The following is a 70620-nucleotide window of genomic DNA, read 5'->3' as shown; positions in this document are numbered from 1 at the left end:
TAGACCGTTAGACCGTTAGACCGTTAGACCGTTAGACCGTTAGACCTTTACACCTTTAGATCCATAGATCCATAGATCCATAGATCCTTAGATCCTTAGACCCTTAGAGCCTTAGACCCTTAGACCCTTAGACCCTTAGACCCTTAGACCTTTAGACCTTTAGACCCTTAGACCCTTAGACCTTTAGACCCTTAGACATGTGTATATGTAAACAGAGAAGAAGTATTTTGAAATCTGAATTTCTTTTGAATAAACTACTTCTGTAAAATTCATTTGACACTGTGCATCAAACCATTTTCCAAAATTTACTAAAAGTGTTCGTCGCGGATGACAGATATTAGGTAGATAAAACCAAAGTTTGGTCTCGTGGCCTTACCGTTCGCTGCCGTTGGTACGTAAGGTCGGCGGTTCAAATCCCAAGCCACTATTTTTTTTTAACATATAAGCTTTTTAATTTTAATATCGAAGCACGTGTAATTAAACTCTATCGCTGAGGTTATTAGGTACTTTTTGATATTGCCTTGGAGTTTGACCGTTAAAGTACTTTTCTATTTCAAACAAAAATGAAGGATATAAAGCGATGCTATTGGCATGTAATTTGTTTATTCCTCATGTTTATTAAACTTCTACCGGTAAAAATATCACGTTACCTTTTACTGATACTGATTATATTTACGAAACAAGGAAAAAAAAGTGAATGTCAATATCCAAACAACATCAAATTTTTGGTCGATTGCAATAAACATTCCAGTGTGCGTGGGCGCGCACACATATGTAGATAACACTTGCACGTATAGTTTCCGCGCATACCATTGATAAAACCCGCAATGACAATCCACGCTCCGCCCACTCACTTCACCCCGCGATGGTCTGACCTAATACTTGTTAACTTTATTTAAATTTCTTTCTACCCGACAGCGAAAATTATAAAATAAAAAAAAATTGTCGAGTAAAATTTTACATTACCAAATTTTTACTGGTTATGATAAAATAACCCTGTATAAGTGATTGATAAAATGAAAAAAAAAGTAGCCTGAGATTCGAACCGGTAAACTTACATTTTTTTTATATCATAAGGCGGCAAACGAGCGAGTTGCCACCTGAAATCGCTGAAGTAGCGAAGTGACCGTTGCCCATAGACATACGCAATTGCATATGCGTTACCTACCTTTAATCGACAGAGGAGAGGATGCACAGAAAGAAAATATTTTCTCTTTCCATGCATCCACTTCCACTTCCCATGCTTTCCTTATAAGAAAAGGGTGTTAAGGGAAAGAGGACTAAATTAGGCCTCCGAGACGCACACTCATCAGACGAAACGCGGAATTGCTCCCACTTCACGCCTGTTTTCTGTGTGGTGGTGGTCTTTCACCGGACGAACCTGGCCGATTCGTGCGAAGATGTTAAAGCGGGTTCTACCACTCTTAAAATACACATATTGCGGCAAACATACTAGGATACTGAGCCAAACTAGTATATACTGTGACAAGGCAAAATTTGATATTAGTTATTACGTATCTGTCATGTTCGGCGTGACAAACTTTTATATTTAAGCGTTATGACAGGAGAAGAAAAATATTGGGTTGCCCAGTAAGTTCATGCCGCTTTATAAGGAAAATTGAAACCCTGTTCTCGTAAATTTTTGGAAACATTTTTAAATTATATTGGTACGACTCTAAACCTAAAATGTCTTTTATATTTGGCCAAAAATTTAATAATTAGTATTTATCTCAACCAATGAAATGAAATTATACACAATATAGAAATTTTTGTGACGTTTGATAATGGTGGAAATCCGAAAATGAATCCACTTCAGCTACAGTCTATTGTAAGCTTCATATCGAAAATCGGAACGAACTTTCCGGACAACCTATAATGTTTATACAAAGTGTCAAATGAATGTAACAGAAGTAGTTTATTCCAAATTGTATCACAAGTATATAGAGATAGAGTTCAATTTTGTCAAATGTTACGATCTTTTTGCGCACCTTGACTGCTGCTACGATATTTATAGGCACCTTGCAAGTACTCATATATTTGACGCTGTGTATGTACCGATGTATTTGAGCAGGGTGAATGTGTCTATTAATTTGAGGACTTTTGTTGTACCGATATAATTGATTACTTTTGGTGTACCTATATATTTGCATATCTTGTCTGTTACGATCTATATGACGCTGACTGTACCTATCCGCCATTAGCTACGATGACCTTCAAATACGCACACATAATATCAATCATCATTGGCTTTCAAATACATTTTCAAACAATATTACAATATAGAAATCAGTAGTATTTTAAAATACCTAGTTTGTTTTAAATCGCACTGCGGCAATACATTATAAATAAGCGAAAAAAAAACAATAAATATATGTACCCTAACGTTACTTTATTAAATTCAAATTTCATTATATTTTACTGAATAATATTGAAAAGATAATAACTTGTTAGTGTACTTAATAAATTGGAATAACAAAGCCTAATAATGAAAGCAGAAATAAGCGTAGAAATTTCAATTAACTATTCAAACATTCGTTTGAACGATATGTTTCAATATATTTAAACAACTGTAAGATGTTTTTGGAAAATAATGTAGAAATTACTCGTTCAGTTAAAGTTGTGGCGTTATACGAAGATGAGAATTTTTATTTTTCTAATTTTCTTTGTTTACAGCGCATACTGCGAACGTAAGTGGCAATCATTTTTTTTGTTATATTCTTAGTCAATTATTGTAACTATATAATATTAGTATAGTTTTGAAATCCAGATATCCGTAAATATTATTTGACCGAATTAACCGTGAACTTTTTTGCATCCTATGGTAAATAAAAAAAAAGCATAATCACAGTACTACACAGTACTATTTATAAATTTTATCAAATAGCAAGTTATTGGCGTAATTGTATTTGATATGTTTCCATAGGCGTCGAATTAACATGTGAACAAATTCGTGCTTTCGTGGACGGACATAACAATCGTAGGCTTAAAGTTGCCAAAGGATTAGTTCCTGGACAACCCGCCGCTTCTAATATGGAATTTATGGTATGTGAAAAAAAACATTTTCTATCATAATATAAAATACTTATTATTAATTTACCCTTATGATGTAGGTGTGGGACGATGAACTTGCGGAAAAGGCATCTAAATGGGCAGAAAGGAACGAATTTAAACACAATCCTGATAGGACTATCGGTACGTATTCCGTATCAAAATTTTTAACAAATTTAATCGTTTATAAGAAAATAAAACTTTAACAATTTGTATTTTAAGATTCAAACAGATGGAGTTTAATCGGTGAGAATATTTACGTATACAACTATTATTCGAATATGGGAGATGAACCAAAGATTGATATAGAGAATGCTTTGAACAACTGGTTTCAAGAACATAAATTCTATAACTTCGTGCCTTTCTTTTTAACTTCAATCAACCCTTTCGGTCATTATACACAGGTAAGATAAAGAAAGTATTAGAAAACATACAAACGTATAGCAATTGAATAAATTTAATTTTGTAAATACCTACGTGTGTTAGCTTTTTTTTCATCTTATCCATGTTAAATTTTCCGTTTATTTTTATTGATTTATTTCACTATTATTCATTACCAATGTTTTATTTATAAATTTTAGATGGTTTGGTCAAATACGAATCGTATTGGATGCGGTATTTCACAAATTAAAGAACACAATCATATCAGAATGCTATTTGTTTGTGATTATGGCCCAACGTAAGTGTATATGACTTTTTTATGTATTATTTACTATGCTTTAATTTTTTTATTAAGTAGTGTTTTTAATATTCTCCTTGGACTCACTTATAAAGAGGAGTAAAATAAAGACTGTAATATGCTGTCCTGTATTAAATACATATATGAAAACATGTTGACATATTATTTTTCAGTGGTAATTACTTCGAACAAAAGCCTTATAAAACTAACGGACCTATAGAACAACTTCTATGCAGAGATGGCAAATGCGACAAGCCTTACGGCCCAAATTGCTAAGAAGATATCATGAAATAATATTTAATTCATTTATACGAGTAATTCATATATATCTTGGTATAAAAATGCAATTCTTATAAATTTGTTAATATTTTTGTGAATTGTAATATTTTTAATAAATTTAACGTATTTTTCAATAGATGATGTTTTCAGTTTTTTAAGCTTCTTGTAAAAATAGGTAAGGTTACGTAATGCAATCTAGAATAGAATAGAGGACATTGTTCTATCTTTAAAAAATAAGAACAAAAATACAAGTATAAAATCCTTTTTACGTGACTTAACATCGTAAAAGTAATTTAATAAAAAAATTAATGAGTGCAGGCAACTCCCGAGCCGTAGTTTCGCAAAGCTAAATGAATTACTTAAAGCGATACTGGGAAGTGCGAGAAGAGGGAATAAAAATTCTTTACCGACTGAAAATGCAAGGTAAATTTTACTAAAACAGAATCTGCTGATAAGATTTATTCTGCCATTTGAATTGAGTTATACAGACATAAATATGAAATAAAAAAAACATATAAAGAAAGAAATCTTACTACTTACTAATACTATAAACGCAAAAGTTTAGACTGATGGATGTATGTTTGTTAGAACGAGCTACACGGATCACGCTGAAATTTGGCAAATATGTAAAACGTAGCTTATAAGAACACATAAGTTATTAAGATATTTTTAATTTCGCACGGAAAGAGTCAAATCGACAGTTTAAACTTAGTCATATAAAAAATACGCGTCCTAAGTCCAAAACAGCTAAATAATTTAGTAGCTACTATTATAAGGTTATTTTATATCGACTTCTAAATTTGGAGGTATTATATAATATTTTCTTTACATTTAACTAAACACAATTTTTATCTAGGTAAAAGTTTATTCTAGATATGGTACGGGGAAATCCAAGCTAAGAGCTGTCATTTAGGTAATAGGCTTTTAGCTGAACTGTCATACCTTGTGTGCTATATTTAGAAATCATACTGTTATATCCGAGACGTATAATTCTTTCTAAATTTAATACAATTTTCATAACATATTTATTATTTAAAGCTGGAATTATGGAAGATAGTAATTCTTCAAAACAACGTATTAAAAACATCTGCGCTGTCAGTTCTTAATGAAGCAGCTTGAAAACAAAATAACTTCTTATCGTTCTTATACTTTAGACCCCAGTTAAGATTAATCTCCCTATTTTTAATAAATATTTCCTTCATTGGTAAACAATGATTAAAAAAGGTTATTTGTATTTACTGTCCAATGTTTTTAACCGATGCCCCATCTATACGAAAATTTCTAGTTTCAGTTCTTTTTTATTAGTAACTATTCTTTCGTCATACAAATATATTTGCTAAATCTACAGATCGTAATGTTACCACAGTGATGACATAATGGCGTGCAATGTGCCATCTCTAGTACGGTACCCAGATGTCCTACGTGACAATATCAAGAAACCGTCCGGAATTACACCGGCTGAATACCAAATTACAATTTATAAGCTAGGAACAGATTTCCTTCACAATGCACATTTATGTAACTGAAAACTGTTGCATTTAAGAATTAAATATATTCCAGCTTGGTACCTTCACGCGTTCCTAAGAAAAAAGGACTTTATAGATAGACTGACCGACGGACTACAAAGTGATCCAATAAAGATTTCGTTTTTTTCCTTTCGAGGTACGGAATGTTAAAAATGACAAAAACAATATAATTTAGAGACATTGATTTAAAATTAAACATATTCATATAAAGGTTTAACGTAGTTGGATTGTTCGTAAAGTTAAACAATACTAATTGAATTTCAGTGTTTTGTGATTTTCTCGTGTTTCGTATTTCAATGTAAATGGCAAATTCAAATTGATGGATGGCATAATAGTGTTGTTAGGTGCATCAGTCTTCTACTGCTCATAATCTGATTGTATATCAGACATAGTAACGAAGTTCCTCATAAATACACATATTAAATATGACCTGCATTATCTGCCGCACTCACAGTCGAATGGCAGTTCCTCATTGTAGATTTTGCTTTTATCGGACGTAATTTATAGTCTGAAATAGGATTGTGTAAATGTAAAATTCTTTCCCTTGTAAAACTATGTGCAAGAATCAAGATAAAACTTTACACAAAGTTAAACTTCAAATAGCACAAGGAAAAGTTAGAAACAATCCGCTCGGCTTAGCTTTGATGTACACGTGTCTAGAAATAAGCCGGATTCGAGAGCAATTAGTGTTCAGACTGGTTATTTTTATTGTTTCATATTTGATGTTAATTTTTAGTAAGGATATTTTTTCTCTATATATAATGAGTATATATAGAATAAATGTGTGTAAAAAATTGTTTTATTGTTATTTAAAGTTTAAGTTGAAACTAAGAGTTTTTGTAGTGTAAAGAGTCGACGCTAAATTTCCAAGGGTAAACTTATTTGTCCTGTAGCTCGTACGCGCTATGTCCTTTGTAACAAAACTTTACGGTTCACGGCTTTATTTATTTTTGAACACCCTTTGTACCCTTTTCTATTTAGAATTGTAAACATCCCTTTTGCTGTTTAAATCGGCTTGCAATAAATATGTAGTTGGTAATAGAAAATCTTTTATATAAATGAAAAATATAAACTAAGACAGCCCGTCTTAAAGGAGCCTTCAAAAATGGTAGTCCTAACATGTGCATTTAATTTTTTTCAGTTTCATTTGTCAATGACAGATCGTGTCACGTCATGAATTGGTAGGTCCATCGGCCCAATGGGAAACACTCGAGCTACGCACGTTATTCGCTATTTATTAGTCAGGTTTATATGCTAAGTTTGATTCGCATGGGTTCTTTTGTATTCGAGAATATTTTTACATATATTTTTCACAGTTTAAATTCAAGTTTAAAACACGAGCATTTGAATCCCGAGCAAATGCAGAAACATTCTTGTGCAAACTTCGCCCGCCTCGCAAGCCCACACTGTTTGAATGTGGCTGCACATCCTATGTAAAGTTTGCAAATCGTTTTCAGACCATACAATTTTTTTAGGATCAAAATGTATGAATTGAACTCTTTGTTCGAATGTTAAATGATAAACTTTTGTGAAACGAAATAATACTTTTTGTTTGGAAATGGAATAGAATGAGATTTTTTTTTAGTTGAAATACTTATTCTATTCAAAATCAGAACGAATAATTATTATTAATAATTCATTCCATAATACGAGAAAACGAGACGGTAAGCTTACAATGTTTCTTCATAGAATTTCACACCTTTTAATTTGCGGATAGTAAGTCATATAACATGCGTAACTTGAATCAAGTTATCTGCAAAATTATACTTTAATTTTAAAGAATTGAAACAAGTTACTCTAATAGGGAACAATTACTTAAAGAGCATTCGTTGCTTAGTTTATAATCGGATCAGTTTGAGAATCCCGCTAGGAAATTGGTTCAGTCGACGGAAGCTAAGCCCGATGCACTCCACGTAACACGGCGCAATGCAGTGCAGCTACGAACGTTTACTTTTCGACTGAGATAAAACCTAATTTATAACAATTCAAAGATAACTAATTGGACAATAACTCTGTTACATAAAAGACATACCTTCATTTATGAGAAAACAATCGATTTCATTACACTACGTTCTTTAATTCACAGCGTTCGAAAATCAGACGGCTTGGGGATGCGTCATTTTTGAAATGGTGTCTATTCACAGGTCGACGCAGCGTATGTATACCTCTCATAAGATTAACTGCTAAAATGGTCAAGGCTTCGAAATGCACCGCTAGAGGTAGACTACGAATTATTATGACAATTGGAGACAGCTTATGGTTACTAATCATCTATACATTTTGATATGTGCAAATTTTAAGTTAAAAAATATACGATTTTTTTATTCACAACTCTGTTTTGCATCACCACATTCCATTCAACATGCAACATCTTTTGAATTGTCTTCAAAAACATTTCCTAAATCTTTCACATTCACGAAAAATATAAAGCATGTTGCTTATCTTCATTTGTTCTTTTGATATTCTTTAACATTTTATTACTTACTTGATTAATAAGGAAATAACTACCATAAAACATAAATAACTTATCTACATCTTATTATGCATTGTTTTCATATTATATACTAACTAAGATTCTGTAGTTAAAATAAAGCTCATTAGGATCATATATAACGAAATACGTAAATAAATTATCCTGATCGAAATACGCAAAAAATGTCACACAACGATCCAAAATCCATTTTTAAAATTTTTATTAACTTTAAAGCTTTTAGCAGCACTTTCTTGCTGCATAGCCTGGATGATTTTTGAATTATTCATGCAAAAACCTTTCAGAGAGTTAAGTTAAAAATTATACTAAATCGAACGTAATAGAAATCGGTGAATTTTCCGTTAAACAATTTGCGCTAACATTTCTTTTGTTCAATCAAATTACGATACTAATTATAATCATGTTGCATACTTTCAAATTAACATGACAACTAATTAAATTATTACATTAGCGACCAAAATATGATATATGTTCGATTTAAAAGCGGATTAATTTACGGTCTGGTAATTATTATTGAAATCGGGCGATTCCAGATTATTAATGCATGCATTTGTTATTTAATTTCGAATAGTTCGACCTTTAATGTATTTATTCGTGTTAAATACTTGCGTTAATGATTCTGGTACACATGCATAATTTTTCCTACGCCATATTTTACTTTAAAAATATTTGTCTGTATAGTCTGCTATATGTTCTTTTAGATAAGAGGAATTGCTACACATCTTATCAGGGGCATTTACGAATTATGTCAAACTTGCGTAAACTAAAGGTACCTCCCGGATATGTTGACGGGTTACGGAAATTCTTGTGAACATGCGTTCTCATAAAGCGGCAAACAAGCGCCATCCTTTGCGGAGAAAGAATTCCTACTTCCTACAGATAAGTACGTCTTTGTAATACGCAATTTATAATCGTATTAGTTAAGATTTTTTTTTATTTCTATAAACTTCGTTGTTAAGTGAAAAACATTGTTTTAGTACATCATCAACTTACTATAAGTCCCAACTGAGGGGCTCGGAGTCTACCCTAAGTTAGGGGTGACTAGGCTAGTCGCTGGCATAATGTGAGCTGGGTGACTTCACACATATCTTTGAATTTCTTCGCTGATATGTGCTGATTGCATCACGATGTTTTCCTTCACTGTATGTCGAGTAAATGTACATATGTAAATTGAATATCGAAAAATACATTGGTATAAGGCCGGGATTCTGAGCTGTCAAAGCTTTCCTAAGCCAATAAAGCTCTTAGCAGTTAGTACTTGCTAATTATTGCAATTATGAATTAATTACACATAGAGTAGTAAATGTTTAAAGAAGTTTGAGTACAGTTTATTAAATTGAATTACGAATCAGTTTAAGTGGAGGCTGAGGGATATATTATGACCGCTAGAAATCACTCTTAATGTATACTCATTACTAACGAGCTCTGTTAGTAATCGAGCAGTCCAACTGAATAATGGTACTCGAGTAAATCCTATGAAATGCTCTATAAATGGTAATGACCAGTATTATGTTATCCATAGTTAAGCATTCTCTAAATTTATAATAACAAATTAATAAATAATTGGTCTTTATCGCCATAGAATGTATTTGTAATAGCAAGCCAATTATATGTTGGAATATCACTACGCAGCATAAGGTTCTTTGAATGACAATCCTTGACGTAAAGAAAGTATTTATTTCATCTACTCGTATGTTCACGATGAATTAATAAATTAACTAAGTAATAGTAAATAGATAACAAAAATAATCAATTTGTATAACGCAATTATGTTGAAACATTTGTTTCTCATTTCAAATATGGTTAATTGTTTAATAATTAGGACATTTAAAAAGCAAACAATAACTAATTGATACAAGTCAATGTTTGGATACGAAGCTAATAAAATTAATGTTCACGTTAAATTTAAAACATTTTATGAATATAAAATATGGTAAAGTGTAATTACGCTAGTTATTTTAATTTGATTTATTTCAACTACGCGCATTTTCTGGGCTGAGTGAATCATTTGATTTAAAAAATTTGCTATTTGCAAATATACTTCTACTAAAATATTTACGGTAAAATGATAGCTTACAGATTAAATATAATGAATTAAATAGAATTAAAAATTAAAGCAACATCCATATAAAAGGTAAAGTTTTGAACAAACAATTATTATCAATGTGTACATTTTAACACTGGGCGAAATAACAGACAAAAGAGTTGAGTAATGTATTTTGAATTAAGTAAAACGAACGGGCCTTTGTAGTTTAAAATACATGAATACTATTTGGAACGACAACGTTTGTTGTGTCGGATAAATAAGTAAATATTTTTTATCACGAATGAAGCCCAGAAACAGTTATTTATAATTTAAGATTATTCATATTTTTCATTAGTACTGGACTGTTACTTACATCTAAGATTTAGGAAGCGGCGGCACCTTATTTTAAGTAACGCTTTAAATTATTAAATTTCAAGCTGAAATCAAAAACATTTTGTATGGATAAACGATATCATAGGTCTTGTTTTATTTGTGCTTCTGTTATTTTGTGAAATTAAATGATCTCGCAATTTTGTTCAATTTCTTTTAAAGCATTGCTTGTGCTTATGAAATATTTTTAAGAAATAAATTACGAGACAGAAAGGATTAATTTTGACCAAAACTTATGTCGCGGAGAGGTTGTGCAGTAGAATTAAATGAAATAAAATTATTGCCGTAACAACTCATTGGAAATGAAAGATTGCTTTCAAAAGTGGAGTTGTGTTTTATTATATGTATACAAATATACTGTAATGTATGAAATTTAACACACTTTTTATTAAAGTTTAAAATGTAAGTCATTAATTTGGCCTTTTTAATTTATTTAAGAATGTTAACGTAATTTTTATCTTTCATTTAGTCTGTTCAAAATATTCGAATCCCCAAAATTCCAGCCGAAAAATACTCTATTATTTTTTATAAATAAAAAGATATTTATGCAGACACGCTAATGTATAGTAATAAAGTCGTATAATAGAACAATCGTGAGAGTATAATGAATGCGGAGAAACGAGCTTTCATTATTTTTCTGAATGGGAGTTGGTCACTAAGGTAAAAATATTTCTTAGAAAATATAAGATAAAACAAAGGGTGAAAATATAAATGATTAACCATGCGTTAAATTATATCATAATTTAATTTTAAACTAAATAGAATTTTTTTAACTAGTCAATATTTTAAATATCAATAAAATCAGATTTTTCATAGCGAGTTCGAAATTGTAATAGACGAGTAGATGTAAACGAGTTAAAACTTTCGCTACTTCACTTTGCAACTACTAGAGAACTAATTCAACTTTGGCCCACACTATCGGTGTCGATTTAATGGCTAAAGTTACATATTTCATTATTAAGTGAAAATATTTTCATTCTAATTTTATTTAGTGTATTCAAATTGAAAACTTCGAAAGAAATTAACTGGTTTAATATTTACAGTCATAAAAAGTTTCTGCAAAAAAAATTTACATACATTTTTCGCTGTGTTTTTTATGTGTTTTAACATTGACTTTCGATTGATCGATGTTATTTTTTGATAACGTTAAAAACGTAACAGTGTATTTTTGTTACATTAGAATATATAAATTTATACGTACATTTTAAAGTCTATTTCTAAACCAGTTGTTATTTTCCGGCATAAATTGCCAACTTCAATCTAGACACGGTGTGTACATGCACTTTGAAATTAGATTTTTCGCTTTACTTGGCCTGCGTCTCCTTTCTAGAAAATCAGGTTTCTCGGAACGTATTTTGAATCTGTTAACATTATGGTCTCTATTTAAAAACATTTGCAAAATAAAATATAGATATTTTGGCCAAAAGCGGGTATAATAATTATCATTTTTGTAGAATATTTCCTTATATTATGTATCATTATTATATACACGGGTGGTTCAAACATGTCACAGTACATACATAAGGTGAAAACAATGGAAACTCTTATGAAAGTAATAACAATTAAAAAATCTTGGTATTAAATTTAGCTCTTGTTGTAAATTAATTAGTTTTAAATTAACAAAGTCTTATAAGACAAGAGCATAAAGAAGATTAGACAATAGAGCAATTTGGTAATATTCATTCAAGTAAAAATTGCTTAAGAGCCTTTTTACCAAAATGACAATACAAAAACAATGTATTTACGAGAAGAAAGGACCAACAGAAAAAAAACGCGAAGTCGTTAGATACAGGTGCCACAGGAAACGTGACTTTTTTAATTTTTCCTTTGTGTACAGTTTGTTTATATAGTATATATTATTTTTATAGCTAGGCTCTGAAACAAACTTAATTAATTTCGTTAAATTTTGCCTTCTTGCGATTATGATAACAGTTTATCGTAGATAAAACTTTAAACAGTTTTCAACTTGATATGTGCATTCACTATTGAAAGAACACGAGTAATAAGATATTGTCATCTCTGTAATTCCCTTTAAAAAAGAAGAGACAACAACATTTTGTATTAAAGGTTTTAAAAAAGAACAACGACAGTGGAATTTCCTGCTTACATATGTGCATGACTTTAGTAAGGCTGAAAACTAAAAAGCTAATATTTAATTCCATTTGAATGCATGAATATTTTAAGTAATAAAGCGGAATAAAATAACATTTGTCGACAGGATCATAAGCGACATTGCTCGTTTCACTTAATTAATATTGTCGATGTTATGTGTAGTCGTAATCCAATCAGTTAGGCGGAAAGCTGCGCGCGTTTGTATTGCGATAACGAACCCTTGATGAACAATGGATTGAGTTTAGTATTAACTTTATACAGATACATTTATCATTTGGAAATATACAATTTGAGAGTAAAATACAATATAACACAAAATTTACAACTAACGAGTCCTAAGCAGCAGGTAAATAGTTTGAAAAACGTATGTATAGTCTTTATATAATTAAACTATTTTACTTTGTGAAGGAAGAATATCTGATACTGTGCCGGTGTATCGGCGCAAATCTAGCTTTAATAAAATATCAACGTTTATGTCCCCTCACTAATCAATCTGACACTTGATTTGGTAACGAAAGCGCGCCGTTCGCGCCATTCTAACTAATAATGTCAAAAAGTTTATAATCAAAAAGCAATCATCCAAAAAATACAATCTGCCGCGAAAACTGAAATGTAAATTCGGTGCAGCGAAATTCTCAAATACAGCATGCACTTTGACTTAGGTAGTTAGTTAGACGGTACTCGATTGTTGAAATTACAGTTCCCAGATCACGAGCAAATACAGTACAAACGTTTGCTCACGGAATAGATTCTGTATTTGTATAGTTATGATTCAAAATATCTCATTTCATTGTTTGAAATAATAAGTTATTTAAGTTTTTTTGATAGCAAATAAAAGAAATTATCAAATTAAATAGACATTGATTATTAATATAAAAAAAAAATCTGTAAACAACAAATATTATTTACTTGTATCAAAGATGCTAATTAAAGAAATGATAACATTAAAAAAAGAACTATTGTAGTTAGCAAAACTTTGTTATCATACTAATATTATTTCAAACTTTATAACCTAATTTAAACGCTTATTAGAGTGTCGTGTATTATGCATGTCCATCCTGAACGTACAAGTTAGACGAGCGCGCTGGCCGAAAACATAAATGGCCAAATTAGCAAAGTTGACGATCACAAGTTATAGTTAAACTTGAGCGTCATACTGTACGACAAACTGCGCTATGAATTCGACACGTTTAAACACATCCGAAAATACCTAATTACTAGCTGTCGCCCGCGACTCCGTTCGCGCGGAATAAAAACTTATTAACCTTTGTGTTCTTCCACATTATGTTCTACATCTATGGCAAAATCATCAAAATCAGTTTAGCGGTTCCGGAGATATCTTCAAACATCCATCCTTCCATCTATCCATCCATTCCAACATTCGCATTTATAATATTAGTTAGAAGTAAGATATTTTGTTATATGTAGCTTTTACTGGAGTATCAAAATTAAAATCATATTTTCGTTCATTATGAAATAAATTTCAGCTCATTACCTTCACGAGTTTTTGAGAAAAAGGGTCTTTACAGACAGACGGACGGACAACAAAGTGATCCTGTAAGGGTTCCGTTTTTTCCTATAAGGTACGGAACCCTAAAAAAGGATACAACTATAAGTTTTAATACACGTGTTTCAGCGTTTGCGATATCAGATACAAACATGTTATAAGTTTGTACAACAGTTTTACTACTATTTATATGTAGATACTTTTATATTAATAAATACGATAAACAGATCGTTTAACAAAATTGTTTTGCAACTGTACAAATTACATTATGGAGTGCACGGATTATCAGATTAAGGCTGGTTTACAATTAAATGTTTTATACTACGATATGAAAACAGATCGCATATTTTTTATCGCTACTATTGTTAAAAAATTTATAAATAAAAGTATATGAAATTAAACTTGCACGTTTTCGTGTTTTATTTTTTTCATATATTTTGTAAAAGAATGACCAATGATTAATTGAATTGAACAATATCAACTTAATTTTATTTGCATCTATTTAAAATTTATTTTATTTTTTATATTAACAAAATATATTTGTAAAAATGACTACATAAAAAATAATACTCTTGAACAGTGTAAACGAAAAACACATTAAAAAGTTTAATACTGTTACATATTCATTTTAGTTGATGATTGAAAAGATGGAAGTTACAAAATGCAAAATTGAATTTTCCACTAGAGCGCAAGTTCATGTTGGAAGTAAGGTCTGTGAAATTACCGGATGTGTTGAGGATCTGCACTCTCTACGTACTTCCGGTGTCACTCGGGTAAACTTTGCGGTTAATACGAACTGTACCCAACTAATGTAGGGTCGCGTTATAAGCTCTTGTTTTAAGTGATTTTTACAAAGATTTAATTGCATTATTATCCTTAACTACCGTTCCAAAAGACCGTATCGATGTTTATTAATCAATTTTAGCATTAAAAAAATCGGATCCACTCAACGTTTAAAAATAAAATATTTATTACATAATTTTGCGTACAAGTCGTAAGCTCAATAACTCTCCATCCCTCTAATTGGATGAAACGATACCACTTACTATCCTACTACTAAATTTATATTAATTTATCAATTACTGTTTTTCCTCTGAGTTAACGTAACAAATTGATGCTATAAATTAAAAATATGCATTTTGTTTGTTAATTGGGACATAGGCATAAATGTAAAAAATATTTTATGCTACTTTACGGTAGCGCTGTTTACATTTTGAATCTTAAAAAAATAATTAATATTTTCAACTCTCTTTGCGAGAGAAAATTGAGAGTATAGGTTTCGATATCCAATGGTGATCATTGGGTGTCTTTGGACCACCCCCAATTGACATTAACACCAATTAATCTTTGAAGAGTTTGGGATTAAATAATGAAAATGCATACCCACTCTCTTATCATATATTTTGATTGGATTAACCCAATATGGTTGATATAATATAGTATTATATTATAATTAATGAAGAATCCCGTAAATATTCACCGACAGTAATTACAGTTGTTATAAAATACCAGTTATTAATGTAACTCTTGAAAGCATTGCTGTGTCGTAATTAACCTGTATTTTGAATGTTCGCAAGAGTTATTTACCAACCTTCTGTTGTTATAAAGAGCGGGAACAAAATATATTTTGTACTGCATTCATAGAAAAATAAATATTTCATAATCCGCTAGTAATCTTACGCTTTCGAGCGTATGATCGCGGTTTTTTTTTCAGAATTGTAGAGACTAACAAGTAGCTAATAATATCAAAAATTTAATGTGTTTTAATTAAATTTGTATCACTACTATTCCATACATCTCAATCAACCGTAAAATCTGAATTCATACTCTTCTTTCATTAAACTTATTTCGGTCTTCCCGTACTTCAGAAGTCGTTCACATTTAATGTAATTTTTTTTTGTTTATGAGTACCCGTCTATGAGTGCAACTTTATAAAAATAATGATTATGTACAGTCAGCGTCATATAGATCGTCACAGACAAGATATGCAAATATATAGGTACACCAAAAGTAATCAATTATATCGGTACAACAAAAGTCCTCAAAATAATAGATACATTCACCCTGCTCAAATACATCGGTACATACACAGCGTCAAATATATGAGTACATGCAAGATACATTCTACATTCAGTATCTATTATTTTGAGGACTTTTGTTGTACCGATATAATTGATTACTTTTGATGTACCTATATATTTGCATATCTTGTCTGTTACGATCTATATGACGCTAACTGTACGCGTGCATTACTTGAATATAATTCGTAATGCATCTCCCGCTTACGAGAAAAGATTGCATCAAAATACTTCATGCTAAAAGCAGCTCAGTTGAAAATTTAATTTCGTGCAATTACCTCGGCAAGTTTGTGGGCGCGATCCTTTTGTGTGAAACCCACATTATCATTATTCTCCATTTGTATCGTGTTATGTAGATACGGTTATAACTTTTGTATAACAAAGTATTTGAAACTCTTGGAGATTTGGCAATTAAATTAAAACTAACATAAGAAGTACCTGACAAAAAAGTTAAATTAATTAAATCTTTCCTTTAATATTTCACTCGCGTGAAAAGATACGTCTCGTCAAAAACAGTCCTTTCACAAGAACCATAAATTTAATTTTCTAATCAAAGAACTAACTGTGGGCATTGAACACGAAAGATTGTGTTGAAAAAATGTTGGTCGCGTAGCAGTAGCGGTTCATTTAAACTTGTAACTAAAGAACTAATTAACTTGAAACCCATAGATGTATGAAGGTTTTATTTTCTAGATCATACTAACACTATAAATGCAATTGTTTGGATGGATGGATGGAAGGATATTTGTTTGAAGGTATCTCCAGAACAGCTTCATGGATCTCGCTGAAATTGGGCATACTTGTAGAACACAGTCTAGAAAAACACATAGGCTATTAGTTCAGTTTTTTTTCAATTCCGAGCGGATGGAGTCGCGGGCGGCAACTAGTAATATAATAATGAAGTCAGTCTACGACTTTAATAACATAAATCACTTATTATCTTATGTATGTCCTTTAAAAAGAGCTAATTATCCAATCAACAATCTAAGACATTGTATAAGTCTTACATTGTTGATTGTTCTATATTACAAATCCAAGGAATTTTAGTATAAAGTTTAACTCCCTAGAAATTTTGCTTTATTAATATTTAGTCCGTTGATTGTAACACAGTTCCTCATTCATTGAAAGGCTTTCGAACGTTATCATGAATAATTAAAAGAGAAATATTCTTGAGTCCATTTAAAGTGCTTCTCAAAGCTTTAAAGTCGGCATCGGATCAAAGGTACTTTAAGGAAATTTATCATCATGCTTGTTTTATATTTACATTTGTTAAATAAGAATTTTTAATGCGCTCCTAATTGGAATAGAATTACAAAGGAATATAGAATTAATTATTGCTAATAAACACAGTATTAAAATTTTCTTTACTTTTATTTTTTAATTAGAAACTAATTGATGTGCAGATTTTGAACCGATTGCTTGCTTACTAATAATTCAAGTTATCATGCAATGTGGATGCATATGCAAAAAAATTTTAATATCTTTTCTCTAATAGAAGGGTTGATTAGACTTAAAAATGTTGGTAATTGAATACTCTATTTAATATTTTTTTATTATTACACACGAATATATGACTCGGGTTCTAGAAAAGGAATGAACTTTAATATCGTTTGAAAATGATATCGTTCATGGAAATGTTAGCAGACTATTGTTGCGGTCCCTAAATTTTGGTCTCCGAATGTGTATCATTTAATTTTATATTTAGCTGAATATTTGGTATGGCAATTTGTTTCCGCCCCTGGCTATTTTACCGACGATATCGTGTTCATGTATCATTGTTTATGGAATACGATTTAATTAAAATTATCTGTGACATATATCTGAAAATTGGTTTTATAATATTGCCGTAGCCCAGGGCGTAATGTTTTGAACCATATTTGACTAACCATTTCACAACAGGAAAAGCTCGTATGCAAAAAAAAGAATTTGATTATGATCATTTCACAAGATGAAATAACATTAATTGCGATCTTATTAAATATTACACTAATATTCTAATATTAATTTCATCTGACCAAAAATCGAGACAATAAAGAAGAATGGTTTTATTTTCATTTTTAAATGAAATTGCTATATTCAAGCAACAGCACCACACATCTTCCTCCGTTTTAAGTTTATTCTTTTTTCAAAACACTGTAAAAGGAGATAAAAGTCGACTTCACTTTTTTTCATTCTGCAGCCTCGCGCGGAGGAAGATTTTATTGCAAAATGAAACTGGCAGCTTTTCTTGCTTTACTTGTTACTGTACTACCCCGTCTGTCTCTCTGTTATATTTTAAACACCCAGACACATTTTGGAGTTTGTTTTGATAACATTTCATTGCGATTTTATTTCTTCTCTTTTTTATTTTAACAATCTCAAACGTCCGTAAGAGTATTTTTGCTAAGATTATTTAACTAGGCGCAAAATTCGTTTAGTTCCGGAAAGTTTAGTTCCAGCGAAAAATATAAGCAATGACATTGCGTCTCGAATGTAAAGTTAAAAACAACCTAAGTAACATGACGAAACCTTATATAAATGTAAATAATATTAAGGGACGGAGATAAATCAGGATCATTCAAAATGAATATCCCTAATCCCTCCTCCTTTAAATGATATCCCAAAGTTTGTATATTTAGATTTCAAATTACGCAACTATATTCAATATAGTTAAGTAAGGGCAAATATTTTCCCTGAGTCCATTCTGATATCTGAACAAACTACTTTATAATAATAGCAGTAAGATGATATTGGAATTTGTTGCTTTCAATAAGTCGTTTCTTTACGGGCGATTCAATAAAATAGATCGATATTACTTATATTGTGATAGGACGAGATTCCTATGATTAAATAATATTCTGCTTGCTTTTATTTATTATTGGTTATAGTTTTGGAACTCTTTGATATAACTCTTAATACAATATTAAAGTTATTCGTCAAAAAAGTAGTAAAATTGTTAATAACACAAAATTAAAAAATAAAAATACACAAAAATGAAAACAAATTAAAAAACAACTGTTAAGACAAGTGATATAAATGTTCACGACTTCGATGAAATAGCTGATCATTAATTTTCAAATAGCGATAAGGAGTAGCGTAGGAGGGTAGTTCGAATTCATTTAGCAAATAAATAGATTGACAGTTGTTTACTCAAGAAGATTAAAATCGCTCAAATAACAGTTTTGATGCCCGCGAGGATAAAATGTTTGTGAATTGAACAGCTACTTTGTTCGACTCTTTATTTATGGGAATTTTTATTAAAACTGACATTTATTAATACTCTACTGTTGTATCAAAATAAAATGAATGGATAATTTATTTATTAACCCCATGAGTCCCGTAATACCCATAAGAGTCAAATTCGTTGGAAGGATATATGAAATCGAAAGATCGTAAGGTTTATCAGGCAAATCTTAGGTGTTTCCTCATGGCCCCATTGATAGATATGCCGATCATCTTAAGGGGAAATACTCCAAATCTTGCGAAACAAAAGCAATAGTAAACAAGAGGAAACATAGACAATTATACAATCATACACGTCCCTACTGAGAGGCGAGACAATCATAATTTAGGGCTTAGTCTACTTTTTTTTTTATAATAGAAGGGGGCAAACGAGCAACAGGAACACTGAGGTGTTCAACGACGCCCATGGACATCAGCAATACCAGAGGAACCGCAGATGCGTTCCGATGCTACTTTTCTTTCTAGGGAAACGATGTACTGGTGATCATGACGATGATAATGGAGTTACAATACTGTAGTGAACTGCAAGTCCACGTGCAATTATAAAGTATATGAAATACGAAACTACAGAAAGCTACAACACGCGGCGCAGTCGATAAATCAACCGGAAAATGTCGAAACGGACGTCATGCATTCCTATCCGAACGTCACGGCTTTCCTCTACACCTTTAAATCGAGTAACTAACGTAGTTTGGACATGTTTTCTAACTTTCGTACATCAAATAATAGTCTTCATAGAAACAACGCATGGTCTGACACCACAGTACTAATTAAAATTGAATAGATTTATAAGTAAAATTAAAATTTAATACTCACATGGGTTCGCCATTGCAGATATTTTCTCACTAATCAACGTAAAATTACGAGAACACTACAACAAATAAGATTCTGAAAATTAACGACGTCTTAAAATGGTTTCTGAAGTACCCACTTATAATATTATGATATCAGAAAGTACCGCTTTAGCCACTCGACGAGCAATATTTATAAAACCTATTATATTAAGGAGTTCTAACGTTGTTTCTTACTGCGATAAGCCATATTTTAAATATTAAAGTATGATTGCTTCCAAGTTAGCAACCCTATAGTATAACACCGCAAATTCAAAATATGCTTAAAAATACATTTAACCTCTTTGTTAATACCAAAGAGTTTTATGCAGTCAAGGAGATCGAACTGGCAACTAACATACGTCACCTTATAATAAAAAGATTAGTAATAAAACAAAAGACAATCGAGAAAAGAAAGTTGTGGATAAGCAAATTAGCTTACAACAGGATCTTTGTTTTGATCTAAGTAAAAACTTTTAATAACGAACTTTTAATCAACAAATTTAGGTAATAATAAGTGTAACTTTAAACCGTATTTTAATCTTTTCTCAGACAGTTATCATAATTCGTATTCCTGAAATCTTTGTCTTTTCGTTAAGTTTGCTTCAATATTGTCGCTTTAAGATAATGTCGCGCAAAGTTTCCTGGTTAAGAAATTGCTCTTTAAAGATCACAGGAAAATATTAAAAGTAAATGTAAAATGTGTCTTAATTAAAATATTTTTCAAACAAATTATATTATACTGATATATTTAATTTGGAGGGAATTCACTATTAAGTAGACCTTGAAAGTATACCTCTTTCCTACGAGACTGTTTATTCGAACTTATACTTTTTCCGTAAGACTCAAGTGATGTTTCACAAAAAAACATTAGCTCCAACTGTCTGTGTTGTAAAATAAAATCTGAAGCATTGTTAGGTCGGAACGCGGCTTAATTCAAGATTATCACAAAGACAATGGCGGCTGAAGTGGTCTACGTTAAATAGGAAACTCATTATGAGCTTTTGGCGAGCTGAACTTGTAATACTGGGATCAGAACTTTCAAGTTCTTTTTATGTTATATATTTTTTTACTTCACATTTTACAATCAATGTTTTCAAAACATAGCATTCTAATAGTGAAAATGTTTGCAATCATTTAAAATGTTTATTTAGATATTCAAAAGATTTCTTATTTTCTAAATTAGATGATTTTAAATAATTTTCAAGATATTTGGGATGGGGGTCATCCAAATTATAAAATAGAAATTCTATGCGATATCTTTATAATGTGAAGAAAATTAAAAGCGATTTGTAAAAATTTCTACAACAATCTTACTAATATAAATGTGAATGTTTAGATAGACGGATGCATGTTTGTTCGAAGATATCTCAAGAACGGCTGAACGGATCTCGATGAAATTTGGCATATACTAACATAGTCTGGTAGACCACATAGGCTACCAATTATGTTTTTTTAACTCGTCGCGGGCAACTGCTAGTATAATACAAGAATAACTATTCCGTTGTTTAATAGCAAACAATTATTGATAACAACATGCAAAATTTCACCATAAAAGATAATTTATGTTCATTGATTATAACAGTGAGGATTTACGATAGTACAAAATCAGTAATAAAATCGTGTAGTAATTATTGTCATCAGGGGAATATGAGGCGATTTTAATTTCATTTCAGTATTGATGATGTACCCAAATTAATGTAAATATATTATTTATTTATAACCTAAAGTATGAATAATTTTATTTTTTAAAATAACTATGAAATAAAACAACTAAATTACTGAACTGATTCTTTAATAATATACCTTTTACCTTTAAAATATTATATTATTCCGTAGTCATTTTTGGTTACTGACGCGACGTTTTGCTTCTTAACTTTGAAATAACCAGGTATTTAGGATCCCTTTAGAAATAGAAAATGCTTGTTATCTGTTCTGAAATTACATGTTTAATAAGCTTTTAGAGATTAGATCCATCTAATTTTGTTGCAAACGGCACTTTAATTTAGGTTAATGTTTGTGTTTTGCAGTGAAATGATGAAAGCCTGAAGCGCCATCTGTTGTTGCAGACGCCGCGTATATTGTCTCCGTACTGCTACCTAGGACGCGTTCTGCATCTAATTAAGGTATGTGGATCTTAGAATTTATTATTTGCTTAATTGTAATGTTTACGTTAAATAAACATTATGATTCATTTAATGTTATTTTTTTTGTTGTTGAAGCTTATTTTTTTGGCTAACAATTTTTACAGAAACAATGTTGAGAAATAAAACATCAGTGGAACTAGATACGGAATATATTTATATAATTGCTTTTCAGCGTTAAATGCAGTTATTATATATTTTTTAATACTCACATCATAAAATTATAAAATTGTTTTACATTCCTGTAAAAAGAAAGTAGCAGAAAATGTTACAAAGAATATCAACCTACGGCTGAGAAGATTTTTAAAAGAGTTCTCATTAAGCGGAGCGCCAGTTTTTCATAGAGACAGACGGTTCGCAGAATGCAATTGTTTTTTATTTGTTTCAAGCAAAACGGATTCGTATCATATAATCCGGTCTCGTTTGTATTATTCTTTTGCTACAAGATGCATTTAGATGCTCATAAATGTAAGCTTTCTTAAGTGTATTTGTCTCGGAAAAAATCGAACTGTATTTCTTGGTACAAGACAACTTTTTAAAACGCAAGTGATTAAAGAATCAATCTCAAATCAGTAATGAAGAAAGCTTTGGAGTGATAGACTAGAATGGGTTTTAGTCTAGTTTTGAATCGTTTCTAGTCTAGTCTAGTTTTTACTAGAATTTCATCCCCAGCGTTCACTATATCCTTTTGGTTCAGTAATTTGTTATATGACATTCCGGGGAAGAAGACGAATCGAATTATACCACCAAGGCCAAAATCCGTTCAGTCGTTTAGACTCTAGGCCATCACAAAGTTTTTTACATACATAAAAACACACACTCGAAAAAATCTCTTGTCAGTTAGGTAAAATTACTGTAAAACTATATGTTCTAAATTAATTAGTTTTAGCATTTAATCCAGCTTGCATGAGATTTCATGCCGGTAATGGCTTCTATGCAATAATGTATATTAATCATAGATTACTGAAGATTAGTTCTACTTTATAGTTACGTAAAACATCCACGCCAATTACACTGTTAATTACATTTTTAACCACTTATTTGTCTATATTTCGCGGAAAACCTTCTTAGTCTTTGTAGGAAAAAAAATTAAACAAAAGAAAGCCGATTGATGCAAAGCTAACTACTTACCTGTAACTTGGCGATGTAGTGATAAGTTATACTCGTTTACAAACCGACATGACAGTACAGCGGGAGCAACTATTGGTTACAAATATGTCATAGAGCACGATCTCAAGCCACATTATTACTGGTATCGGCTTGCGAATGCATTATTTAGACTACTTCCATGTAGGGATTGGGAGCTTCGCATTTTCGACGCGTACATTCGAAATTGGTTTTGCAACTAGAAGCACTGCTCTTTGTACACACTGCGCTGCACCTGGTTGAATAATTCATGCAAGCACATGCATGCATGATGTTCAAAATGCACACTTGTCACGGCATACAATATCTTCGTATCATCACTATGGTGTAACTTTGACAATAAACATATTAAATATACCTGTCGCCCGCGACTCAGTACGCGGGTTAATAAATTACCTAATTAGTGGATGTAGCATATGTGTCCTTCCAGAATATTTTCTACACCCATGCCAAATTTCATAGATAACCATGCAGCCTTTCTGGAGATACCTTCTAACAAACATCCATCCATCTAAACCAGTCTTTCTTAAAGTGTGCGATAACGCCCCCTTGTGGGCGCTGCAGGTCTCAAGGGGGGTAAGAGACAAAATAAGTTTGGTAACCACTTATCTAAACATTCGCATTTATAATATAAGTAAGATAAGAATTATACGTCTAACTGTGCATTACCTGTTCGATACAAATGCAATGTGGTTCGTCATCTTCAATGACGAACTGTATTTATGAATTTCGCGGTTCGGCTATATAGGTTTATGTTGGTAGCTCGACACATTTTTAATTTCCCTGCGCAAGTGGGTAGTTGGAAATTCCTCACAGCTACGGTCGCGCGCGGGGCTTGCGGGGGCTTGTGCGGGGAAGGCAGTGAGTCAGCACAGTTAAGCGTCAGCATCGGGAGTCGACGGAAGTTGTACGGAAAGAGTTACACATCGGATTGTCGGTTTCGTAACGTACAGGGTCACTTAAGTTTACGTTTCTGCGTTCGGTTCGACAATGTGAAATCTATAGCCCGCTAGCTAGCAGTGCATCGGGTGCTTCAGGAGTGCAGCATCTCGGGTGACTAAAGACTATTTGAATGTGATTTATTTGACTCGACTGACAGAGTGACCAGACACCTGCAGGCGGTGAACGGGGCCTCGAGTTGGTAAGTGCCACTTCAACTTTTTATAATATTACGTCACCCCCTGCAACTCGTAGTCCAAGGTATGCTGTGCAGTGGGAACCGAATTTGATGGTAGCAGACCATAGTTAGGTTAGATTGCCACAAAAGCCTGCTACTTAGACGGAGTGGTAACCATAGGTTTTTTATTATGTTAGGTAATGGAAATTCATTGCTATAGAAAATTATAATTTGGCTACAATTCTGAAAATAATAATAAATTAGAAAGCTATTCAGCGTGAACATTAAAAGTTTATTAAGATATTCCGTAAAAGTACCAGAGTTAATGATAAATCTTGTTCGAAATATTAAATTTAAATTATGAAACAAATAGAAAGTGTAGAAAATTGTGTTAACATTTATCAAAGTTGGACACCGCTAAGCTCACGATTAATTGAAACTTTCGAAGTCGGACAGATTGTATTAAAGTTCGTGAGCTAGTTAGTGCTTAAGATGTTATTAAGTTAGCTTAATAACTTACCTTTGAAGTAATTCTAATTAAATTTCTTAGATTTTGGGCGAAACATTCATCAATATTTTTCAAACACGAAATGTTTTTGAAGGTTGTTATCAAAGTGGGTTGAAATCGATAATTGTTAAATTTAAATGATAAATTGATTTATCGTTAATATGTAGTAAAATCAACAGTGGTGCTACGAGTGCCGACTTGTAGATTTACGTAGACCTATGCTACGCCTGATTACGTATTCTTGTGTATGGAGAACAAACCTACATATATTGCATTTTTTTATAACATTTAATCAATATATTCTTATACCGCTTATACTTCTACGGATTACTGTTTCAGTAAAAAGTAAGTGTTTCTTTATTTTGTAAATAGAACAGCTAAGTTAAAGATGGGGTTCGCGTAGGCGGAGCAAACATGAGCTGCGCTTGACTGATTTGTTGTCGTAATCTAATTTGTTTGTTTATCACACAACAATGTCTATATGCCAAGGAACTACGTACGAAAATTCGAATAAATAAGTTCCTATGATCAATATTTGTTTTTACGTTAATTTATTAATTTGTAAGTCTCAATGGAGAATCAATGCAGTAAGATCCTTCAAGGGTAGATTTACTTAATTTTGTTTTTTGTAAGCAATATCAATTTATATTTCAGTAATATCAATTGCTTATTTAATGAGGATCTTTGAATGTATAGTTGATGTTAATTTAGTATTTTTTTTCAATTTAGTTATGTTTATATTCCATTAAATATACCACAACATCTGCTAAAAGGAAATGACATACCTCCGCGTTAGTTAAACATTAATCACGGTAGTTCCCTCCCCTGTCACCGGATGTATATTGAGGGTAACGGATGCCGACTAGTAATTTAGCCGACATTATTTCCCAGAAAATCACACTAACAGGGGAAATTATGTGTTTTATGATTAACAAGTTTACAAACACTGTCGTTTTCGTAAATAAAGATATAAAGTTGTATAAATAATAATATCAGTAACTTATTAAATATATGTAAATATTATAAAGATGTAAATTTAGTGATCTATTAAATTATTTAAGCTTTATTATTCATAAGTTACAAACTCCATTACTTTGAATTATTTTCATAAAAGGTAGAAATTGTTTTTTCGTTAAAGGTATTTGATTTTTCAATAATACATTCCAAACAAAACTTTAAAGGCTTTATTTAATTCTTACTTTTAAATTCTAAGGTGACATTTTTATAGGTATTGGTAAGGAAAAACTTTCAATGTTCATTACAGTTTGTTGCCAAGTTTTCATTCGAAACATATTTGTACAAATTTTGTTTATCTACAAAAGTTTATATTTTTAAAAGTTTTTCCCAAACTGAACACAGATTTACCAAATCTATTCGACCAAATATTGGGTGGTTTCAGATCAATCTATCTACAGGAAGTAGGTCCAATTTAAATTACTAAATCTAAATAAACAGAGAAAGTTAAATAAAACCGCTTAAAAATAATTAAAGTTCGAGAAAATTAATCTACTTTTTTTTTAATTTCGTACGTAAATTTGAAAAAAATATAAGCCAAAGTGTACGTGCAAAATTTAAATTGCGATTCCGTGAAAACCACTAACTTGATTTCCTACGGCGGAAGGAAACATAGAACAGGTGGAGCGAAAAATCTAATTTCAAAGTGCAGTTTCTACTATAACCTATATCAATTGGAATCAATCTAACATACTATTGCGCATTTTTAGGCTTTTAAACTCCTAACAATTAAGACATATAAGTTAATATTTTATTTATAAATATGAATATTTCACATTAATATTGCACAAGTTAAAAACTGTTATGAAAACTGAAAATGTAATCAGTCCGTAAAATCATTACATTTGTATATTGTAAACTTATATCATTTAATCGCTTTAGTTATAAAACTAAGATAAAACGGAATATGGAAGCTTTACGATGTAGTTATAAAACAAATTGGTGCAATAAAAAATAACGTTATTCCTTTAAGAATTTGACTTGTTAATTCTTAGACAAACTTCATTAATACCAGCAATGTAATTGTGTAACAGAACTCGGATTTTACAGTGAGTGTAATGGCAACCGTCATATTGTTAGCATACAGCGTGTTAAAAATATTATAGTTACCAATACACTAAAACCTTGCATAAGTATCAAATAATTTCCTGTACTTAATATACGCGTGGTAAAGTGACTAAATAAAGTTGACAAAGGTGCATTGTAATGGCCGTTACACCGGGTAAACATTTAGCGAACGTAATTGAAAGTGTATCAGTTAAGTGCAGAAACAAATTATCTGACAAAATTTTAATCAAATTTTGTGAGACTTGGAGAGCTGTTTTAGCAGAGTTTATATCTACGTTACTTTTAGTTTTACTTGGATGTTTATCATGTGTACCAATTCAAGGACTTGCATACCAGCCACCATTATATGCGCCACTTGGATTCGGTTTTGTAGTTCTTTTTAATATTCAAGCATTTGCGCATATCTCAGGAGCACATATGAACCCGTCTGTAACATTAGCGGCTATACTCTGGGGAAAAATGTCAATAGGACTAGGCATAGCCTATATGATAGCTCAATGCGTGGGTTCTATCCTTGGTTATGGAATATTAATTGCTTTATCACCGTACGATTTGATAACTGACGGGATTTGCACAACACAGCATCATTCTGCACTCACAGTGTACCAAGCATTAGCAGTCGAAGTAATTCTTACAGCTGCATTGAATTTCCTCAATTGTGCCTTATGGGACCCTAAAAATGAAAAATCACTTGAGTCAGTTGCTTTGAAATTCGGATTCACGATTGCTGGATTATCTATCGCCGGAGGTCCGCTGACTGGGTGTAGCATGAACCCAGCGAGGTCACTAGGCCCAGCTGTTTGGACGGGTGCGTGGGCTGCGCATTGGATCTATTGGGTTGGACCATTTCTCGGTGGATCGTTGTCGGCTATATTTTATAAATATGTATGGTTGAATAATAAAGATGATGGCATGTGATCTAATTCCTATAAAGTAATAATTATTTAATAAGTACTATGTGCAAATAAATAATTGTGAAATAAAGTAATAAAATTAGTATCTTCATAATACTTTGTTTCTATACTTTATTAAAATTGCAGTAAATTACATTGAAGTCAATATTGTTGTTATTCTGTTTGTGTGCTTCATGTAACATAAATTACATTCAAAATACCAACAAAATAAATTTCACCACAAACAAGTAATTACGAAACAAAATTCCTAGTGCGATGCAAATATTAGATACGTGGTGGATCAAATATAAATTAGTTTAATTATACAAGCCAAATTAGTCTTTATTTGTAGCACAGAATACTAATATACTTCTCTGTATTATGTATGTGTGAATATATGACAAATTAATTTTTTTATCAAAATATACTTTGATTTTACAAAATGTAATGTAGATGATGACATTATATTTATCATCGTTAGAGGCAAATTAGTTCGAGTTACAGTTAATTCGTAAATGAAGTCGAATAAAAATTAACCTTTTTAATTCCCTTGCGTGGAATTATGTTAGTACTTCGTAAATTCTGATAAGTTTTTAAATTCGCCTTTGTAACAGTAGTTTATCGATAATTGCTTTAAATATAGGTACTATTTAATGTCTAGCAGTGCATAAGGAAGAAAATACAGTTTGTTTCAAAATAAAAATGTAAGAAAGTATCTCATTTCCATTATTGCTAAAGTATTCAAATGAAGCAATAAATATCAACAACCTGAAAGCGCTAGTGCCAACATCGATTCCCAATAAATTTGGAATGTAAAGGATAATGCTGGATAATTTATCACAATCCCCTTATATTTTATTTTTATAAGATTTTTGGCTTTCTTTCTCGTCATTGATGTATAGTTTTCTTATATTTTTGTTGAAGATTTTAATTTACGTACCACGTAACTAACGTAATAAATTTGGAATCCTCTTCCTCTTTTTAAAATAAGGAAAAGATGAGAAAAGCACGCGGACATGGTGAAACAGGAAGAGGAAATACTCTATTTCTGTGCATCTCATTCTCTGTGTATTAAAATTGAGCAAGGTATTTACAAATGCGAATTTTATGGGCGGCGGTCGTTTAACTATTTTGACGAATAAAGATGGCCTTTTGCTGGTTTTCCATCTACAAAAAAAAATGTTTTTTACGTATAACTTGACAATATCTCTTATGTTACCGGTCGTCTTTATTCATAACATCTTTACGGAAAATGTTTTATTGGAAATTGATCTTAATGAGCAAATTCGGTTTCAGTTACGGAAAATGGAATAAAAGCAATACATATAATAAATGTAACTTTACTTTTATATTACAGAGCACAATAACCTTTTGTCAATTTATATATATATATATGTACAAAAAGCTGGACAAAACATATTTAGGAAGAGATTACTCTAAGTAATAAAACCTTTAAATACTTATACATTTTCCTGTATTTAACTTTCATTTCTAACTGTATAACGTATTTCTCTTCACTCTTACAGTATATAATATTGCAATATACTAATTTATTAACAAAAATATTTACATATAATATTAGTAATTACTATTTTAACAGAGCGGACATTACGAATACTTTGCTTCAAATATTTAATTTACACAGGAGGTCTCGTGTACACGCAAAGCTTTACCGATAGCAGAGTTTTTTTCGTATTGTAATCGGTGTGGTTCTTATTGTCCTATCTATTGATAAAAGAAACTGTATTCTGTTATAAATTCATTCCAAAGGGAATAAACAAGTCGTCAAGTTGAGCTGTGTTATCTTTGAGTAGCAGTTGAGAAATTGTGTTGATATTACCAAGCAATAAAATACCCATCTTATATATAAAATTCTCGTGTCAGAATGTTAGTTACCATATTTTTCCGAAACAGCTTTACTTTATGTTTTTATAAAATTTTATATAAAAATAAATAAATAATAATAATAGCTTTTCGGTGATTTTCCGTTGTTAAAATACATAAACAAAGACAAGTTGCACTAAAAGACTGGTATGGATTGTTAATCAAAAGTATTTTTTGATTAAATTACATTATTTTTACTACAATTTATTCTTATTACTGAAAACAATACGCTAAGTATGTGTAACATATAAATATACGAATGAAAATTAAGTTCACTGAACAATGCAAGGAAACAATGTAATTTGTGGCGCATTGTATTTTGCACGGGAGTTAACAGCGGCGGCAAAGCGGGAAAATACATTTATTTAAGTGCAATGTTATCATTGATATCTTAAATTAAAATATACTTCCGCAGTACATTGAACTTTCACAACTAAATAAGTACTAAGAAGCTTGTACACTATCTATGAATAAAAATAATATATTTTCTTTAATTCTGTTGGCAAATAAATTTTCTTCTATCCAATTTAATATTAAATCAACGAATCAAAGTTAGTTTCAAACATTCTTCAAGCTAGCGAAGAGTAATGAAAATTCTTTCAGGAATATTACCACTGGGTTTAGCAGGATTTTTTCGTTTTAAAACTAGTGACTATGATAAAATATTCGTTGAAATTAAATTTATAGCGTGACATGTAGAATTAGAGCTGATAGTTTGAAATCAGGTTAATATCTAAATATTATTAAATCTGTTGTTCATTATCGGTTGTTTTTAGAGTTAAGTATTTAAATTTAGACTTTTTAGCGTGGGTTTCTATGGTCGCAACATCTGCATAAATATATTATATTGGTATTTTTGTGTCTGCAGTGGTAACCCACGGTTAATCAAGTGCATTTCATACCGCAATACGGATGAACATGATTTAGCATTTCTTTAATGGATCAAACCAAACAAATAGATGAAACTTTATTATTAAAACAATTTTCATAGATGCATTTCGAAATAAATTTAAGATTATTTTTCATCGTATATTTTTATCACTGAAATGTTTTCGTTTTGTTATCTGCAAGAACAACTTCTTATGCAAAATATCATTTAAATTGTTACCCTTCGTGTTATCATCTAGAGCTGCGCATGTTATAAGAGAGAAGCTGCCAAAACTTGTGTTAAAATGAGCAAAGAAGTTTGCAAGTAAACCCTCCAGCCTTAATTGGCAATCTGCCAAGTTTTAGTATGTAGCTTCAGTAAATGCCAAATATATACCTAATTAACTAATGCTTTAGTTACATAAAAAAACCCTTCCTATGCGTCCACTTCTTTGCCAAATCCACTTCCCCTTCCCATCCATTTGTGCAATAGTTGTTGTTGCTGGCATCTACCATTGTTAGAATTAAATTAAGATTGAATATTATAAATTCTTTTAATGCTGTTAATTTACTTTTAAATTTCATTTACGCCTACTTTATTTGTCGTCTGCTAATAATTATAATTTTTAAAAACCTTGTCAAAGTTATAAGTAGTTTGCGCAATTACTAGAAAGAAAGTAATACGCACTGTTTGGATCCAGTTTGCACAGTATAGAACTGCTGTTCATGAGGAGTTGTAAACTAATATGAGATTCCGTAACACAAACAAAGGTCTCCTCCATACTTGTTAGATGTATTGTGGCTGACGTATTATACAATATCGCGATGACAATCTCCTTAGTATGTATTAAGTATGCATTGTAGAATCATTGGCAAAAGTTCAAAAATAAATTTAACTATAAAGCAAAAAAGTTTGTTATAGATAGAATTAGGCTGTGGTTTATTATTAAAAATATTTCAATACAATAAAAAAACGAGCATTTGTATATTATATATATTTTGATATGAATTTAATATGCGTATAAATACAAACATTAAAGTTAATCTTATTTTATAACGAGCTTAAACAATTTCACGCACGTACTGCTTTCTGCGGGAATATAATTTCGTAGGATAACGCGATGTATGAATATGCAAATCGTTTCCCGTTTTGTTGAGAAAATTATGTTAAAGAAAACATGTATACATATGTATTTCTGTCTAAATATACATATGTATAACATACACATTCTCTATTTATATTTACGTCTTGGTATTAGTTTCGGATCAGGTGTACTTTCACTATGAAATTTTAGAATCTTTTGGCGTGAATGTCGTTTTCTTTACAAAGTCAAGTGACATTTAGTAAGGCTAGTGTTGCGCCAGTACACCGGTACAGTGTCGGATTTTCTTCCTAACATAAATTATTCGCTATAATGTCGTAGAAATGTTTTTTAACGTTGTGAGATTTTTTTTTATATTTTATTAAATAAATATGAAGGATTGCGGTTATTAAGTTCTTGCGCTATATGCGATAATTCAGACAAATAAATATGAAAAATGTAAATACTTTTAATGTGGCATTATTATGTAAGTACAGAGTAAAAATTAGTTATAAAAAAACATTGTTTATAACAAATAACCAATTCTAAACTGATACCAGTCAGGTTTATTTCATTAACTATGACTTTTTTCAGATTTTTTTTATATATTAGCAGATTTTTTTCAAAATTTACTAAGATTATATTGGTGATAAGATGTTCATATATAAAATTGAAAAGTATGAAAGAACACATCTATTCTTCTTTTCTATGTGTCACGTAAGTTTTTAAGATTACAATTAGTAGCAATAGAACGAAAAGCGACTGAGGGTACAATACCGATAGCTTAGTAAGTGCGGTCGTTTTATTCAGAAGAGTGCAACGCTCTCAGACATTCGTTGCTCGCAACAATAGATGCATATCCTAATGAAGGAACACTGTAAAGGTGAGTATTCACTGCACTGGAGGTTAGATTTACATATTTTTACAGTCTATTTTTACGGTTATTATAAATAGCATAAAATCGTAAAATCACGTTGCCACCAAAGTTGATATCAGTTTTAAGCTAAACTTAAATAATACAATATGAATATCCAATCTTAAACATTATTCAGAACGTACATTTACAGGATTCGTATTTTATGTAGTTTGTGTATAATGAAGTAAATTAAACAGTTGAAGTGTATTTGAATTCGTATATCATAGCTGCGTTTGGATAAAGTGGACACACGCTCTTATTATGGCTTATTTCTTACGACTATTTAACAACGCGGAAACCCGAAACTGTGTCTAACAAAGTAATGAATGTTAAGTGTTAGGTTATCTAAGATGTCTTACTTTCAAAATGTTTAAATAATTTGTCAGATTAACTTAATTCACAAGTCAGCCAAAAAGGTACTTAAAAAAGGAAATTATTTATATCACTGTAATCCCAAAATCTAACGAGCCGTGAAAGCTTCCACACTACATAGTAAGCAGACAAAAATGTTTATTGACACAAAATTTTATAGCCCTATTTTAGAGATGCAATACTATTTTTATGGCAAGTGAACTGGTATTGAGTTCTACTAACGCCAATATCGATTCATATCCACTGCAAATGGAGCGTTGTCTGTACTTTGAGTGAACAATAAAGGGGAAAGAAAATTTAATAAGAAAGAATACGAAACAATTTGTACGCAAAAATCGATACAAGACATTTTTTGATGAATCTTTTCTTAACTTAATCTTAATTTATTCTATTTAAATAAATTGTCATAATCTCAAGCTATTTAAGCTGGCATTTGCTATAATCTATATTCTATATTTTTAAGCGTAAGTGATTTATAATCTTTTTATGAATATTTTGAACACCAAAGTTTGTAGTGTCATATTCAACGCAACTGCAGTTCTTCTGGTGTTGCAGATGTCCATGGGTGTCGTTGATCACCTCGGTGTTCCCGCCGCTCGTTTGCCCCCTTCTCTTATAAAGAAAAAATAAAGTTGTACTGCAGGAAGAATACAATATATCTATAACAATATCGCACATTTTTTAAATGTATAAAAAGATATTGAAACGTTCTAACGTAGTTTTTATCGATGCGGAAATATTGAAGTGAATGTATTCGAAGATATAATGCTGAAAAGATATTCTAAAAGGAAATGTAAATAATATTTATCTGTTTGAAAACTATTTTCGAATAAAACGTTGATCCAATGCTCTTATTCGATAATGTATTGTCTACAAATGTATTATTCTATTCAAACTTTACCAATATAATTTACTAGAGAAAAAAAATATTTTTAAATTAATTTTGGAAATTTTATAAGTCTCATTTTGACTCTACCATAAATTTCCAGACTAATACGTCTTAAAGAAAGCAGTGCTAATTAAAATCGCAATTAATCTTTTTCCACATAATGCATATGGATTCTTATTTTAAATTTTCTTCATAGTTAAAAGCTTTTTATACAACAATTTTATATTATTCATTGGTAATATAATACGAGTCGGCTATAGAGTAAGAGTCGTGGTAATTTTACTCTTGTGAATGATATGACGCAAATGGGTAGTTTGTGTAATACACACCGCAAAATGCAATCCGTATCGCGTCCAAGATAACATCTTATTGTTATGAAATTGCTTCATGTTTGCAAACATTTGTTCGAAGCAATTACAATGAGGGTGCATTGTAACTTCGAATAAATATGCACCCTGATAATATGTGCAACGTTAACAAATCTATAGTTTGTTGTGTCCGATTCTCTTCCGATTGACTGTTTCTGAAAATAAATACTTGTTTCATTTTTGTTATTATTCGAAAGTTACACTATCCATTTTTTTGTTCTGATCTTGGATTACAATCTCAAACCTGAGTGGTTATAGAAGAGGGTTTAAATTAAGACAAATACATATATAGAGTCGATTCTTAGAAAATATAAAATGCTTGTATAGATATAAAAATGTTAGATGTGACATTTTATTGCTTTGGCTAATTTATAAAAGTAATATGCACTCGGTGAAAGTATACATAACCGTCTTACGAATTAGCTCCTTCATATTATAAATGTTACAACTCTTTAGTGTCGTGTCGGGTAAATATATTATCCAGTACATTAGCATCGTTGTAAAACGAACGCCTCATTACGTTGGGTGTAATAAATGCATGCATCACACATATTCATTTTACCCCATTTTATTATAAGAGACGAGTCTAAAGGACGTTGCCCTGATACACCTACTTAAAAGCAAAATAAAGGACGTTGGCATTGCCCGCCTACAAACGTCTAGGCTAAATAAAAGAGTATTTTGATCTAAATTTAACTGTTAAAAAGCTATTTTTATTAAAATAAACGAGTAGGTAACCTTAAAAGGAGATAAGAAGGTCGCACTTTTCATCTTATATAAGAGTAGAGTCAGAGGCGCGCTATTAAAGGGAGCGCTGTAAAATACTGTTGGCAAAGTCTAAAAGAATAATAACAAAGGAAGCTATTGTATTAAGTATAATTTCTTAATCTAGTTTTTTTTTAATTTCAATGTCACTTATTATATGCTTATGTACATTTGTTATGTACATACCAAGGACTACAATGGAAACAGCTGCGCGATGTCCCATCATAATTTATATTGCGCGAATCCATCTGTAATCGCGATTATTGTCTCCTATAATTTGATTTGTCAGCTGCTTCCCATTGTCGCTATGATTATTATTATAAAACGGAAATTGTCTCATTTAATTTTGACACATAATAAAAAGATTAAAGGCTTCGGTTTAATACATTTTAAAAACAATTGTTTAAAAATTTATAGAAAAAAAATTGATTTATTAGCAATTGTTTTGGACATTTAGGACCAATCAGTCAAAGTGACCATAAACAATTAATTAAATTTCTAACACTACGCGTCAAATCCTAAGTAATAAAAGAGTTTTTCGGTGTGTGAAATGTATTATTGTTCTACGGGCGCGTTATTTCAATTTTATTAAAAATATAAGTGTATTTTTAGAAAGAAAAATACCTGAATGAAAATTTTTGAATGCATTTGTGCTTATAAATGTTCTCGGGATCTGCAGACTTTGAAATAACTTTGATTGCCGGACGAGTTTTCTCTTTGAAACGGAATCTCCTTTGTAGTATTCTATTTTACGAAAGGCATTATGAAATAACTGTTTTTTCTAAATAAATAAACTTTGTATTGACCTAAACGTAAACATAAATAACGATAAAATATTTGAATCAAAGGAGTCCAGTATTTTTTTACTATAAATAATTAATAATGTTCGTCATTTACTAACAAGAAATGGAACTGGAATAGAAAATATTTTTCATCAGCTCACTATACGTCCTCACTGAGGGGCTCGGAGCCTACTCTATATTATGGGTGACTAGGCCATAGTCACCCGTCACGCTGGCCCAGTGCGGGTTGGTTGACTTCACACATATCTTCGAATTTCTTCTCAGATTAGTGCAGGTTGCATGACGATGTTTTCCTTCACCGTAAGAACGTCGGATAAATATACATATGTATAATGAAAATCGAAAAATACATTGGTACATGGCGGGATTCGAACCCAGAAACTGCAGATTGCAAGTCAAGCGCTTAAGACCCTGATCCACCGACGTTCTAGAAATTATTTAAGAATTCTGGAATTAAAAACGTGTGTGTAAATAAATAATGTACAAATGTATATTAACCAAGCCACTCATTCCTCTACACTACGGTCGTAAAAGCCTTTATAATTTTTACTACGCAATATTTCTTGTCGCCTTCAATATATTCATTTTGTCGAACAACTCGCAAAAAACTGCGCGGAATTGAAAAAGAATTTCGATTTGCCAATATAATGAACAAGCGATGTGACGCTTGCTAGGACTTTTTCTCATTATTATTTACGAATCACAAAGGATAAGGAACATTCGTTCTTCATAATAACGATGATATTATGTAGTAGTATATACAAGTCGTGAAAATTCCTAGAATTCGATGTTTCGAAAAGTGATTATCGAAAACATTTATATTAGTCGAATTATTAAAAGAAGTAAAGTATATATATAAAATAATTTTAGATTTTATTTCTTATGTAAAACTTGTGTAGTTATTACAGTAAAAAATAATATAAGACATATATATAAAAAGCAGAAAATGTCTGATTTGTGCAATATAATTAAAGCGTTAAAGTTCTTATTCCCTTACTTATGTTTAGAAAATAATTACAATGTGTTATAAATACATCTAACCTTATTATCAATTAGTTCAAGAAATGTGTGAATAATTATAAATAATTCTTACATGCCTAGGGAATATTGTACATATGATTATTTGCATTTCCCTTCAGTTGACTTTGAACTTTAGAATAGGTAAGCTGTGTTAATAATACTCTATAAGAACCTTTTATAAAGTGTTTTATAATATTTGCAGTCAATTCATATTTTTTTAATAAATATGAAGACTCATGTCAATCAAACTAAAATATTTCTCATATTATTTATAATCTTTCTACCTTATTGTTTGTCAAATGAAGAGGATCAATGTAATTCAATAAGTTCTTGTTCTGGATGTTTAAGAAAAAATTTCTGTACCTGGTGTGTGACTAAAAGTCGGTGTACAAAACAGTCTTGTGGTAATGACAATGTTATATATCCGAAAACCGTGGCAGCTCTTATGTCGGGAGACACATTCTGTCCAAGAGTTTCAGATACACAAGAGTTAGTGTTAAAGAGTGGAAAGAGACAGAAGATATCTGTGAAAATAACTCAGATTTACTTGTATATGGCATTCACTCCTTGGAAATGTAGAATTAATGTCAATGGAAAGGAGCATGTTGTAATTGCAACATTATTAGTGGATACAGTTTATTGTGAATCGTTTGAATTCAAAAATGAGTCAGAAGAACCTTCGGTGAGCGGCAGTGTGACAGTTCTGTGGGACTACAACAAAGCGTTTGACGGAAATCTTCCTTTCAAAGTGTGCCGCTGTGATTTGGACAGTTCGTGTGTTGCTTGTGCTTAGATATTTTGTTTTAAATTTGATTAAATAAATTGTACATTTGTAAATAATTTGATGATAGTCATATTTAAGTATTTTACCAATTAAATATCCAATGACATTATTTTTGTTTTATTTTTGAGTTTTTTCTTATTGTAAACTTTAAATAGGTTTGGTGCATAATTTGTTTCTTTACTCGTAGAACTTAATGCTAACCTTTTATACTACAAAACTTTTTAAATAATCATACACCATGTGACATTTCACAACGAAATTCCATTAACCCATCGAGAAACTTTACGAATATTATTTCCTAGTTTATACAAGATGCAAAATAAATGCTCTTATGCCTTTATGCAGAGTAGTTGGTACATTAAATCGGGTGAATGTTGATGCCACCGTAAAGAGATTTTAACGAAAATCTACCTCCCAAGAACCCGTTAGAAGCCTATACTGTAATGACAAGCTTTACAATTAAATACAACAAAAAGAAAACAATAAGTGTCTTAATATAAAAACTTAGACAATGTTTCAAATACATTTAAGCTTAAACAGATGTCAACCCTTTTATACCATGGCTCTAGCGCCTGCCCCAGCCTGCCTTTTTGATAAATCATCGTTATTCAACTATTATTATGCTTAGGCTTGCGAAATGCGAACTTGATCAATAGAACATTATAGTACATATACTGAAAGCCGTGTAACGATACATATTTATATTATTTATAGTAATACATTGACGGTATCCATTCGAAAATATTGATGCAAAATTATGTTTTTATAAAATGACTATGCAGTTTATTAATTTCTAAGTTCTATGTCATGAATAGGGACACAAAGTAATGGCGACTCTCGTCAGGCGTCTGTGGCTTATCTGACATTTTTATAATGAGTTTTTATCTGACGAGTTTGCGGGAGGAAGAGCGCAGCGTTGTAATTAACTGCTTATTAAACTGCCCCATTGTGAGACCAAGTTACGATGAATTTTTTTGTAATGTAAAGAACTAAAAAACATTACCCTCTCGCCAGTCGGGTAAAAATTATAAGATTGGATATGGACAATATTGTAGATAGTGACAAGACTTCATGTGATTTTATTTGTTCTATAACCGGAAAATCCTTATGAATGGTTAAATCCACGGTTAGCAGTTTCCTAAGATATACGATAAAATATTTCTATTTATGACTGTAGAGTTTAAAGTTTGAGTTCTGTTTGAGGTTACAATACATTTTTTCCCAATAAATTCAATTCATTCAATATCAATATTTAAACACAAATCGAACTATATTGCGTGATGCGTGAAATTGATAATTATGTGTTTCAGATTACGCTTAACCCTCGAGTTATCTTCGAACGGTGTATCAAAGTTCATCATCATATCGGAAATTATGTTATTAAACTTTACGATCGGGATTAGTGATAAACTATTTCTATAAACATTTATCTATCACGCTCGTGAAGCAACTATATGTTGGGCGTTAAAATGTGTGTGTTAGTAAGACATGTCGTTTTTAAAATATACTTTTTAAGCCCAATTTTTATGTGAAAGTCCATCCCTAAATCCCTGTTTTTTATTATACTTGAATATGTATAAAATAATAATAACAAAAAAAAAATATAACCCAATAGACGTTGTAATTGTAATAGCAGAAATGTAGTTAACATTTACCGCAAAGCGCCTACACAAATATGAGCCGCAATATTACAATTAGAGCCTATTATGTACTTATTGCCAGCCATTTAATGCCATGATATTTTTAGGTCCTACATATCTAGAAGTACATAATATAATATTATGTTAACTAAACTTTATTTATTTAAGACTTTAAATGGAAAAATTATGAATTATTTTAATCATTGTGGCCAGCACACTTCCCACAAAGCTGGCTATTACAGTATTTGTAAATTCTTTGCTACGGAATATTTGCTATTTAAAAAATCAAGGGCCTTGTAGATAAAATTGGTAATAAAATGAAAACAACAAGACATTTGTAAATTCTTTATTTATTAATCACGATGGGTAGGTACATCTTTTCTTACAAATCTTAAGTAATTTGACAATAGATTGAAGATTTATATTAATGCCGACACGTTAGCGACTTTTATGAAAGATTCATCTAAATACTTCATAAAAATTATATTGTCATGATTATTACATACTATATTAAAACGCCAGAAAGATGAAACGATTTTATTCAACACCCAAGTAATATGAAAGCGACAGTCAATTCATCACTTACATTGTCCTTTATTTAATAATATAATTAAGTATAGTAATACTTGAATAGCATTTAGCTTTGGTTTGATCCACACCTCTATTAACTTATTTTGTACTTAAATTAAATATTAAAAATTAAACGAACTGATTATCGTTAACTATTACTTAAAGGAATTTAAAATTGATAGTTTGAAATGTGATGTTAATAAATAATAGTTTTATTCTACGTTTTCAATTTAATTAATAACATAATTTTTTGAGATTGTCATTGAAATTTGAATAACAAAGACATCAAAAAAGATTCCGCGGAAGTTTAATATATATTTAAGTTTGATAATTTTTAAAAGTTAAGAAAGTAACATTTAATTGTCGTGTTGATAATAAAAATCATAATCTACTACTAAACTTTAAGACAGATAAAATTTCAAACAAGTTTCATGAATTCCGTTAAATCAAAACGTTAGAAATAACTTATATTAAATTATTTACATAATTTCAATAAATCTATTTGATAGCTACAATTGCATTTTTGTATCGAACACATTCTATATACAAATATCAAATTAATTAATTCGCGTTATAATTTTTTATTCCGCATAATTATTTCTAACTGCGGATATCAAGAGTGACATTTGATTAGACACATATCGTCATCCCTTACATTCTCTTTGAAAACAATAGAGAAAACAATATGTGTCGATACAAGTCTCACGACAGTCGAAATCCACAGTAATATAGTTGATAATTTCTGATGTAACGATATAAATACACGATCATTAGAGTTTTAAAATTAAATAAACAATCTCGTTACGTAATCAACATTATAGATATTATTTGTATATAATTTTAAATACATTTCATATATATTTATAACGTGGAATGTATGTATAGCATAGATGAAAATATTTAAACAATACATAAATAATCAACAGTTCCAATTTATCGTTTTAAAAAGACGTAAATAAATTCTGAACTTTCATTTTTTTATATTAAAAAAGCGTATACATTTATTTACTAAATCAGTGGTAAAAAAACTCTTATTGCACATAATAATGTTCAATGCAAAATATATATTAAGTCATTTTTGATTCTATAAATATTATAAGTTCGAAATTGGAACTAGTCTTCTGTATTAAAAAGTATAAATTACAATAATTGTTACTATAACTTGGGCAATATTAATTATCTATTAAACTTGTATACGCATTATAATTTTATAACCACATTAATATTTGTTTATCTAATTTTATTATTTCAAATTCGTTTAAAATACTACGGAGAGAACAGTTACAGCGACAAGCGATTCAAATGTTTATATGTATATTCAAAATTGTATAATTATGTTACAATGACGTATTATATTAGCAATATAATTTCCTGGCAGTGTCTTATCTTTAATTGATAAGTACTTGTAACCTTGATTAGCAATATATTTTCATAACAATATCAATCCCCTATTGTACAATTCATTGGTAACCATTACATTTAATAAAACAGAACCTACACGTATTAAAATTGTAGAATTCAAAAATGGAATAAATTGCCAGAAGTCAGAAAATTAAATTTATTCCAAATAATTGCATCCCTGTATTTTGTTTAATTTGATATTTTCGAATTATTTTATAACGAATATTTTGTTCTATGGTTGTCGATTGCTGTTTGAATTATGAAAACAATAAATTACTATATCTCATTATTGGGACTAAAAGAGAATCTATAACTTAATTACCTAAAATTTTAACGAAAGTATAGGAAACGAATAATAAGAAATATGTGTATGCTACGCGGGTGTTTTCAGCACTGCCAGTGAGCCGTATGTCGCTCTCCAAGACAAAAGGTTCATCTATTACGTGAATAATGCCGTTAGTGCACTCCACGTCTGGTCTGAACACGTGAATCCAATGACCATTCCATTCTACGTAATAATCTGTGGGAGAAAATTATAATTCGAGATATGTTCATTAATGTACCAAGTGCAAAAGTATAATTAGATATCGCAATATCTTATATATATGAAGTTATGAAAACAAATGAAAATGGAAAAAGCAAAACATGATTTGACTAGACGGTTATCACAGAATATTATAATTTAGTAGAAAAGCAAAAACATGAAAACTCTTTTTTGCTTACTATAATGATGGAATCTTAAGTGGTGAAACTCGCATTAACTTGTAAAAACCTGTACGTTTCCTTGAAAAAAAAAGAGGTCCGAAGCAGTACTACATTCTAAAAGGACACTTACTTTTGTCGGATTCCTTCACTCGCAGTTTAAGAGGATCCCGGGTGGTTGGTAAAATGATAGGATGTGTTTCATTTGCCATTAGTTTTAAATCAGACACGGTGTAAGATCTTCCTGCTCTAATTACGTGTCTTTCCAATATTTGCTTTGTCTGAAATATAATTATTCTGTTTTAATAAAGTTCTAACTCATTAATAAAATTGAAATCATAAGAAAAATATTAGGTTAATTTAAAGTAAACTTTTGTACTTCGTCATTAACTGTATAATGATTTGAGTTGTTTTGTTTCACTTACGTAATAACCATAATCCTCCCTGAACAAAGCCTTGTAAGCAGACGGGTGCCTAATTTGGAACTTCAACCAGGCGTGATCCCGCGGCACAAAGTACGTGTATCTATGTTCCATTTCATTCAATTGGTGATTAAACATTTGTCGCTTTCCCAAGTTATACGTTATGCTGAACAAAAAAAAACATTAACTTTAATAGACAAACAGAGTTTAAACAATAAGATTGAAATACGAATATTACAATTGAAATTATAGTATTGTTTTTATTGATCCGCTCGGGGATATTTCATACTACTTACCTACTTTTTTTATAAAATTTTAATAAGAGTAATAGTAAAAATAGAAACCGCATTTTTCGTTCGTCAACTGTCTAAAATTAACCTTTTAAAATGGGTATGTATTTTTTAATTAAAATCATATTTTTAATTTTTAAAACATAACTCACTTGAGCATTGGATCCGTTTTTATTTTTTCGAACACAGTGGTGTACGGTACACCTAGTACTCTGTCGATGATATGTACAAATCCATTAGTTGCCGCTATGTTGGGCTGCGTGACTGTAGCGTTCACTCCGCCACCCTCCACAGTTAACGTCTGATTCGAATTACTGTTCACTACATTGAAGTAGAGATACTTGCGTGCAGCAGCCGTAGGTGCTTGGTATATCTACAAACATATAATATATTAGCATTCCTTGTATTACTGTAAATTTCCACTGTCTAATTACTTGTATAATAACATCGTCATCAACTCGCTATGTAAAAAGACATAGACAATAATACGTTCTAATACAAGTTCTAGTTGGACAAATCATCGCATGCTTTTAGCGAAAACAAAATAAGGACCTAACCATAAAACAAACTTAGATAAAGTTTCAATTTAATTTTAGCTTAAACACATGTCAACCCATTTATCACACACTGATGTTAGACATTACAAGAAATCAAGATTATTGAAATTAGATTATGTGTAGGCTTCCAAAATACGATCTAGACAAATAAATAACAATTTATTACGGGAAGAAATTTCGTTTATGCATATTCAAGAATAAAACACTCTAAATCACGTTGACGTCCATAATATCAATCTCCGGCGCTTAAAGAGTTAAAACATGTGTTTAATGAAACAATGTCTAATTGTTTTTTGGAGTGAGACAGTAAAGGTTGATACGTCATTTTATCTTCATGCCTACAAATAACGACACTGGCAACTGAACTTGGAAACATAAATATCACATAAATACGTTCATCTAAAACATTTAATTGGATATTTATAAATAAATATCAACGTACAGATCCTGGAAGCTGTTCCGATAGCGGCAGCCGACAAAAAAACAAATGTCGAATAGATGAATTGTTAGATATTGCAATGTTATTTAAATAAATATTTATGAGAGTTTTCTTCTTCAGTATGAATAAACTCAAAGTTAAAAATAATACTATTTATTTCAATTTAATTTGAAATTGCTTTAAAAAATTAGATATATATTTTACAAACCTGATTCATATTATTGTGAATAATAGCATCCAGTGGTAACCTTTCCCTCACTAAATGTAACTTTAATATTTCCCTAAGCTTTTGGTGATTTCTGCAACAAAAATGAATCAAATATTATGTAAATAATCAAAATAGTCTATCATTTATCACAGAATTCTAACCGAAGAATTCTATTGCGGTGATATTAAAATAGAATTTTAATTACCTAATAATATTCTGAACGCTATTCTCGTTCCAAGCCTCATTAGAAGGTGCGAACAAAGTTATATCCTTTGCCAAAGTTAACTCGTTCAGGAACTGATTGTTTTCACCCAAGTCCATTATTACCTCGTAGAACTTGCAAAGGGGACCATCTTCCTTTTCCTGCAATAATGTTGCTACATTCGTAATTTATATCAACAAACGTAAATTGTTATTACATCTAACACTAGCAGTTGCCCGCGACTTCGTAGGCGCAGTATTAAAAATAATCTTAAGTAACAAAAATATGAAGCCTTATAAAATCCGGGTATATTGCAACATCTCGCCCTGCAATGCAAACAGAGAATCAAATCTTTTTTCTTACTAAAATTAGTACAGTCACTGTAAGCTTTCCAGCATTTCCCACTAAGAGAAGAAAGAAGCGTGATGTTCTAACAGAAGTTATTTTTTCTGATGCTAATAAGCGAGTCTATTATCATATTACACTGTGAAAACACCAAAGGCAAAAAGTGGCATATTGTTACTCTAGACCCCGAAAGTCTCTTTTGTTATTTTTATATCATTATTATGAATATATATTTTTGAATCATTAAAATTTTCAAATTTAGTAACTAATATAAATCATCCAATAATACGTACGGTATCCTAGTACCAGAAAAAAATATATAACAAATTTATTGATTATCGCCACTTTACACATGTACTTACCTTACTTAATTACAATTGCACTAATTCAATAAAAGAAAGAACAAACGTAATTTAAATTATACGCATAGTTACTATACTTTAGCGAAGATGCTACGAAAGCTACGCATGCTACGTCAATTGATACTTACAATACCCTAAAGTTGTTAATGTCATGCGGGATCCACGGGGGAGGACGCATAAATACATGAAACAGAGTGATAAATATTGCTTACGTAACAATATTTTTAAGTAAAATAACTACTACAAATTTTTAATTATGTACCGTTATATTTAGTTCTGAACTCAAGGCACTCTCTTGATCTCCCCATGCCACCAGATTTTGTACCTTTTACGGTTAAAAAGTAATAAATAAAAATAACTCAAGAAAACTTAAAATAAATTAAAAAATATTATATAAATAATAGTAACTAAATCTGTAATAATGTTATTTGGTCGTGTATTATTAGAAGAAATAGATAAACTATGATTATAATTAGTTAAATCAATATATTGTTGTAAATACATACCTTTAAACGTCATTTGCGATAGATTAAGATATAAGTAATATAAAAAGAAAATTGTAGACTGTAGAAAAATACAACAAACGTAAAAAAAAATATAAAATGTCATTACCAATTCAAAAAATGTATCAAAAATGAGCGATCAAATACAATGTATTAAAACACTACAATGAAAATATATAATATTGAAATATAAATTTCTTATAAATTTTACATAAAATTATAATAAATGTATCCAAAATATAGTGCGAAAATTATCGATGAAATTAATTTCCAGGAAACGATAAAATAGTAACAAGTAAAAAGACACTCATAAAATCGTGATAAAAAAAGCAAACACTTTAATGTTACCTTCATTGCCTGGTTTCCACATTAATGTAGCGATAAGTAATGACAAACGTCAAAAAACATTGTTTCAATCATTTAAAGAAGCAACCAAAAACAAATCCTACTCCATAAAATAAAATAAAAAGATTATAGTTCATAGGGAAGTATAAGTACAATTATAAAGTGTGTACGTAATTGTGTTATGTGTCAGTGCCATAAATATTTATCTCCTCTTTGACCCCCTGATACCTCACATTTTCTACTACATTTCAAGTAATTCTTATTCTTTATCACCGAATTAATCCATTAAATACTTAATAATTACTTCTCCGTGCAACATACAGTAGATTACCCATACGTTGAAAAGAGTTTACATATCTCAATAAAAATAAAACTTGTCGTAGCTAAATGCTTACCTTCAGGAAATCAATAACAGAGGTATCAACGACCATTAAAGGTCTCTGAATGAGATGTACTACGCCGTTCTTAACTGGTATGTTCGCTCTGACGATATCAGCAAGTACCACGCCTCTGGTGTGTTTCGCATCACCAGCCACCGTGTTAGATTTCACATAAGCTGTTATAAAACACAAAATAATATTAGAATAATGTTTTTATTAACGTTTTATTTATTCTCAGCTGATTGTGGATGCTATTCTCTTAGATATTTGCAGAAAATACCTGCAAGAACAGATTGACTGACACGTGTGTTTCTCGTCTCGGCTATATAATATATTTTGTACAGAGATTTTGGTTTCAAAAACCAACGGTTAGAAGGGGTGTCATTCAATTCGTTTTCGACGTTCTTGTGGAACAACTCGCGGAAGAATATTAGAACTCATTATTGTAAAATTTAAATTAAAAAATAGAAAACAACTCGGGAATTTCTTTTGTAACGACTTACTTAATTCTTCTTGTCCATTAACAGAAACACTGAAGGATATGATCACTTTGACGTTATCACTGAATGCCAAACTCTCAAACTCCTGGCCCTCTGGTGTCGCTTTAGTGAACAAAACGTGATGGGGTATTACGTGGCCGTCTATCACTTTTTCATCTATGAAATCTGAACGAGCAGTTGGCTGTAATAAAATACCTATTTTATTATGACAAAATAAGAAAAGTAAAAGTTATAAAGTTATCATCGTTAGTAAAAATGTTCTTTGATTTAAAAAAAAGCTTAACAATCGAATTACTACCGTTTGTCGAATAAAATTTCAATAAAACCCGTAAGTAATTTAATTTCAGATCTCATACCTTAAATCCTTCTTCCACTGGTATAAAAAATGTATGCTTCCCGTCAGCGTTGAAAACTTCCTTCTTTTGAAGTTGATTTACTTTTTGCCGAAACGACCTGCGGAATACGAAGCTTAATGAGTTTTCTGTAATCTTTACGGAAAGGTTTAAAAAAAATGACTACGACCTTTTTGTAAAACAAAATTTCCTAATTGTTATTCTCAAATTCTACTTGAGTCGTCTTAATTAAAACGTGTTGTTTAATGTTAGTACAAAATCAATTTCTTGTTTAAACTTGTTTAAACTATAATACATTAGGTTTGTTTTAAACAATTTTTTTTCTTATAGTATAGTTTCTTATAGTAGGAATGGAACATTAATCGTAAAAAGCCCTGAAAGCGACAGCTTGACTTTTTTTCAAGGATAAGAAAATTTTACAATTAAATAATGTTCTATGTTCTGTTTGTTACACTTTCTTATAACACGCAAAAGCTTATTTATCCAAACATTATACCTTAATGCTTATTATTTCAAATATGTCTCATAAAAAGGCAATCTTTTAAACTTATACATTAAGGTTACGATTTTTTCAAGCAGCTAAACTTATTGTCTGGTAACTGAATTTGACTGAGACTTTTATATGCACTGATATTTTTAACTCAAATTTATCTAAGCGAAGGGTCGGCAATATAATTTTGTACGAGTGGAATATCAAACTAACAATATTTTTTTTTAGACCTGATTATTAAAGAAAATTGATGTTCATTTGTTTTTATTACCTTAATCTGTGCTGGCCTATATTGAACACATCGGAATGCTCTAAAAATTGATAGGCATTAGGATTATAAACGGGAGTGGTCGTCGACATTGCTCCGAGCGGCTGCAGCGGTTGTAGTACTTGGTCTATTACATGGAGAACCTATGACAAAAATAAATATAAAAAAACATTTCATTAAATCCAAAAATAGGATTTCCTATACATTTTTTCTATACCATTACATTGATAATTATATTTATCACCTTCAAGATTAAATACCTCACTCAGAGAAGTGTAAGAGTAACTTAAAAGGCTCTTAACTGACCATTTACCAACTGACAATGATAGTAGTATATGAATTTCATAGTATATCAATTACCTTAAACATTCGTATACAGTAATCAACAATTTATATTTATCTAATATTTATAATATAGTAGTGACTGATAGCATGGCGTTAATCCTTAATGAATCAATCCACTCCATTAAGATCATGAGGCGTACATCTGCCGTAGTCTAATTATATCAATTAAACACATTAGGCTAATGCTCTGAAGATTTCAATTCACAACACACAACATAGGCTTCGTGTAATGGCACAGAAATCACTAAACAAACTTTATTATTTAGCACGGAATTTGCATAATGTTACGATTACGATCTTACGATCCTTTTAATGAACAATCGTGGAATCCAGCCATTTTGTCCCCCGAAATGATTTTACTCACTGACTGTCCTGAATATTAAATCGATATATCTGTTACAAATTGGACTCTTGGGTATGTTTTTAATATAAATACGTTCAGTGTTATAAGTACGTCTATATATATCAGGTTTAATTATTATTTAAGAAAGGTATGAAGCATACAACATATGCCTTCTCCGTATTTTCCTAGTGTTTATGATTTATTGTACGTAAAAGTGTAATGAATAGAAAAAAATATAGGTGTACTAATGTTTGGTAGTGATCTGTGTCGTTTGTAATTGGATGTTCTATTGACTAAAATACTGAAAATAGATTCTAGTATCATCAAGCGATTATATCTAAATATTCAGATAATTTTAATATCAATCACATCGTATGGATTAAACACAAACATCGTTAAGACTGTTTGTGCCTAATCGTAGAACTCCACTGATGCGCATTTGTTTTAATACATAAAGTCATCCCTTTCATAGTCTTTGACAAAACAGAGACATCAATATGTATTAATGTAATTGTAACGGCAGTGGATAGTCATAGTAACATGAACTTGTTTGAACAACAATTGTTACGCTGTTTGCTTTATCATTCAATTTGTTTCGCTTATTTAATATGAATAGTAATGTTCTTGTTAAAAGCAGTATAAAAATAGATTAAAAAAACTCTTACCTGTAGTTTACCTTTTCCATTAACAGCTTGATATGACCTTGTGATGTAAACTTTAGCATTGTTCACGTAAATATCATCATGCATTGTATCACGACGACGTGTGATCCAAAGTGGAGGATTGCCGTCTAACTCTGATGATATCTCATGGTCTAAGTTCGATAGAGTTATTGCTAAGTTGGCTGAAAAGTCAATGAGAGTTAAAATATCATCCAAGTAAATTTTCCTCTTCGCCATGTTGATTTATCTGTACATTTTAATTGGCTTATTTTGGTCTACTGCTGGAAATATTTCTGCATAGGAAAGAAAAACGATATTTGGTTAAGACGACTGGTTTTCATTTGTTGTTTGTCGTCAAATCTTGCAAATTAAACTTGCTCAACCTGGTTACTGATTGAGCTGAATTGCATACATGTGTAAATCTCGTAACAATGCGATGTAACGATGACACGAAATTGATATGATGATGGAGCTGGAAGGTAGCTATAGGAACTTTGCAAAGTATACAACCTTATCAAGCTTGGACTCGTTTAAACGGTCTTGAAGTTTTTTGACGATGAAGAATTTTTTCTTTTTTTAATTATTAATATTCATATATAGAACTATTTACATTAGAAAAATGTAATAAGTTAATATTTAATCCGATGAGAACTTTGATGTTGCTAAAACATATAACACAGTACTTACATATGTGGTACAGTACAAGATTGTCGTCCATTTCGTCGTTGTATCTCTGGAAGGCTTCGTTCGTTGGTGCGAACATTGTGATCTGTCGGTACTGCAAGCTCATATTGGCCACTATGTTTCTATTCACTAGCGCTAGGAACTGAAACAAATGACGGCTATTAGAACAACGTTTGATATATAACTAGCTGTCGCCCGCGACTCCGTCCGCGCGGTATTAAAAATCAATAAAAATCCGAGTCTTAGACCTACTGAATATACATTTTTTTTTAAAGTCGGTCACGCCGTTTCGGAGGCGTACGGTAACTAACGTTGTGACATCAAAATTCTAATAAAATGTTCTTTTTCAATTCATTAAAAAGAACACGGAAATAATCCTTACAGAAAGCTCAGTAGATGATAGAACTTTTAAAAATATATTCTAAGTAGTAGATTGCCATTTACTTTTGCGACGAAAATTTGTCTTGTCATTATGCATTCATAAATCCTTTTCTATACTTTTCCACTTTACCCTTACGACGCTATTCTTCTTATCGTACTATTTTACACAAAACATTCCGTAGGGAATGCGTATTAAAATATGTTTTATCTTCAAAAATATATTTTCTCCGTACCTATTTTTAAATCGTAATTTTGGTAAGAGCTCCAGCATACATTTAAAATATATCAGTCAGTTGGGAAAAGGAAAGGGGTGAGATATACAGAAGAGGTATGTCAAGGTTGTCAGTTTTTATGTTTTCAATTAATTACTTACGCCAATTGAAATAAGGACAAAATTTTAATAAATTAGGCTTACTATTACAATGTGGCCTGTCTTACGCTTTGTTTTTTTTTAAAACTAAATAAATACTTAAGTTAGCGAATTAAAGAGATGAAGATGATTAAACTTGTTTAATTTATTATAATAGCAGATACTTTCTAACCTATTAAGTATCAGAAAAAAGATGTAATACAAGAGTAATTCTAAAAGAATTGTATAAAAACCGGAAATATTTTAAGCAAGATAAATATAATATTGTAGATATAATAGACAGAGATAGAGATAGACATAATCATGAAAAAGTCTTACGTAAATATGAACCCTAACCTTCATACTGAGGGGGTGTGTTTTCTCATGGCCTTTAACATTTGCAGTATAAAAGGTAAAGTCCGCGCTTATTTAAGGTCATTCAAGGGTAAAGATTTCTGATAAACAATCTAAGTTTATCATAACAATAATTAGAATAGTTTATCCAAACATATACAAGGGATAGAAGATATGATGTCTAATGTTAATTTCTTGCATAATTGCATACAATCTTCATCGCTACAAGGAATTAAACCGTTCAATAATAATAAAAGATTATAATAAAAAAAAATAATAGTAGGCAAAATTTACACCGGCGCGGTGTTTTCAGTTACGCTGCTTTAGTTAAAAACTTTTGCACTCAAACGAGTTAAATTCTCGCTAAATGCAATATATAAGCTGAAAGTGCAAATGAAGGTAAAGTAATAAATATTACGAAAGTGTTATATCTCCTTACTATGAGCATATTTGTTAGAATAGAATAAAATATGAATTTATTATTACGACTTCAACAAAATAGCTTTTGCCCGCAGCGCCCCCATACGGAATTAAAAAAAATAGTTTATATGTTCTTCCAGACTGTGTTCTACTACATCTATACCAAATTCCAGCAAGATCCATCCAGCCGTTCTGGAGATACCTTGTGACAAACAACCATCCAAGCATCAGCAGTAAGATAAGATATATTTGCTTCGATTCTTACCCGTTATAATAAAACAAGTGCCATGCATCATTATCTTCTAATAAATGTCCTAATCCTTATAACAAATCGCCCGATAAGACAAAAATAAAAATATGGCATTCGATAAAAATAAATATCCAATCAAAGATTGGCATCTGGATTTATTGGGGTTACGTGTTTTCAAAAGATCGAGTAAATTGCCCGTAGAAGTGTCTTCAAAGACGTAAAGGAAAAATCTTACGTCACCACATACCTAAGTATTATTCGTATTCTCATATTTGGATGGCGGTATATTTTCAGTTCGTGTATTCCACACGGGCGCATCGCAAACCGCATCAATTCGATTTCAACCCGTAAATACCGATATTTGAGTACGTAGTGTAAATTTAACACAATTTATTTATTTAAAAACTGTAAATTATTCTATAACTCGAAATTGATTCATATTAAATAGATTGTAAGTATAGCATGCTTTCGAAATAATATCGCTAAAAAGATTATCTTTGACGCTAACTAGACTAAACTTGGTCAGTGTGTGTAAAATTAATGATTTGACATATTTACGTAAACTGGTTATTGAAAATTGAAGTTATATCGCATATTCAAACTGTAAGTAACCTTAACATTGGGCCAAACACTTCCATGACTACAATCTATTGGGATTGTCGTAATACTATATTTAGGCTAAAAATATTGAGGGTCAATTTAGAAAAGTAGGGTGATCTGAGGTTCGCGGCGACAACTCGGCGCCAAGTAAATTTACTGTCTGCGTCGGCGTCCCCCTGTCGCGGACGACATCGACCAGATTTGTCTACCAAAGTCAATCGTCGCTCTCTTTATATTAGGTCCTATTGTCCCGTTAAAGGGCAATAACTTCACGATCAATGGATTCTAGCGTACCATTTTTTTTTAACAATTCTTATTTCAATTTAAATAGGACGTAACGTGAACTGAACAATTAGCCTTTTTTTAGGAACCTGTCTTTTCTACACAACTTTGATTTTAAACCAAATTTTTTAAATGACTTCTTTTTAAACAATTGTTTGCTTCTAATTGTTTTTTTGTGTTTTGAAGTAAACTTATCAATAATAAAGTACTAATTAACTTTGCCGTTTTCAACAGTATGAATGTTGTATGATATAAGGTTTTTTTTAAACCAAAGTTGTTAGTAAAATACCGATACCGAGGAGAAAACTAGAAAATACGATCATTAAACAAGCAGGCGCGGAAAGTGTTTCCTCAACAAACACTTGTCAGTCTCGTAACTAAAATGGAATCGGAGAAAAAAAACCTCACAAATTGCTGGATGGGTCGACAACATGATTAATGTTTTCCGTCTTGTGTTTTCTTTCTGTTAAACAATAGATTTATGTACTTTGCGTTATTACTTAGTTTTATATTTATTAGAAACCTTGCATAAATACAACATCAATTTGGTTCATATTTTTAACAACAAAATTCTGTACGACTCTGACGGATCAAACTACGCAAAATTTGCAAAAATTGTTAAAAGAAAAAGAATTGGTTATTGAGGAAGGGAACACAGAGTATAAAAATAAACTTTGTGAAACGATATTGTATAAATGTTGTCATGCAACAGTTTTAACAAGAATATTCCGTCTAGAGTAATCAGTTTTTGGTAGAATCATATATTAGTAGCATAGCGATGAAACGCAAGAGAACGTATGCATCGCATTATAAATCTTACAGTGTACATCAAGCATTTAAATATTCCAAGCACTCGTTCTTTGTCGGGCTCGTTAGTCATATTGCACACAATAACCACGATCATATTTACCGATAGTTTCCTTTCTTCGCCCGTGGCTCGCCACAAACCCTTCTAATTAGGAGGGACTAACTACGCAGCATGTGGTAAGCGCAGGGGAAACCGCAACAGCACGCTGTAGAGAAACAATAGCTCGGGCTAATAATGTGCGGCCTTTCGTCCAACACCTTTTACGGACCTCCTTAAGAGTATAACCTTTTCCTTTCATTATAATTTTAAGTTTATGTAATACGACAGTATTTTAAACGGTCTCGAAATTAATGCTTGTATTTGAAAAGTAGTAGGTTTACGAAATACTTCTTAGTCTGTTTTTTAACATAAACGGCAACTATTAAATAAGTTATTTTACAAATCAATGATCGTGTTTTCTACCACACTTACTGGAACTTCCACGACATTTATATTTGTTTAAAAAAACATTTGCCCACAGCATCTGTCGCTTCCAGCACTTTTAACTTGAAAAATATATATTCAATATTTATAAGATTATTGAAGCGTACTATTTTCTCTTTACACAGTTTCATAGGCAAGTGACTTCGCCGATCGATCTTGTCATAAAGCGCAAAAGTACTTACGCTCAAACGCAAGCTCGCTTACCATATAATGTATCAAAGGAAATACAACATAAAACTTATTGGATGTAATAAATTATATTCATATAGAAATACGCGGCAAAAGAGCTTTTTTACTAAATTAATGATCCAATCCGTATCGAGTACACTTTCTCAAACAAAAAAGACACGAAAGATTCATACATAAAACAGTCATTTAATTTTTGGTTGCTTAACGAAATAATAATAGTTCAACAAACTTTTATAGTTATTTTCACGCGCACTTCTGTATTCACAGCAAGATATAATCTGTACAAAGGGTTGTAATGGACATGTGTGATTCTTTTATCCGAATAGGATTTTGGGGTCCCTTTTGTCAATACAAAATTTAAATGGAAAGAATTACTTTTTGTTACCCTAATCTTGATTAAAAAGCTTTCACGAAGCGCCCCGCTAGGTAAGTGTTAATCTGATTTAATTTATTGTGTAATACTTGTTCGACGGCAGCTATTTGACATTTCGCTTAAAAGAGGGGCCCTTTCGAATGACGAATCAAACAACTGCTCTTGCAATTTCATTGCAATAATGATGTAAGTTTCAAGCTTATGAGAATGGTTTTAAGAATACTTTCCTCTATACTAATAACAGACTAGAGAGATCAAAACTTGTAAAAACATTGAAATTACAAAATCTATTGAAGTTATAATAGTTTATTCTTTAGTAAATCACAAAACGTAGCAGACTTTTCGATCGAAAACTCTCACAAACATATTGGTAAACAGAAACCTTATAATGCTTTATCGAGCTTCGCCGGCACATAAAATTGGTCGAGATGAACTCGATACTTATCGGCTTTACAGTAATTCCCAAGGCACTTGATTGTGGCCATATACACCGCAGTAAACGGTTTATTGGGAACACGTAACAATTCCGAAGGTTGTAAATATCGAACAAGTTCGCGAGCAACATAAAGGTTGCGGCTGGATAATTTTCTATTTTCTAGATTCACTTCTTTCGTATGTATTTCTTTTCTTAGAATATTATAGAGGTAGTAATAAAACATTTTATAATATAATTTAATTTATAATAGTTATATTTAAAATTTATTTTTATAGACCAATAAGATGCAAAAGACACATGTCCTTCGGCAACGCCAATTATAAGGAAAGGGATTTTGCGTAAATTATAAAGTATTTTTTCGTATATACGTATTTTTCACCTTGCTCAAATATTTAAAATAGAAATAAACATGAAAATCTTATACTAAAATCTTTTAGTGACATTCAAATATTCATGTGGCAACACTTGGAAGTATGTAAATATATCTTAGAGGCAAGAATCGTAAAACACCGCGTAAGATATTATGTAGATAAGATATTAGTATTAATTGTATTCGTAGATCTTATTTCGACGATTACTCTAAAATGTCGCCTAAACGCAAGACCACATGGAATACATATTTCCGGAGAAACAAAATTACGAAACTTATTTAGCTTATTGAATAGTCAAGCGACAACAATAAGCCAAAGCAACTGTACGTCAAAAATACAAAGTCGCCTTTTTCTTTTTTTGTAATAAATCACAATTTAAACATGAAAAATATATACAAAACTATAGAGTACGGAAGAGTATTAAGGTGTAAGGGTATACTTAATATGTTATTTTTGTGCCCGGCTGAGTGGCTTTTACTATTTCATTGCGCAGTATCTTTGCGCTCTTGCGTGTGTGAATAAAAAAATACAGAGAATATGTAAGTGACGCTCGAAAACTCAAGTTACCAGACCTCGTATTTGTTTTACTGCCCGCGCTCTCAACGACACGTTTCAGGTGGAAAAAAACTTTCCCCTTTATAAAAGGTCTCGATAAAACTAAATAACATTGTCCTGACTTACTGTCTCTACTTTTGTTTTCCAGCGATTTGTTCCTTATGAATTGAACTCAAAAATAAATCTACCTTAAAAAATAATGTAAAAGTTTGATTATACGGTATAGATCTTCCCAGAGTTTGTAATCGACCATAGAGATAATTACAATCGTTAAACAGTTTTCAAAAATCTTACTTCTACGTAATCACTGAACATTTCGTTTGTGCTATAGTTTAGGCCAAGAGATTGGCCTAAACTGACTGACATTAAAAAAAAAACCTTTTGCTTTAGACAACTGTGTCACGGTACATTACAATCTATTTAACATTAAGTTACAGTCTGATCGACTGGACAACCGAGTAATAAAGTCGCTAAATAAAAAAAAACATACTATAACTACATATATGTATGTTTAACATTAACCTTTAGATTTTATTACGATGTTGTCTAGTCGACAGGTTAACGAATCGCCGGCGCCACTCCGCCGCGACGGTCTCAGCCAGGCCGGCGCCGACAGGAGTCTGCGCTCTTTGTCTCCGAACTACTCATTCCGACCCCTTCGCTTACATTTTTGCACGTTGGAGTTGGAAATGAAAATTCCCACTTCCGACAAATAAAACTTTAATCTGACACGTTTAGTTGAAACACACTACGTGCAAACTTATTACATAGCTTTGCTGCATAATTTTAATTTTACGATATTTTTGGATATACCTCAAATTCTTACCAATATTTCAATACCAACTTAATGACCCCCTACCAATGCTCTCTACCACTATTATTTTTATCTAAAAAAAAAACAAACAAGTACGCTGACTTGACAGCAAGCAGGTTTTTTACCGTTGGTTTTTGAGACCTAAATAATTGTATCAAACATATGGTCATATGTTATAAACTGTGATTTTGGTCTCAGAAACACACGGTTAACTGTTCAAAGTATTACAAGTGATTATGCATATGAAATTGTCCGATGACTAACATCGAATGTGCCATATGTGATGAATACAAATCCGTGAGCAGTAGTATAGCTATTAATATTAAAGTCCTGGTTTATTTGCGCCGCTAATTCCCCGAGTGTAAATCAGCCCTGCGCACCAACTACATGACAGGTACTGATTAATTTTGCACAAGCAATCGTCCCGAGCTTTTGTACGTAACATCTGCCCAGTGTTTTCGCGTAATGCGCACAAACAATATTTACAATGATAACTAACAACGCGAAATATGAATTGGAGGATTAACTTAATAATATTCTAATACAGCTTATACCTTAACAAAGTTAAAGGTTTTACACGAATAAAGTTATACTAAATTATTTTTAACTCTTTGTAAACAGAACCTTTCAGCTGACTAAATATAAAATAAAATAAAAAATTAGAAATTCGAAGAAGAAAAATGCAATGTTATTGTATATTCTATATTATAGGAAAGCAACAGACTTACTTTTTGATAAAAAAATATATTGCCAGTGCTACAAACATTTTTGCTATAGACGGTTAACTGATTCTATTTTTAAACATGTCAATATAACGAAATAAAGGTTGGTATACATGTCATTCGGGACAGTGACATCTTGGGGTAGACGTCTTTAAGAAGGTTGGATATTGGTTTTGCGTGACTGAAATGATTACACCGAGCTTACGTATTATTTCGCAATAGTATTATTTCTGTTCGCTTGTAATTTAGTACTTGTTGTCTTAAATAATCATACGACAAACGAATACAAAAACCGTACCAGTAATTTCTTAAATCTTTTCTTTTAGTCTGTACCTACGCCAAATATGTATGTTTAAGTATTGGTTATAAAAAAAAAAATAGAAATAAAAAGGTAAAATGTATATCATGTGTTCCTCGGGACTATGTTGCATATCTCTGTCAAATTTCAATAAGATGTGTGGAACCGTTGCGGAGTTACCGGTTAAATGTGTGAATCAAACCTTACCACCTATGGGATCTGTACACATTTCCGAAATTATATGTAGCAACGTGTTCTTCCAGGCAGTGCTCTACACCTATACCAAATTTTATCGAGAACATTTAAGCGGTTCTGGAGATATCTACTACGAAACTTTCATCCAAACATTCCCATTTATAATATTAGAAATATGTTTTCTACATTTATTTGCAGTTATGAGTAAATTAAACTACCAAAATAATACTATAAACTATATACTAAAACTAAACCAAACTAAAAATAAAACTAAATAATATAAAAAATCGACCCCAAATCGCTGCGGTCGCACGGTAGGGTTCCCAAGAGGCTGGCGGCATTTCCCCGTTGAGTAAAACATTATAATTTATTCATATTATTTGTATCTAATACATTTGTAATATTTGTATTATTTTTATTGGTCATGTTTAAATAGCATTTTAAACCCCCTTAGCGAAAGTAACGAAGTGAGTAAAATAACTGCGGTCAGCAGCTGCGGAAGCCATACCAGTGGAGGGGGCGGCATTCCCCTCTAAAGCGGAACAGCCGCTTAAAAGGTTTCCTTTCATTTACCTAGTTTTTAATAGAATAGAACCGCAAATACGACTCAAGGCAGTACTCGTTCGCTAATTTATTCCGAGAAAAATTCAAGCTTAAGCAGCAATCGAAGAAGTCCAATTGTCCTAATTAAAACCATGTAGACGATATTTTGAGGTGGTTAATGACTGTACAAATGAAACAAAAAATTATGGTTTCATAAAAAATATCCCCCATAAATTCTGAGACAAGAATCGAACTAAGAATGTATAGCATTCATTACCGATCAAATAATATTACGTAGCTCATAAGGAAGGCTCATAATACAATGCAATTGCACAGCGGCTAAACTTTTTTTAGTACGCGTTTATTATATGTTGTCAAAAATGATGTTTAATTTAATGATATTGAGATACGAAACATCAAATATTTTGTCAAAAATATTGACTATACACAAGAGTTTGTTTATGAAACACAATGAACCCGGACTATTGTGTAAAAGTTCGTGCTCGCAAGCTAATGCCCAACAAAGGCAAGTTACATAATATCCATAATGTTATTATGCCCCTGCCATGCGACAAAAAAACCAGAGATTACGTACTAAAGCATGGTGCTATTTACTATAACAAAAATGGCGACGGATTACAACATTTTATATTATTAATCTACGTACGTTTTTTTTTGGATTATAGTTTAAGTTGTTTACGTAACGGTTTAACGGCCCTAAATTGTGTTCTTAAATTTTCTTTGATGAAGTGATTTATGAGTCTACTAATTACATACTTTATTAGGTTATTAGGTTAGCTGTAAGAGAACTCTTTTAGAGTTAAGCTCACCTGTACATACACGAACCCAAAAAGTCCCGGGACCCGTATAGATGAAACAAGAAAAGGTCGGGTGGATGAGTCGTTTAATTAGCGTTAAGCGCAATCACAACACAACAGTAAAACAAAATGCTAGTGTGCATTTAAATAGCGCAGCGCCATCTAGTCCTTTTAGAACGAAACTTATATTTTTATCAACATTGTACAAGGTTCACGCGCTAAAAAAAAATTAGCGCGTGATTACCTTGTAATTAAATTTTATCTATGGTTCAAATGGATAGTAACTTAGTTCCTTATAAAAGTTATGTTATCTGCTACTAGGTTTGAAATAAATAAATTATAATACATTTTTTATTCAGCTTTAATTACAATAGAACATTCCCAAAATCCAAGAACATTACGAAACATTTTAAATGTCTCTTACAACTTTCTAACTTGCAATGTTATTAAATCTTCTCCGCAACTCGTAAGATACTTCTAGAAACTTTAAGTACATTATGTCGCTGATAAAGAGTTAATATTAACAAAGTCATATTACATTTTTATGTTCGTCATTAGACATATTGAAAAATATACATTCATAGCTAAATATTACTTAGAAAGTAATTTAAATTCGTTGAAATTAATTATGAGTTGGTGGACCCTTATAAGCTGCAATCAACTTCACCCTAACCATTACAACCATAAGAATTTCATCAAAAAATTATATTGAACGTTTATCAATCATCTCACCATTTAATGTCCTCACTCAAGTAACTCAAGGCCTCATCAATATTCGAGGGGATTTTTGGTTAGTGTTTGCTCACTAAATTTAAATGTCAAATTGATAATAGATGGATCGTTTCGCCCGCACCGAGACCGCGTTGATGACGAATTGCTGCAGAGAAAATTCCATATAATTTAATGAGCTTTCACGACAACATAATCCTAATGGAGTAGTTACAGATGCTATAATTACTCTTCTATGTGCAAGGTTCATTTCTTAAAGCCATAATGTACCAGTACATAGGTTTAATTATTTACACACATAAATATATAAGTTTGAACATATACACAAATTTCATTATACTTTATATAAGCATCTCTTTTATATTGCAAGTTACGCAGAATTAACGGTTTGAAATTGAGAAAATATGTTATTATGAACATCAGGACGGCTTTCGGTTACATTGTCAAGCTTTGTTACACAAATACTTCTAATAACTCAATTCCACGTGTAGCGAATATCTAATAAAATATGCATATTCATATATCGCTTACATTGATATAAATACCTAAACAATATAACGAATGTACATAAACATTATTCTTATCTACATAAAGATTTTAAAATTTTGCATTAGCAATAGTTTTGACATTACGTATGTCGATTTTAGTGGGCCATATAAATCCTAATTAATCCTAGTTATAAGAACATAGCTCCATATACTATAATATACTACTCAAATTCTTATATGTTCCAAAATATACAGTTCTGACAATACATATAATGCAGGTATTATCCGTAGATGAACAAAGGCTACGGATCTACGTAGGTCAGAGAATCAGCCTAAAGTGGCTTTTGTGGTGCACTGACTAGAAACTCTCCAAAGTACATAAGCTAATAGCTATATTCAATCATAATAGAGTATTGAAGATCTAATCGTTAGTTATGTACTTTTCAGAGAAAGATTTAATGCATTATATATTCCTTATTTAGTAAATGTCTGCAACTTAGCCGCAAGTATTATGCGTAACTTTTCGCCTTAATCCCAGTGTTGCATTGGTTTAGCAAGTCTCATCGTCGCAACTTTTAAGCTATTCATGAAATTTACTTAGTGCTTATGACAAAGTTGACGTACTTTAAACACCAAGAGCTCTTTCAGGATTTATAGTTTTATATAATAAAATGTGCAATATGAACATATCTTAATTGTTCAAGTTAATAAGTCATGATTTTTTTAAAAGTAATATTGTTTTTTCAATGTTTTCAAAAATAGGTGCTAAGAGCACTTTTTATTTGAATTCTAAGAATCAAAATTATACTTTAATAATATAGGATTTCAAATTGTTACTGTTAAGTATCAAAGTAAAACATCGATATATTCTTTCTGTATAACTTTTCCTGTTACTCTAAAATAGTAATTCTACGATTTTATAGTTATCACTAACTCAATAACTAACTATAAACATAAAGCAAATTCGATATCGTGAAAATTAATAACATGAAATATTCGTGTAAATGAACTTTAACATGATCGAAGTTGGCTGAAGCGGTTCATTTAAATTGCAAATAGTCTAATCGGCCGAGCTATTTACGGCGTCGAACACAAAAGGATCCCGCAAGCCCGCGGTGAGCTTCGTCAAAATGTAAATAATGTGCTTAAGTATGTTATGTTAATGCTTCTAGAAAACAAAATCAAGTTAGTTTTACTACATTAATTTCCCTCTATCTTCGTAACGTGCCATGAAAAATTATTATTCGCGAGTTCGTGCTTTACTCGGCGTTCCTTTAATAACTTTTTTAAAACAGTTTTTGTATTCGTAGAATGCAATATTCTGCCACTTTTAATAATTGTAAGGTAACCTGTAGGTTTTCTACAAGCATGGAACCTTTTCATATATTTTTCATCATGTATGGCGGTTATAGTAATTCCAATTAAAATTTTATTTTGTTTAAGATTATTAAAAACCTTTGTTTATTGCATGCATCTGTCGTTTATTTAATCATATTGTACACTTGCTAAACTTCATCCAAACAATGTTTTAAGTTGGTTTTGCATTATTAAAATAAATTCTTACAAAAGAAGCGACATAAGAGGACCTGTTTAAGGAATGCCCGTCGCTCGAGCACAAAACCTAATGGAATTTCAAATGCTCTCACTCGTTGCCCGCTTTTCTTTGTAACAACTCGACCTTGGTTATTATATTTCGAGTGAACACTCCGTTTTTCATTAAAAAGGAGGAAGTAAACAAAAATACAAAATACATAATTGGAATAAGTAACAAATAAATAAAAAATGTAATCCAAAAATGTTTGTTCAACAAGATTGAAATTAGCGATGTTAAGTTTTATTTTTGTCATGTCATTTAAAAAAAAAATATATGCACAATGATCAGAATATGTATCTGTGAATGTAATTTATTAATTGTCGAGGGTAAAGGAATTTTTTGTTAGTAAATCTTTAAACCACGCACCACTGCTTCTTGTTTGGAGAACATTTGTATGATATGATGCCAAATAATACTTGCATTGTCCAAGTTTTGGCATACAAACCACGGCTCATCTACTTTTATTGAATGGGGCGAGGGCTATAAATTAACAACGATGACGTAATAAATGGTCCGTATATCCATTCTGATATATTTTCGCAAGAAATCAAGTCGGGGTGCATTTGAAATTACTGTAGATTTATCTACAGAGTAGATAATAAATTAAAATAATAAAAAATACTATTTCTTGTATTTAAAATCCTTTTTTGTAGGTATAACTATTGTTCAGTATACACGCAACACAAATTAATTATTGTAATCTCTACCACGAAGTTCGATCTATTTAAATTAGGTTTAATTTGAAGTTCGGCGATATTTAACATAATAAAGGCAGCTTAAACACCTGTGTGCATTTCTGTGACTTCATAATTATTAATAAAGTCTCTTAGTAAAATAAAAAACTGAATTTTTCTCAGAACTTACGGGCAGTTACCATCCAATAAAAAGCACTTGAAGTCAACTCATAAATCGTATGACCACGTGTGAACAATTCGATGTAAGAATTGCACATTTGAAGCATCACTCGATGTGCAATACGTGACGCGTTGGCCGCTATTGTCTCGCGGGCATCCGTTTAGCTTATCGCCTTACCCCAACCCTTGTATGGCTGCAAAAGTGCGGGCTTGCGAAAAGTTTATCATTCGCCTACACTCACAGCTACGGTTGAGTTTTACGTTGAATGTTTGCAATTTTTAAAAAGTAGGCGTTATAGTTTTTTTTAACTTCAGAATATTAAATACTGCCACATAGTCATTCAGTCGATTTAAGAGAAAACTAGTTGAGCTACAGATCTTTATCTCTACAATAGATGAAGAAAAATATATGTTTAGTGAGGATAAGAGGAGTAGTCCGGCACCCTAACATTAAAAAACTGAAAACATTAATTATTAAGATAAATGTGTTAACATATGACTGTTTTAGTAACAGTTAAATTATATAGCTGAGTTCTTAAAGTCGTATTTCATTTTAAAATCATTGTATCTTTTTGTTCAGTTAAAATACAAAAGCATTTTTAAAAGCTTGCTGTGGGCTTAAAATTTATTTTTATTTGAGTACGTGCGCAACCCACGTATGATTGCTTAGGTAACAAAAAATAGACAGTTATTTAGGAAAATATACATCAGACAGATATTATCATCTTAAATATCAGACCTTTACTTTCTTCTAGTATCTGGTAACAAGTATATGCTGTATTATACAGAATGAGTTTAACAAGATCTGGACTACTAAACTATGAATTTTAAGTAGGATATCCTCAAATGTAGCCGTTTGGGATGTTATATGTTTAAAGAAATACGAAGTTTGTAAACAGGTGGTTTAATTCTTTAAAAAATCTTCAACTTATTATCGTTTTAAACTAAACGGGTAAACTTGAGATGTAAATTCGATATCAGTTATCTTAACCGTGAATTTCCACTGTTGTTACACCTGTATAAAAATGTATTTTTATCCCACATTTTTCAATAACAAAGAAAGGGATAACAAGATGGTTTTCTACGGGTCTTTCGTCAGCGAAAGCCCACTGTAAAGTATGAAGCGTTAACGCTGTCCTCCGAATTGTGCGTCGTGCATATAAAGATGAGGCTATCCCGGCCATCTGTCGGCTACAGGCACGTGACGGGGACATGCTTCTCCGCAATGTTAACACACTTATGTCAAGTGCACATTACTTGAGTATATACAAATTTGTAGATAAAGTCGCATTCTGATATAAAACAAATGTCACCGTAAAATTGCACAATAATACGTGAATTGAAACGCTTTTTGTCCTTTCTATTTTTTTTTAAATAATGTCAATATATTTATACAAGAGTTTCACGGGGTTTCCCAGTAAGTAGAAGTTTTTATTCGTTTGTTTTGATTTCATTTAACAATAAATTAAACATTTCTTCTAATGATTAGTATTATAGCAACATTTCAAAGAAAAATCGTGCAAAAACTAAGGTTTCAATAGCTTACCTGGAAAGCGCATGTCTACAGCCATGTGAATAACTATTGTTCAGATAACGTACGCGATGTACAACTGTGAATTTATTTTAGAAAAGTTAGAATTAAATTAAATGATATCTTTAAAGCAAAATATGATAAGAGATTAAACCACATATTACATGTTAAATCAACACATCTATGTGACTTCAAAGGATAAGTAATTAAATCTTTATGCGACGTAGGTCCTATTAATATATTATAACAGAGATCTCAAAAGAGCTTTACTGTTACCCCCATAATTGTGTTTTATAACGGCTAGATTAAAACGTATTTTTTTAAAAAAGGACAGACCATCTACAAAGTTGTTTTAAATAAGCAAATGTATAAGAATACGTTAAAGTACGTTAGGATATATTTGTATGTGAACGTGTAAGGCGATGATCGGGCGTGGGTTGAATACGAAAGCACCGGGGCTGTGTCACCGCGCGACAGCCGCGCGGCGCCCGCATCTCTGCCTTGTATCGAATTCCTCAATTATTATTTGTCGGCTCCCTCAGCCCCGGAAACAAAGGCGGGAAGTTGCTGTGAAGGTAACATCTTACAAAAGCTTAACTTGATTAACCACCGCTTTAATACATTAATAAATTATATCACGTCTTTAAGCCCACCAAGACAGCGAGGTCTTTTATAAAGCCGATATCGTGGCAAAATATAGGCCAAAAGTAAATATCTATAAAATTGTAAGACAGTTTAGCAACAGCAGTAATCCCCTGTTATGGGACGCATTTTATAATTAATTTGTGTCTTGTGACAACTAAGCGTAGTAAGAAGTAATAGGATGGGGTCAATGGCCTAAAAATATCGTATCCTTAAAAATATTTTAAATATATATATTAAAGCTCCTCATATCGATCTAACTTTTGTTAACATAAAATAAAATTGTCAAGAATGAAAGCTTAAAGAAAACTTAAAGGTCTTAGCTTTTTACGTGCATCAACGAATAAACTTAATTTGTTACAAGCAAGAGTTCTAAGTGTTATGTATTTAAACGTTTCTTTGAACAAAAGATACGTAGAAAAATAATCGCGCACAAAAGAACGAAACACTTATGTTTCTTAAGTTTTACATAAGTTTTATTATGGTAAAACTGAATAAGAGAAACGGATACAGAATATCAATTTCTCTATGCTAAGCGCTTTCTGCGCTATCACCTTGCCTCTTCTAGACATATAGTGCATACGAGTTATAAAAAGATAATTACTTGCAGCTAATTAGAAAATATTACGACATTTTTCAAACATTGACAACGTGGGTAGTTCGTAACACTACTGTGAAACTTGGCATAACACAGCTCTTTGTCATACCTATGACAAGATACCGCCTCATGTTTAATTACAACAATACATGCCTCTGATGGCTACTAATATCAGCTTCAGTGACGTTGTCTGAGTCAACAGCGACAGTTTAATGCCGTCCAACGCAAATGAGATACCCATCTGACTGACACATCGCAACGCCGAACCAATATACGTGACGCTACTGTCAGTATGAGCGAACCCTTGATCGATAATAGTTTGAATAATCAATTCATGTCTACATTTTTAAAGCTTACTAGCTGTCGCCGTGACTCCGTCCGAACGGAATTTTTTTTTTAAAATCGTATGTGTCCAGACAATGTTCTAAATCTATGCCAAATTTCAGCTTGATCCGTTCTATCGTTCCGGTCATACCTTAAAACAAACATCGATCTATCCATCTAAACATTCGCATTTACATTATTATATGGATTGCACGACCTTTTAAGTTATTAATAACCTTTCCACTGAATTTAATTATTATAGCGACGTACGAAAATGCAAATAAATTAAATAAAAACAAATATGTTAAAGAAATTATTTATGTTGTGATTGTATAACCGCGTTTTGAAAATATTTCTAATGAGATTTTAATTCTTAAAAAAGTCAAATAATACATAATTTAATCATTAATTTATGTTAATATATAATACAACGTATAATGTACATACATCGAACAATTTAAAATATAATCATAAAATCGTCGTAATTTGATTTAAACATTCTTCATAACGATCAGGGATCTCAAATGATATTAAACTGCTCGTTGATTGGATAAAGGACCCGTTGTCCAATGTAATTATTCCTTGAAGGAAGCGAGTAACATGAGCTTGCCTTGGATGCTCCAAGCTCTTATACTTCCCGTTTGAATTTAAATATTTCGGTGTAACTAAAAATGTGTTACTACGTAATACTTTTGAAGCGAAAAGAATTAACATTTTTTTAAACTTATCGGGACCTAGCCAAACATTCAGAATCTATTTAACTACATCACCAATATTTGTGACATTTCTCTGTTTACATACTTTAGGTATTCAATTGAAACGAGATATAACTTGTTGTCATGCATCAATATATTCTTTTTTTTTTCGAAAGATTTTATGAGGTCGAGTTGTCTTGAAGTTGGAACGGTACCGGATGTAATCGTTTGAGACGTCTGTCCAATTAAGCAAAACTGCGCGCTCCTCCATTACAATATTCTTTACTAGGCTACCGTTATGTTCCTTTATCATAGACCAACTTTTGTTAATAAATATTTTAATTTACTTGTACTGAGTTTTCAAGATGATGATGATGATAAAGGGTAGGCTCCGAGCCCCTCGGTGGGGACGTATAGTGAGCTGATGATGATGAGTTTTCAAGCGTACTTAATCTATTATTACAAGAAATTTCCATCGTTATATTGTTGAAAATATAACGATAATACGAAATAAACGCCCACATACTCGTATGTATAAAAACACGAAATATTACTTAATTAAATATTAGTCAGCTAAAGTCACTGCCTTTCCATGCGAGACAAATCTCTAGACATTATTACGTTTATATCTGACCCATTTCCCCTATGACTAATAAGATTACTCATAAATTCAATGTACCATTTCTTTTCCAATGAATAAACTAGTAATCCAGAACAATCGCACCTGATTCGGTAAATTGTGTTAGGCACCGTGGACTACTACGATATTATTTATCTTATAGAAAAGCTAACATAGATAAATACAGTTTTTTCTGAAGCATTATAAAATCAAGCTACTTTTGTGGTTTATTGAAAGGAGTCTCTAACTTCCTCTAACTTCTAACGAAAGAAGCTATATCGTTGCCTTAAAATTTGAGAAACAAACTTATTTGACGAACACTACTAATCTCATGCTCGCATCTTTACCCTTCCTCGTTTAATATTCAAGTATACAAATATATAGATAGTTCAAACTCCTATAATTCATTACTAATTTTAAAGTTTCCATTGGAACTGTTTGATAATATTTATAGAAAAACTAAGCACTACTAATAATACTGAAGTTTCTATTTTTATTCAATTAGACGTTATACACGTCTAAGTCGTTCAAGTAGAGATTTTGTGTTACGTTATTTTTTCTAACGACGAGAAACGTTGCTATATTAAAAGAAAAGTAACCCATAAAATCATCAGAATCTTGTCAATAACAAAACATATTGATAATTGCGCGTTTTTAAAAATTGAAGTAGAATTTTGTAGCTTAATTGTATCTTTTTTCACTAAACAATGTGTATTTATTTTTTGATTACTAAGATATTCGAATGACTTTGAAGCCACTGCCTCTAGTTCCACTGCCCTACCATAATACGCGACGTTCAAAGCTTTAGAAGTTGAGACCACTTATTTCCTAAGCAATGCCTACTGCAACGACTTTCCACAGTTAGGATTATACTTGTTAAGATGTTTAGCATTTAATTTACGATATTTATAAACCATATTTGATAGAGAGATACTTAAATAAAATCAGTTGCAAGACCTTCACTTATCCTTCTTTTAACAATAATTAATCATACTAAAACCTTATTGCGTAATACGACATCTAATACATACGAGTATGTGTACATAAGTAGTTTTCATATTTTAATACATGTTGTCGCCCGCGATTCCGTCCGCAAGTAATTAAAAAAACTTAGTAGCCTATGTGTTCTTCCAGACTTTGTCCAGACTACATCTAATTCAAATTTTATCAAGATCTGTAGAATAGTTTCAAATATATCTTCTATTAAACATCCATCCATCTATTTGTAATATCAAAGTAGTAAAAACTAAGATAGTCTTTAAATGGTCAGTTCAAAATCATGACGGAAAAACATTGAAGAAATAAAATATAATGAAAATATCACTCTGAGTCGAACTGGATTACATAAAAGTGTTTAATTCGATTAAAGTAAATAATGTACCGATGCAGTGTTATGTATGCTATATATGTCAAGGTGCGATCCTCGCTTAATTTAATAAGCTACGAGAAAACTGCGCAAAGTAGATAGGACACACCTAGCAACTTGATGCTAACAACATTAAGTTTTATTATTTAAAGGCTAATAAAATTATAATCTTACGCCCAAATACAAAATAACGCCAAATTTAACGAATATAATGAATAGGAACAAGTCATTAATTTAGAATAGGTACTTGAAATTGGTTAAGGATAATTTATTATTAATTAAAAATAATCCTATACATAGGTATATTTTAATTTTAAAATGTTTAGTATGGTTAGATGTAACTTGCTAGCTTAATTTGTAAAATAATTAACGAGTTATTAATTTAATTAGAAGTATAACTAAAATATAAATAAATTTAAACTGTATAAACTTAGTTCAAATATATTATACTTACGTAAGTTAGTAAAGTTTTTAAATACGTTTATTCTGCAAAACATTGTTTCAAAGAGTTATCAACTCACAAAAGTAGCGAAAGTTTCCAAGTTACCTGTGAGAGGTCTGCGTCCTCTTGAAGTTTCTCTGCGACAGTCATTTTTGTCTCTGCGACAACCAGACTCGACGACATCACAAACAATAGCACAATACTTAGTCCACCCATGATTGCTGTACAAACATCCAAAGTTTAACACTAGTTTGCACACGCGAAATACATTGAAGTATTTGCGAGATAGGCGCGCGTAACAACGAAACGCGCGGCAAGTTATGCCGCGGTATGGCGCGGGAGGCACTGACGCGTTGACGCAGACGAATGTTCCTCTCCCGCTCACGCACGCGACGAACACGACCGTTGAAATGGCCACTAGCCAGTCGTATGGTCATCGACGATTTCATATTAAGCTCGATTCAAAAATAACGAATTGTGCAACACAGGTAGCTCCGTTATATCAACGGTCTTTTTGTAAACAAAGGTTTGACTTTGATACACAACTTTATCTGATTTTTAAAGGTATTGAACTTTAAAAATGAATTAATTTCGCAATAAAAGTAAGCTCATGACACGAATATGGCCTATAAAAAAAAGAAAACAATCAAGAACAAATGGACAAGCTCGCCGAAAGTCTTGGCTTGGAATGACTTTTCTAGTAAACTATTTTATTATCAGTAGTTTTCTAACAAGTTAGTTCTACTATTTTCTTTAAGTTATTATTAAAAATTTCTTCGATTACGATGTACGAATGCACACTCTTGCTCCAAGACCGATAACACCCAGTCTATTAATATAGGAAAGAATGTTTAATCATATAATTAAAAGATATATTTTATTAAATTCCTCGTATAAATATTGTGATCATCACTTACGTGGCGTTAAAAAAAAACGACCCTTTACATTATACCTGCTTCGAACAATGCGTGTTTTCTCGTCCCAGCGAAACGTGACGGCGACAGATTATGACCCGTTGCGGTTTATCGTTATTAAATCAACCTTTTTTGCGAAGACTTTTAAGTTTTGAGTGTGTTTTTTTTATATATCCGTTTATTTTTTAGCCAAAAGTCAAGGTAATCAGAAAATACTATGACAGTAATAATAATAATAATAATAGTAAGATTACTAATATAAATAACAAAAGTTAATGTACATACATTAACTTTGTTATTTTGATTATTCAATCAAAATCTATCATTCTACTGTTTATAACTACCCTAAAGTCTTGTAACATTTGCAGTTGTCAATTCATTTTTATACTTATTTTCGCTTCTTTGATATTAAATTTAAAACACATATTCTTTTTAGAGTTAAGTTTACATTGATCGTACCTAAGCTTCACTGACATTTCAGCGTGGCAATTATTTCGCGACCTTGTATGTGAGACTAGAATGACGATGTAACATTTTGGTATCCATTAAAAATTCACGAAATTCCCACTAAGCCTGTTAATTGGCAGCGCGTGACGATGGAAGCATCATCTAATGAAAATGTAAAGCTAAAACTTGGCAAGTGAACTGTTGCTTATTTAGGTTAACACGAAACTGGGTAATGCATAATAAAGTTGTTAGTGAACGCAGCAGCCGAAACTCTGGCCTGCGGCCAATATGCGTGCA

The 70620-nt window shown here is 31.2% G+C and overlaps 3 protein-coding genes across 7 annotated transcripts; 2 read left to right on the top strand and 1 right to left on the bottom strand.

Annotated features, from left to right (window-relative positions):
* The first annotated feature begins 2600 nt into the window (after positions 1 to 2600).
* LOC106115721 (venom allergen 5-like) lies at positions 2601 to 4036 on the top strand. Its single transcript, XM_013309182.1, has 6 exons — positions 2601 to 2687; positions 2924 to 3042; positions 3111 to 3192; positions 3271 to 3452; positions 3630 to 3727; positions 3901 to 4036. The coding sequence occupies exons 1-6, from the start codon at positions 2636 to 2638 to the stop codon at positions 4001 to 4003; spliced, it is 636 nt and encodes a 211-aa protein (XP_013164636.1). The 5' UTR covers positions 2601 to 2635; the 3' UTR covers positions 4004 to 4036.
* Positions 4037 to 27161: 23125 nt separating this feature from the next.
* On the top strand, positions 27162 to 28910 carry LOC106115804 (aquaporin-4-like). The gene has a single exon (XM_013309361.1). It carries the CDS (start codon positions 27324 to 27326, stop codon positions 28101 to 28103), a length of 780 nt encoding a protein of 259 aa, XP_013164815.1. The 5' UTR covers positions 27162 to 27323; the 3' UTR covers positions 28104 to 28910.
* A 12159-nt stretch (positions 28911 to 41069) lies between these two features.
* Fas1 (fasciclin 1 Fas1 domain-containing) lies at positions 41070 to 69372 on the bottom strand. 5 transcript variants are annotated; one of them, XM_013309352.1, is made up of 16 exons: positions 69068 to 69372; positions 49843 to 49981; positions 49159 to 49337; positions 47809 to 47948; positions 47051 to 47147; positions 46698 to 46875; positions 46210 to 46370; positions 45818 to 45826; positions 45229 to 45291; positions 45095 to 45100; positions 44263 to 44420; positions 44058 to 44148; positions 43006 to 43226; positions 42567 to 42729; positions 42275 to 42422; positions 41070 to 41959 (listed from the first exon to the last, which is right to left on the bottom strand). In XM_013309352.1, the coding sequence occupies exons 1-16, from the start codon at positions 69176 to 69178 to the stop codon at positions 41754 to 41756; spliced, it is 2070 nt and encodes a 689-aa protein (XP_013164806.1). In that variant the 5' UTR covers positions 69179 to 69372; the 3' UTR covers positions 41070 to 41753. The 5 variants fall into 5 exon arrangements, with proteins under 5 accessions (XP_013164806.1, XP_013164807.1, XP_013164808.1 ...); XM_013309353.1 differs by lacking the exon at positions 45818 to 45826; XM_013309354.1 differs by lacking the exon at positions 45229 to 45291 and having other exon boundaries at positions 41071 to 41959.
* Between the last annotated feature and the right edge of the window lie 1248 nt (positions 69373 to 70620).

Source organism: Papilio xuthus, unplaced genomic scaffold (genome assembly GCF_000836235.2).
Source record: "Papilio xuthus unplaced genomic scaffold, Pxut_1.1 DF827777.1, whole genome shotgun sequence".
Taxonomy (NCBI): domain Eukaryota; kingdom Metazoa; phylum Arthropoda; class Insecta; order Lepidoptera; family Papilionidae; genus Papilio; species Papilio xuthus.
This window is presented reverse-complemented; position numbering and strand designations above follow the sequence as displayed.

What these genes read in the sequence shown, in the direction of transcription:
- LOC106115721 (XM_013309182.1), top strand. Translation starts at nt 2,636, where the DNA reads ATGAGAATTTTTATTTTTCTAATTTTCTTTGTTTACAGCGCATACTGC. An exon ending in TTACAGCGCATACTGCGAAC is followed by an intron (nt 2,688 to 2,923) that starts GTAAGTGGCAAT and finishes ATGTTTCCATAG; the next exon opens with GCGTCGAATTAACATGTGAA. An exon ending in GTTTGTGATTATGGCCCAAC is followed by an intron (nt 3,728 to 3,900) that starts GTAAGTGTATAT and finishes ATTATTTTTCAG; the next exon opens with TGGTAATTACTTCGAACAAA.
- LOC106115804 (XM_013309361.1), top strand. Translation starts at nt 27,324, where the DNA reads ATGGCCGTTACACCGGGTAAACATTTAGCGAACGTAATTGAAAGTGTA.
- Fas1 (XM_013309352.1), bottom strand. Translation starts at nt 69,178, where the DNA reads ATGGGTGGACTAAGTATTGTGCTATTGTTTGTGATGTCGTCGAGTCTG. An exon ending in AGGACGCAGACCTCTCACAG is followed by an intron (nt 49,982 to 69,067) that starts GTAACTTGGAAA and finishes CATTTGTTTCAG; the next exon opens with TTCCTAGCGCTAGTGAATAG. An exon ending in AAAACGGATCCAATGCTCAA is followed by an intron (nt 42,730 to 43,005) that starts GTGAGTTATGTT and finishes TTTTTTGTTCAG; the next exon opens with CATAACGTATAACTTGGGAA.